Below are 72089 nucleotides of genomic sequence, written 5' to 3'. Positions count from 1 at the left end.
ATTTGTAAACATTTAGAAAAATATAATTCCACTTTGACAATATGGGTTATTGTGTGTAGGCCAGTGAATTACATTCAGGCTGTAACACAACAAAATGTGGAAAAGGCACTACGTGGTGTATAAAGGTCTAAAATCTAGTAGAAGTATTGCCACAAGGTGGTGCTACAATACTAGTTTGAAGCCAGGTCATTTGTATTCTGTTCAGCCAGAGGACAGTGACGTTGTAATAAAATGCGTTATAGACCTCGTCTGCCAAATGGTTGCTGTGTCCCAGAGCTTGAGACAGCATCCTGTATTTGACACTAGGAAGCTCCAGCTTTAACCTTTTTACATGGCCTTGTAAATATTGTATAGGGCTACTTTAGATGTGACCTTCACATTTTCAATATTGTTGTGGATTCTTGCTCTTAACCAGTCACATTTGTATCTCAATGTATTCAGAAAAAGTGCCTTGTAGCTTACTCTGGTATCATCATCCCCTCCTATTATGCAAATATAATTGCAATATTTGGAAATCAAATCAAATCTTTGGACATGTGTTAGTGAATTAACACTGGATATTCTGACCTGAGTTTCATAACATAAATCATTACATAAAGGATAAATAAGCAGAGAATGGTGTGACTTTTTTGTTTATTCACGTTTCATTTTGGAGCTGGTGGCCCGCTCCCAAATTTTCTGAGCAAAAAAGAAGAAAAAAACTAGCAAATCAGCTCCAAGTGATTTTAATTTTGGAAATCTTTTCCAAAGTATTCCCATGCATAACAGAGCGATATATGTGACCGTATACAAATGTAAGCAAGGTTTGAAATGATGTTCTGGTCAAATATATCTGAGCTTCTTGCGGTCAATTTGCAGTCTACAAATGATTTGTAATTATGTTCCGGCCCCCTGACCATCCGCTCAAGAAAAAATTGTCGATCCAAGTCATATCACCATAGCGACTAGGAATAGCTGTGTTTCCATTAACTTGTCCAGTGATTTTATTGTTGTTAACATTTAGAAAGTTTGCATAGAAAATAGATGTGACAATTGCCTGCTATGGTGTCTTTCCATTTAACTATCTTGTGTCGATAAAACCAGATGGAAGTAATGACGTCACACCTGCAAAACCCAGCATGGATGGAATGCAATCGCGGATTGACCATCTGCCAATTCTGGCAAATGCCAGATGGGCTGGACAATTATTATTATTATTTTTTGTGATGAGCGAGCCACCCTCCTCTCCCCCATGTGTTTGAGAGTTAAAATTGTTCTGATAGCATAACGTTTCAAAATGCAATTGTGGAAAAACACTGCTTTGGAAGCTTCGTCCCCTTGTCCTTGTCAAAGAGAGGAGGGTCTCAGCTTTCTGTAGGTATAATATGTATTTCTCAACTCTCAATATTCAGCTGAATAGCAACTATTTTACAGCCATGATATATGGAGTGGTGTGTGTGAAATGCGTACCGGCCATTGCGAGAGCATATGCCTATAGGTCTTGTGTAGTAGGCTACAACTGCAACGTTATTTTAGGATATTGCATTTACTGTTGTATGAATGCATGACTACTAGCAGTGGGTATTATATTTAGAGTTAACAATCTAGTTAATGTGTTTTGAGTTTCCATTTTCCCCAAATCAATTAGTCTGATATTAGTTGGTGCACATAAAGATGTATGTAATTCATCTCTATTGAACAAAAAAATCTGGAGTCCTATTTGGACAGTAGAATATAGCAACTATAGTCTAATTGTCAACCCAAAATTCATGACAATAACTGGATTAGGTTGCACATCAAAATACTGTATCTTCAATCAGGCATTCCTGCTTGGACGTGTTAGATAACTTAATTATTTAATACCTCAGTAGTCTTTATTATACTTCTTAATAAAGAATTCATTACTTTATAAGATGAAGACTTATGATTTGGGTCTGACTAAATCATGGGCTGTTGCCACCAACTGTACAAGGTAGTGGCACCAGTGACACCAAAATGTTAGTCTGGAGCCCTGTAATACACTCTTTAGTGGAAAAAAGGGTTCTAAAAGGGTTCTTCGGCTGTCCCCATATGAGATCCCTTTTTGGTTCCAGGTAGAACCCGTTTGGGTTCTATGTAGAACCCCCTGTGGAAAGGGTCCTACCTGGAACCAAAAAGGGTTCTCTTATGGGGACAGCCAAAGAACGATTTTAGGTTCTAGATAGCACCTATTTTTCTAAGAGTGTAGTAATTAACACTCAGGGTAGGTGTTGATTCAGGGGGAACACATATGACAGGGACTAATTTGCAATATAGCCAAGGTCGTTAGCTTGGCTTTTATTAGGTATTAGGCTTAAAGCTGCATTATGTAACTTTTTGGGCGACCCGACCAATAAAGATTGCTTTCTCATTGAAAGCAAGTCTAAGAAGCGGTAGATTTGTTCTATGCGCACTATTTCTATGCTTCCTGTTCTTATGTTTAGTTTTTGCGTCTTTTACTTTCTTTTGTACACCAGCTTCAAACAGCTGAAAATACAATTTTGTTTTGGGAAAATATATTTCACAGCAGTTTAAATGGTAGAATGATTCCCTACACTGTACTTGCTTGTTTTATCACATAAACTGAAATTAGGTGAACTATTATCTATTTTAGCAACCAGGAAATGACAGTGGTTTTTGCAGTGCAGTTTTAAGCAGACAGACAGACAGACAACAAGAAGAAGCATAGGGTGACAGCAACAACAAAAAGATGCTGAAACAAACAGCACAACAGGGAGGCAAACAAAATGATGTGGGCTTTGTGGATAAAATGCCAGGGCAAAATTCGTGTCCCAGTCTGCCCCTGAATGCATTAATTGACTAATATTTGCCCCATATTCTAATAATTATCATGTGCCAACATATCACCACATGGTGAAACTTGTACTCATGTAGATCTGAAATAATTGGATGGTGAAATTTGCCAGCCAACCAGAAATACAAGGCGAAGCAATTCAGGCGTTCTTGAAAGTCATGACTAGCCTTGTCCTGCAAAGAAACGTGTTGGATTTGGCAAGCAGTGTAGAGTGGAGCTTTATAGTTACGTGCTTTATTCAATTCGTCTCAATAAGGAAAGTTCGACAAAATAATCCACGCTTGTCGAACGATAAAAATGTTGTCGAGTTTTAGAAAATGTATCCTATATCGGACGTTTCCATTACACATGTCGCAATGATTTATTTTTTTTGCGCCATTTCTTTTGTCGAATTATCCTGGGTCAATGGAAACCTGCCTAATGAAGAGCGTGATGCAGTATCTTTTCTATTTCCAATCAAATTGTTCATCCCTTGCTATCGTCAGCGCGGGTACGAGGCACCTGTCATTTGATTGGTCCGTAGTGATGCTCCTTCCATTTAATAATTTGGACCCCGTGTGAAGGAGGTGTGTCTTCAGCGACAGTACACGCCTCTTACATAAAAGTCATTTCAACTAGTCGGGATATCAGATGGGCAAAAATACTTGAGGGTTGTTTGTTTCACTAAGGTCACCGCTCCGCTCCGATTTCTACTTCTATCTAAAAAAAACGCTTACGTTTAATCTTCTTGTGACAGGCGTTGCACTGTGGGGGAAATATACCATCAATATCAGATTAATTCCTTGATCATCAGAATCAACTGCAGGTGTGAATTCATGTCTGTATATTCTCCCCAAATATACTGGTAAGTATTTTTGTAATGTATTTAAAAAAATAATAATAATAATTACACCTGCGATTTAATGACTTCTGTGTTGCTGAAACAATTATATATATTTTTTTACAGAATTTCATTATGTGATTTTTAGCATTGTTTTTATATTTGCTAATGGGTATAATCAAGAGAACTACGATTTTCCATTTATTTTATGTCAATCGTCAAAAGAAGCTAGGCTATTTACTCATTCAAACAATCACACATGCACTCTTGAATGTGTCAAAGTGCAGTTAGTGGATGATTTTTTTCACAACGTGTAATCCACTTGAAAGAGATCAGATCGCAAACAAAACACTACTCTGTTTTTCACATGGTGACAGGTGTCAGGTGGCCCACCAAGACTGTTATCCAGGTGTGTCTGAGGATCACCTTTTTCCTTTCAGAAGGGGACATAGATGGGCAACCCAATGTTTCACGTTGCTATTGGAGCAATTGAGATGCAATAGCTTTTAGTCAGACTACTTACAATTGCAGAAGTAAGAACATAACATGAACTTACCTTGGTTTCTCGACAAGGAAAGATACAACAATATGAGTGTTAAACCATATGTAAGACTGTTTCACATCATTTGACCTTTAGTGGTTGGACTACTGACCTTTATTGGCAGGCTATTGTGGTAGGGTGCAATAGAGGGAGATGGAATGATCCTCTTACCCATTCACGGTCGGTCCATCACCTAGAGGAGGCTTGTGACTCAATCTCTCCATTTTACTGTGTACTCCTACCTCTATATAGGCTAGTAACATTGCATTTAGGTTAAGAAGACTTTGTCCAAAAACTTCATGCAAGACTTTGTTTTGCTTCTGTTTTTTTTACCTCTGCAAGTCTCGGTTTGCCTGCACCAGGAAGTGAAGACCCGACCCTGTTACTTACTGTAACCACAAAGCTTCTCGTCTGCGCTTTCAGTGTGCTTCTCTGTTCTTCAGAGAATGTGCTACATGGGGGATCCTTTTGCTTAGATCTCTTGATTATTGTTTCCTCATGCATTGCTTCCTAATGTAGCACTTCTCTGTTCCTTTTTCAAAATGTTTAGTTATTGTGTTTCAGGTTGATAAAATCATGAATTATATAACTGCAGTCCAATGGGAGGCATTTGATAGCTTTCCATGTTTTTCCATGGGCCGTTGTTGCATTTGTAGGTGTTACACTTGTAAGAACATGTCATTCTCCTATAAATTGATCAGGTCATCATGGACCAAAACATGTGGCATGGCAATATGTCATCAAGTTGAGTTGGAAGTAAACATGAGATAAACATGAGCTTCTTCTGCCCAGCCAGTAACACAGTAAGTGTTTCCTGTATTCTGAGATGGCTGAGCTCCATAAAGCAGCCTATGGACTAAAGCGGTGATCAGGACATGGCCCATTCATTCCAACATGTTTCAGAGAGAGTGACTGCGGGCCCCCTCCCACCCTCTACACACCTACAGGTTGTGACTTGGCCACCAGGCAGTCCAGCGATGGCGTGGAATGTCAGCAGCCGCTTCGTGTTGTCGCCCCTGCACCTCAGATTTATGATGCGCGTAGCATTGGGAAGAGTAGAGGGGGAAACCATGTCAATTATGCAACATGTAATATCCCATCCTGTGCACCGAGTCGCATTGCTATGAGGATATATGTTTGGTCTCCATCAGCACCTTGGGCGAGCATGGGCCTCTGGTAGAGAGGGCGAGGAGACTGGTAGACGACTTGGCAGGAACTATGTACCCACAGACAGACCTTCACAAATGTGCCATAATGATTCCCAAAAGCCCATCTAGATTGAAATAACCCCTTAACTTGGCCTATATCTTTTAAAAATGCAGCAGGTGACCTCTGCTCCTTAATTTTATTTGTTTAGCCTGGACACGTGTCAGTCTGAGATGCGTCTCATGCCCATGCCAGACCTCTGATGGAATGTGTCTAAGACTGGCATTAGCCCATATAGGACTGGCATTAGCCCATATAGGACTGGCATTAGCCCATATAGGACTGGCATTAGCCCATATAGGACTGGCATTAGCCCATATGAGCATGTGACTATGTACAGTATGTAGGCCTAGATGTTCCTGTGGACAGTGCTAAAGAGGGTCACTGAAGTGCCAAGCACTGAGTGCCTGATCATGTCACATGCCCATTGAAGATGGGATGGCAAGTCCAGCCAAAAGTTCTACTTGGCAATACTACTACAGACTTAAACCTTGTGAAATTATCTGAATGGGCCTGGTCAGTCAGAAAGGAGCCATTCCAGGTCAATCCTGGTGAATGATTTAAGATCCTAGGTCAAATCTGGACTGCACGTTTTGAGTAAATTTGGAGTGCCGTGACTGATCTTTGGCAGTGGGCGTTTTAGACAGAGGGTTTGAGTTGCCCTTATAAAATACATGTGTACTTGGATGGGTCACATTGCGTAACCTCGAGCAGACACATTTAGATTTTATGTATTTGAGTGGTATCTTCTCTCCCCGAGTCGAATTGTTACGTGTGCTCCTCCACTTCCTTGTCATTGTGCCCCTTTATATTTTATTAGGCTGACGTTCTGTTATTCTTAGCTGAGCAGGATGTTTGTACGATCCCAGAGCAGAAATATGACTGGCAAAGCAGTGTTTATCTTTCTCCCCTCTCTTCTGCACAGGTCTGTACTGTCACCGCTCTCTGTGTCCATTCGTCTCTAGCTTACCCTCTGTCACTCTCTCCCCTCTCAAGAATGAAATAGGTTCAAGAGCATATCTTTGCTGCCAATTTATTTATTTTTTGACACTCAACCTTGCATATTCTTTGGACTAGTTTTTATTTGTAGATTTCCAGCTATTGTTGTCACCGACTTGATTGACTTGTAAAAGTACAAGAATATTCCAGAAACCTATTCTGCCCTTTGGTCTTGGCTTGTGTGTTTCCCCTGTGGCTCCCACCTGCACAAAATTATTTTTGCTTCTCCCAATTTGTATGTGACACATGGTATGCAAACTTGGGAATGGAAATATTGATTGATTAACAGCAGTAGCCATTGCTTCGGGGTATGGCAATGCACATGTTGCTCTGTAAATAGATTTTTTTTGTGCCCATTTCTCCTTTTCAGTTTGAAGCCATTGATTCTTTCTGACAGATTCAGAATAGATGAACACTTTATTGTATATGGGATTTGTTCCTTATCCTAAAGAACCTACACATCTGCCTCGGTCCTATATTATGGTACCAAAAGGCTAAGACTTTCTACATGAAAGTGATGTTGGAAAATGTGGATGGCCTAGGGCCTTTATTTGCAATTATTGGATTGACAGAAGTTTAAAGATTTTTATCTGGAACTTAATCCCTGTACAATGAAATACTGGTTGTTGAGCTCCACTTGTTTTTTGCCAGTCAGAGTATGAGAGAACTTTTTATTTTGGTAATTTCTAAACTGACATGTTCTTTTGATGGAAAGTCTTGATTCCCATTGGAGACTGTCTTAACGTTACTGTGCAGGGATTAATAAGTAATTGAATGATAAACGTGGACGTCTTGGAAAGAAGAACTCAACAAGCAGTGAAGTAACATGAGAGAGTGGCAAACTATGAGTCATAGGAAACATCTCTATTTTTGCCCACAACCTCTTATGGTGAAAACGTTTCATGCTCCGATCACAGAATGTTCACAAATCGAAAGGTGCCACTCTTAATTTCTCCATAAAGGGAGTCTGGAAGTCTGGGGTTCACAGCTCAGGGTATTATCTGACATTGTACACACGATTACTGTCAAATTACCTCTGGGGAAACTTGACAAGTATTGGGAAAATATATATTTTAATTTGAGATGATAAAGAATTTAGGCTCCTTTTTTTAAGTGCACTTCATAGGTTTACCTAAAATGTTTTACTGGTCATGTCTAGAGTATGTCGAAATGGCTAACCACTTAACTTTCCATCGTCTCTAAAATAAACATTTTTTTTACATATTCAGGGTTAAAAGTAGGTTAATGGCACCCAATGTTCTACTTTTCCGTGGAAACAAATTACTGACTTGTTATATTTGGACCAAGTATGTGCTTATGCTGCTCATCTGATGCAGGTGGTCATCTAGAGTATTTTCTGTTTCCTGTCCCAGTTGTAGTTGTCCTACAGTGGGTTGACCACCCTGACCATAGTCCTGTGGACGCTGACCACTGTGCCACCAGGCTTTAAATAGAAAGCGTGAGAAGAACGCTCTGCTCGGCTGACATCTTGGTTCTCAAACATCCCAAAAATAACTTTTCCTCCCACAAAGTGCCTCAGTTCAATCCCCATGTTCAGTCATTTCTTACAGTGCTTCAGCATGTACAGTGCACTGAAGTGGATAAACAACATCTTGTTGCTTCAACTAAAATGGAAAGTTCTGTGAACCTTTTGATGTAACCGAGGGTATTGGGTCCGTCCCGTGTTATGGGTTCCAGTCAAATTGCACTGCACGCCCACAATGCATTCTTGCTATGACTGTCGCCTCACTGCTAGTTAAATCATACCTCATCTTGTATGAAGACATGGCTACTCAATGCAACCCACATCTTGGTGGTGGTGTAGCTTTGCTGTGCACTACATTTATGCTGCATAGTCTGTCAGTGGTCAGACTAAATATAAACAACTGCATGCATGCATACAGACCAAACAAAAGACTGAACAAGGCTTATGCGTAGCTTTTTCATTGCAAACACAATACCAAAGGGCCATATCTCATGCAGATCAACTACATGAAAGTCATACTCGGTCATCTCACTAAATGGACTGGAGGAATTTGCGTATTACTTCCCAAGGTAATAGGTTGGTGTAATATAATTTACATGTAGCTATCAGTTCTTCATTGTGCAGCCTCTTGTACAACACCATTATTGGGACACATGTACCTGCTCTGTGTAATGCTCCTCAGTGTGAAAGTTTGGGACTAACAGTAGATCCTGAATGGTGGAATAACCCAGTCCTTTCCCCCATGTCTCGCTCCAGCCCAGTGTTTGTGCCTAGTGGAGACGACATGACTGAGGTGATGATCAGTAGCACCCCCATGGAGGACATGAGGCTCAGCCCCAGCAAGGATCGGCTCTCCTTCCAGGTAACACGCACACACAAGTTCAAGTTTCCACTTTGTTGTCCCAGAGGGAAATTGGTTTGCTGCTAGATCATGGTCCAGAAAGAGGGGGGGGGGGGGGGGGTCAGCAGAGTGTGTAGTAGTTTTTAATTGGTTTATGTCACTGTTCAAAAGTCCCCACCACTATTAGTAACCCTCTAACAAAAGGTTGGATTAGGGACAGCCAAGGCTGGATGTTCCATTATAGCTCTTACTGTAAGCAGCTCACCCAGGGGACTATGAGTAAGGAGTGGTTTGTTTTCCAATCAGGAGGTCTAATCATCAGCGTTATTGTTGCAAGTTATGTAAACAAAACCTTTTTTAGGAATTTAGTGGGGCTGTTTAAGGAAAGGGTAGTCATGTGGTGGAAAAATGTGTATTTGGCTTGTGGTGGGGAGGAGTGCAGCTTTGCACGGAGTTAGAGATGATTGCAAAGACTTTAAAAACATGCAAAGGAAATGAATAGGAGTTTGTAGAATCGCAATGTCACAACCCACAGAGAGGCAACTTTCTGAATATCAAGCCATCAGGTGGCCTTGACAAGTTTGATTTGTTTCTGCTGTTTGTGTTTATTACTGCTGGGTCAATGGCTCATCTCTGGAAACAAACAATCAGGGCCATATTAAGGCCAACCCACTCCTTTATGATTGTCTGTGACTGTATGTGTCAGAGTTGACTCAGAGGATGCAGACTGACCCTGTAGGAAGGTGGGCTGCCTGCCCCTCACTATTTACACACCAGCTGTGTGTCTGTCCTGTGAGGATAAGGAAGGAGGTGGTGACGGTCTCTTCTCTGCCCATGAGGATGGACAGACAGCTGGGTGATTTAACAGTTAACTGCTTCCTCCTCCAAATTCGTTGGCTTTGGTCCAATTTGTCCATCACCTGAATGCCAGCTGTGTTTCTGCAAGGCAACATGGCATTTATCGCTGAAAGAGTGATGTAAGGAATGCAGTTTTACAGAGCAGAGGAACTGGAGGTTGATTATGTTACGGAGGTGAGAGCTTCTCTGTGGCAGCTTCAATTGGTGTTCGAGTCAGCGCTGGAGTGATTCCTGATCTACCCCCCCACCGCTACAACCCAAAATAGCTGTCATTGTGCCTCGCTGGCGACGCGTTGCCGTTTCCTGTCGCTGGAAGTAAAACAAGCTGTGACGTGTTTGCTGGTGGTCTTATAGCAAGGTTAATCTCTGCCCAATTCCCCTCGGTGCTGACGCATAGACATTAGCAACGCAAGCAGGAGATACTAAACCTCCCTGCGCACACATTCACTAACACACACACACACATATACTCACCATCTCTCAGACCTGCACCAACATACACGTACTCACACATGCACTGACTAACACACATGCTCACACTCTCACATACCCACACACCATAGGAGGCTGAGGGGAGGACGGCTTATGATAAAGGCTAGAATGGAGTGAATGTGACGGTATCAACCACATGGAAACCACGTGTTTGATACCGTTCCATGTATTCCGTTCCAGCCATTACTATAAGCCCATCTAAACATACTGAAACACAGCCGTTTTTCAGAACATGTTGTTCCTCCCTTTCTCTCATCATCCCCCTCTCATTGTATTCAGGAGACTTGGACACAGCTGGACCCTCTTTCTCTCCCAGCCACTCTCTCCCCCTCCCTCTCTTCCTCCCCCTCACACTCTCTCCGTCTATCATTCTCAGCCTCATCTAATGCTTTCTTTCCTCTGTGCTTTTTGCCCAGACAGCGACATCGCTTTCCCCTTCCAATGTCTCCCACTGAAATATGTAGATCTAAAAATATTCTTCCACTTTATCCAAACATAAAAAATGCTGTTCTTGGACCAGGAAAGGCTCTTTTTTTTCTTCTTTTTTATGTTGTTGCCATTTCTCTTGTCTGGAGAACAAAAGGAAGCCAGGAAATGCATGTAATCTCTCATGCCCTTCATTTTTAGATCCCAAAAAAGATCCCAAGTCTGGCATTGCACACCCACAACGCATTTGGGTCTAGGTTTCACTGCTTTTTTTATGATTTTGTCAACCCATTGCTTAGCTTTCAGTATCATCAGGGTATTCGTTGTTATTTAGTCATTCTGTCACTAAGTAAGTAAGTATTTAATTGTACTGTGTATCCTGTGCATATATGACACATTTACATGACAATATCTATCACCTTGTTTTCTTTTGGTTAAGTTATTAGTAAGGTCTACTTCCTTAGTGTGCTTGGTTTTTGGTTTCTTGATGATAACAGAGGTTTTCAATGCTATGACTTGCTCTCTTAATCTCCCCATTTGTCAGTCACAGGGTGTTGGATAACAAGTTGTAAGCACTTAAAAGTAGCTTTGGCACCATGCCTTCCAAAGCTGTAAAATGTAGCACGATGCCACATGAAAAACTGTGACCAGACCCAAGGACACCCAGGACTTTAAGTGTGTTTTTGTGCTTTCCTCAGATCTTTCCGGACCCCTCAGACTTCGAGCGCTGCTGTAAGCTGAAAGACCGCCTGCCCTCCATCGTAGTGGAGCCCACGGAGGGGGAAGTGGAGAGCGGCGAGCTGCGTTGGCCTCCTGAGGAATTCATTGTCAGTGAAGAAGAGGAGAAGGAGAACCATGGTAAAAGCCAAACTGGACAGCCAACGCAGAACAACCAGGACTAGAGGCCAAACGACAGACCATACTGCCACCTACATCCCACTCGCACTTAACCACTCACTGACTGACTAGGGGCACACATGTCAGTGACGCTCACTTTCCTTCCCTTGACACCAAAGCATCACTCTCAAGAGAAGCAATATGCATGCTTTACCTTATCTACTTTCTGGATTTCACCTCTGTTGCTTAACCACACACACACCATATGTATGAAAATACACACACACCAAGCACCCCTGTGTCTCACCCTAAAATGGAGGTCCAGTGGAACGGTGGCAGCTCAGTGCTCCATGGACAGATCTAGTACTGCAGGAGACAACAATTCCCACACCATTTGCCAAATCTGCTGGCCACATGACTCCAGAGACTCCTTATACCCAGAGACTACTGCTTTGGTACGCAAGCGGATTTCTGTTTTTCATACCTTCCTTCGATACATGGATTGAAATGTACATGACTTCGATTGCCATTGCCGTCTCTGGATCTCATAGTCTGTCTTTTAAGTCTTGTGCGCACGTTGGTGGGGTTTGTTTTGTTCGTTTCGGTGGATTGTGATGACTGACAGGAAGTAGGGGTTACTGTGAAAAACACAAAGAGACCGTTAGTCTCCGTTGGGCAAAGGAGTAACTTTTACACTGAGATGGAAAGAGAGGGAACTCTTCCCTACTTCTATAACAGTTCATAATATGAACTGTATAATATGAATGCTGGTTGTGCACTGAAACACTCATGTGCTTTGTTCTTTTTCCCCTTGTCTGGTCCCCCCGATGACATTTGATAGGTATTGTAGGTATATGAATCAATATATTTTTTTTAGATGTAGTGATTAAAACCAACAGCGTCACTAAAATAGACAGACTCAGTGAAGGACATTTTTGCCCTCGGAGCCAATACCTGAGGTTATTGTTGATTGGTTTATTTTGTTATTGTCATGAAACATTCATGAGACTGAAATTAGTTCTAAGTCATTCTCACCAGAGCTCCGAAGTTCACTGATCTCATCTTCACTGATCAGCCATTATGTCACCCTCAACCAGTAAGGTATATCACGATGCAGGGACAGGGACTTGGCCAGCTACCTCTTGTACATTTCTGTACAACTCCCAATTTTCCAGTTCATAAAACAGGCATTGGTTCATGGCAGTGGAGGCTGCTGAGGGGAGGACAGCTCATAATGGCTGGAATGGAGTCAATGGAACTTGTTCTCAACTGGCCTACCTGGTTAAATAAAGGTGAAATAATAAATACATGGAATGGTATAAACTACATGGAAATCACGTTTGTTTGATACCATTCCATTGACTCCATTCCAGCCATTATTATGAGCCGTCCTCCCCTCAGCAGCCTCCACTGGTTCATGGACTCTGTTCTTTTACTAACAAGTCCTCCACAGTAGCTTCCTTTTATAATCTTAAAAACAGTTACTGGTATCTGTCCGTGTTTTGTTAAAGCCAGTTAGTTGACCCTGACTCATAAATTGCCACCTGGTTTGTATGCAATTTGTTAAACTAATGATGTTTTGCCATCTATTTCTCTATTCTACATCACCAGCTGTTCAGCCTTCTTGGAAAGATGTTAAAGGCATGATGTTTGCTGAAAAAAAGAAGATACCTTTATGTAATGTTTTGTGTTTGTCTCTCCCTCTGTAAATGGCATTAAGGGTCTGTACAGAACATCTCCTTTTCTCTCTGCTGTCACCCACAAGTACTGTGCTTTGTTTTTGTAAAGCTCAGGGAGGATAGCTGCCATTTTGCTATTTTTTTGTTGTATTTAGATCACTTTACTCTGACAAACAGAGGTTGTAAATAAACATTTGAATTTGCTTCCAACTGTCTGACTGATTACTTGTGCTATGTCAGAGGTTGCTGATCCAGGGATATGGGAAAAAATACACTTTGGGGGGTAAGCCTATAGTTCATCGTTTTCAGCAAATGCACATACAAAAGAAAAAAATTATTTTTATTCCCCTCACCTGTATTGTTTACAGAATCTGGTGCTTTTTGTTTTACGTCCTGCACATCATTGCATCTCCAGCTTCCTGATGCATGTATACAGTATGTGTGTATATATATATCTATATCAGTTGAAGTCAGACGTTTACATACACCTTAGCCAAATACTTTTAAACTCAGTTTTTCACAATTCCTGACATTTAATCGTAGTAAAAATTCCCTGTCTTAGGTCAGGATCACCACTTTATTTTAAGAATGTGAAATAGTAGTGATTTATTTCAGCTTTTATTTCTTTCATCACATTCCCAGTGGGTCAGAAGTTTACATACACTCAATTACTATTTGGTAGCATTGCCTTTAAGTTGTTTAACTTGGGTCAAATGTTTAGGGTAGCCTTCCACAAGCTTCCCACAATAAGTTGGGTGAATTTTGGCCCATTCCTCCTGACAGAGCTGGTTTAACTGAGTCAGGTTTGTAGGCCTCCTTGCTCGCACACACTTTTTCAGTTCTGCCCACATATTTTCTATTGGATGAAGTCAGGGCTTTGTGATGGCCACTCCAATACCTTGACTTTGTTGTGCTTAAGCCATTTTGCATCAACTTCAGAAGTATGCTTGGGTTCATTTTCCATTTGGAAGACCCATTTGTGACCAAGCTTTAACTTCCTGACTGATGTCTTAAGATGTTGCTTTAATATTACCACATAACTTTCCTCCCTCATGATGTCATCTATATTGTGAAGTGCACCAGTCCCTCCTGCATCAAATCCCCCCCACAACATGATGCTGCCACCCCCGTGCTTCACGGTTGGGATAGTGTTCTTCGGCTTGCAAGCCTCACCCTTTTTCCTCTAAACATAACGATGGTCATTATGGCCAAACAGTTCTATTTTTGTTTCATCAGACCAGAGGACATTTCTCCAGAAAGTATGATCTTTGTCCCCATGTGCAGTTGCAAACCGTAGTCTGGATTTTTTTTATGGAGGTTTGGAGCAGTGGCTTCTTCCTTGCTGAGCGACCTTTCAGGTTATGTCGATTATAGGACTTGTTTTACTGTGGATAAAGATACTTTTGTACCTGTTTCCTCCAGCATCTTCACAGGGTCCTTTGCTGTTGTTCTGGGATTGATTTGCACTTTTCGCACCAAAGTACGTTCACCTCTAGGAGACAGAACGCGTCTCCTTCCTGAGTGGTATGACGGCTGCGTGGTCCCATGGTGTTTATACTTGCGTACTATTGTTTGTACAGATGAATGTGGTACCTTCAGGCATTTGGAAATTGCTCCCAAGGATGAACCAGACTTGTGGAGGTCTACAATTGTTTTTCTGAGGTCTTGGCTGATTTCTTTTGATTTTCTCATGATGTCAAACAGAGAGGCACTGAGTTTGAAGGTAGGCCTTGAAATACATTCACAGGTACACCTCCAATTGACTCAAATTATGTTAATTAGCCTGTCAGAAGGTTCTAAAGCCATGACATCATTTTCTGGAATTGTCCAAGCTGTTTAAAGCACAGTCAATTTAGTGTATGTGAACTTCTGACCCACTGGAATTGTGATACAGTGAATTATAAGTGAAATAATCTGTCTGTAAACAATTGTTGGAAAAGTTACTTGTGTCATGGACAAAGTAGATGTCCTAACCGACTTGCCAAAACTATAGTTAACAAGAAATTTGTGGAGTGGTTAAAAAACGAGTTTTAATGACTCCAACCTAAGTGTATGTAAACTTCTGACTTCAACTGTGTGTGTATATATATATATATATAACAGCATAGACCACACTTCCTGTTTTCTAACCTCCCCTCTTCTCAGACACTGAAATTATTTTTGCAACCTACTGAAACGCATTGCTGATTCTGAAGTCAAGTTTTGTGAAGAGTGCTATGAACAGTGACATTATAGTACAATGAGGGAAAACACACATGCCGATACTTTACAGCAGGGGTACTCAACTCTTACCCTACGAGGTCCAAAGCCTGCTGGTTTTCTGTTCTACCTGACAATTAATTGCTCACACCTGGTGTCACAGACGGGCCTAAATCAGTCCCTGACTAGAGGGGAACAATGAAAAAAGTGCAGTGAAACTGGCTTTTAGGTCCAGAGTTGAGTTTGAGGGCTTTACAGAAACAAGTCAAGTCTGTGAAAACACACTTTACAGATGACTCACTGCTTTGTACTGATAAACATGGTCTGGTCAAGTTTGTTTGACTTGTACCTGGAAATGTCCATCATAGGTGAAGAGGGCGTGACCTGAGGGGGACAAGGGCCTCTTACATTGGCCAGGGGGCACTCCCAATGTCCTCATACCACTTTCTGGAAAGTGAACAATGAGCTGACATAGAGAAGGATAGTGGCCTCTAGTGGCCAAGGCTGTATTAGCATGGGCAGCGCCATTGAGGGTTTCCACCATATTAATGTAGTCAACTGGGTGGGACTTCCAACTTCACTGGCTGGTGACCCTGTTGGAGTCATGTCCAACCAGGTCATCAGGAGGGATTAGCCAATTGCAAATATTAACATTTATTACTTCAAATTGGAGATTGCCTCAATGGTGCTGCCCATGCTGATACAGGTGCTATAATGGCACATATACAAAGATGAGTCCTCTATGTATCTCTATGGCTGACATTCTCCCTTGCTTCCTTCTTCCTGGAAAAAGTGGTGCATAAAAAGTTATTAATACATGGTCAGCTCATAACAGCAAGGGACGTGGGACCACAGGGAGAAGGTCGGGCCCAGCCAATCAGTAATTATGAGTTGCTTAGTCCTGCCACCACTGCTATATTGGGGGAATTTGTTTTGCATAAGGCACAGTGCGCCGGGGGAGGGCGGGGTTTGCACATTTTAGATCATTCCATTGGTGAACTCTCCACCCACCTGGGGCACCGGGCCATGCAATATGAGCTGGCCCATTGTCAGGACCACTTTGTTGATAAGAATGCTCAAAATATATAGGATACCATACACTACACATACCAAAAAGTGTAGCAGGATTTGACTGTTTATACAGTTGAAGTTGGAAGTTTACATACACCTTAGCCAAATACATTTAAACTCAGTTTTTCACAATTCCTGACATTTAATCCACGTAAAAATGCCCTGTCTTAGGTCAGTTAGGATCACCACTTTATTCTAAGAATGTGAAATGTCAGAATAATAGTACAGAGAATGATTTATTCAGCTTTTACATCTTTCATCACATTCCTAGTTGGTCAGAAGTTTACATACACTCAATTATTATTTGGTAGCATTTCCTTTAAAATTGTTTAACTTGGGTCAAACATTTCAGGTAGCCTTCCACAAGCTTCCCACAATAAGTTGGGTGAATTTTGGCCCATTCCTCCTGACAGAGCTGGTTTAACTGAGTCAGGTTAGTAGGGCTCCTTGCTCGCACACGCGTTTTTAGTTCTGCCCACAGATTTTCTATAGGATTGAGGTCAGGGCTTTGTGATGGCCACTCCAATACCTTGACTTTGTTGTCCTTAAGCCATTTTGCAACAACTTTGGAAGTATGCTTGGGGTCATTGTCCATTTGGAAGACCCATTTGCGACCAAGCTTTAACTTCCTGACTAATGTCTTGAGATGTTGCTTTAATATATCCACATAATTTTCCTCTCTCATGATGCCATCTATTTTTTGAAGTGCACCAGTCCCTCCTGCATCAAAGCACCCCAACAACATAATGCTGCCACCCCCATGCTTCACGGTTGGGATGGTGTTCTTCGGCTTGCAAGCCTCACCCTTTTTCCTCCAAACATAACGATGGTCATTATGGCCAAACAGTTCTATTTTTGTTTCATCAGACCAGAGGACATTTCTCCAGAAAGTATGATCTTTGTCCCCATGTGCAGTCTGGCTTTTTTATGGCGGTTTTGGAGCAGTGGCTTCTTCCTTGCTGAGCGGCCGTTCAGGTTATGTCGATATAGGACTCGTTTTACTGTTGATAGAGATACTTTTGTACCTGTTTCCTCCAGCATCTTCACAAGGTCCTTTGCTGTTGTTCTGGGATTGATTTGCACTTTTTGCACCAAAGTACGTTCATCTCTAGGAGACAGAACGTGTCTCCTTTCTGAGTGGTGTGACGGTTGCGTGGTCCCATGGTGTTTATACTTTCGTACTATTGTTTGTACAGATGAACGTGGTACCTTCAGGCATTTGGAAATTGCTCCCAAGGATGAACCAGATTTGTGGAGGTCTACAATCTTTTTTCTGAGGTCTTGGATGATTTATTTTGATTTTCCCATGATGTCAAGCAAAGAGGCACTGAGTTGGAAGGTAGGCCTTGAAATACATCCACAGGTACACCTCCAATTTACTCAAATGATGTCAATTAGCCTATCAGAAGCTTCAAAAGCCATGACATCATTTTCTGGAATTGTCCAAGCTGTTTAAAGGCACAGTCAACTTAGTGTATGTAAACTTCTGACCAACTGGAATTGTGATACAGTGAATTCTAAGTGAAATAATCTGACTGTAAACAATTGTTGGAAAAATTACTTGTGTCATGCACAAAGTAGATGTCCTAACTGACTTGCCAAAACTATAGTTTGTTAACAAGAAATTTGTGGAGAGGTTGAAAAATTAGTTTTAATGACTCCAACCTAAGTGTATGTAAACTTCTGTCTTCAACTGTAACTGGTTTAGTGAGGTTTTTGTTATCTGGCATCAGTATTGTAACAGTAACATTCAATCCACTCAGCTCAAGTTCCAACACTCCATCTCTCAATCAAGTTGGAGTAAATCTAAAGCTAATCATGTAGTAGTTACATAACTCAAAACCTTAGGGAATTGACATCTGATTTTAATAAATGTGTTTCTCTTTCCCTCCTGCTGGTCTATAAATGTCATTGCTTTCCCAATTTCCTTGTGTGAACAACCATGTAAGTGCATGGGGGCTGCAAGGGCAACAGCCTTCATTTGGCCAGCGATAACATCAGAGCACCAAATTGACACTGGGGACAGATTGCGTATCCTATACTGTTGTTGGCTTGTAGCACTGGGTGTGTGAGAATGTGTATTAGGGAGTATGTGAGTGGGGGCTTGGCTGTGTATTAAACTTTGGTCAGACAGTCACTGATAGCTCTTCTAGCCCATTCTTGGAATTCTTTCCGATGGAAACAATCCGCCACTGATTCCAGTGTGTCAGCACAGTCTGTCCCTCCACCCCCTAACTTCTCAATGACTCTTGAAGTCAACCACACCAACACACACACTCTCTCGCTTCGCTGTCTCATTCTCTCACTCTCCCTTCTACTCCCAGCACCATTCCCCACATTCACACACTCACATCCGGACCCGACCACTCACACACCCACCACACACCCCCTCTATCTCGCTCAAGCATAGTAGTGTATCTTGGTTGACACAGTGGCTTATGCGACAGTATGAGCTCATGCTGGCTCTCTCTCTCTCTCTTTCGCTCTCGTCCTTTCTCTTTCTGACATCTTTAACCCCCTTCACCATACTGGTCTGTTGTTCTAGTAAGTTTCCCATAATTGACTGCAGTTACATTCACTGCCTCACGTTACATGTTATGTAATGTTACATGACATTACAACAATTCTTATAACCTTGTTATCTGTTTTGTGCCCAACCATGATATGCTTGCTGAGTGTGCAGTGTGTGTGTATGTGTGTGTGTGTGTGTGTGTGTGTGTGTGTGTGTGTGTGTGTGTGTGTGTGTGTGTGTGTGTGTGTGTGTGTGTGTGTGTGTGTGTGTGTGTGTGTGTGTGTGTGTGTGCGAGCACAAATTTGCAAGTACGTTTGTGTGAGGGTTTGTGCGTTTAAGACTGCTTTTTTGTGTGTGCCATGTGCGTAAGGGAAAGATTATTTTCCCATGGTTCCTCAAGTGTGAGAAGCAAGTAGAGCTCTCAGGGCATGAAGCAAAAAATCTGCTAGTTATTTATACCCTGTCTGGAGACTGGACACCAAGAGTACACATAGCTGGCACAACCAACCAGGGGAGAGATACGCACATAGGGGCATAACGAGAGAAGAGACAGAAGAGATGAAGAGACAAATGGGTAGACATAAAGGAGGGGTGGGGGAGATCAGAGCAAGGCTGGGCCAAGACAGAGCATAGCAAGAGGTACATTGGGCCAAGGGATCGAGCATAGCTAGGAAGTACATTGGGTTCATCAACAATCACATGAATGATTTGGTGACTTTCAAAGTAGGCCAACAAAGGTAGGATAAGGATAGGGAAAGTGAAGATTTGAAAGCAGAAATTAGTTAAGGGCACAACAAAGGAGCTTTGTCTCTGATCGTATTATGTCAATTTAATCAATCTATGCTTGCACATTGTTACACATGATGGTATGATTTTTTTCAACAAACCATTCCAGAGATATGATGTATAGTCAGGCAGTATCTTTGAGGTCAGGGAGGTTCTTGGGTTGTGTGGGCATGTGTCTTTACCCCACACAAGTGAAAGTACCAAATTCATTATCAATACACCCAGTGTGGCAAAGAGACTGACTCATTGACTGGTGTTCAAAACAAAGCCTCAATGATTTGTAAATTAATCAAAGTCAAACACAATCAATACTTGGAAAAGGTACCTTCAACTGAAGCAATCCCAGCAGACAGTAATACATAGCCTATATAGCCTACACAAATGTGCAATACTGCATGCATAATAGGACAGACACTGCCATCTTGTCCCAGAGTTTTATGAGCTTTGATCAATTACGGATGTACTTTTGTGTGTTAATGTGCTAATCTGTAGCTAATCTGTCTATTCATATCAATGACAGGTTATGCTCTTCCATAACCTGTCATTGATATAAATAGACACCTTATGCCCCCCCTGATCTGTAATGCCTGAAGACCAGAGTGGAAAAAACTGGCTCAAATCACCATTCTAAAAAAGAGAGAAGGAGAAGAGGTAGAGCAAGAGAGAGAGAGAGAGAGAGAGAGAGAGAGGGAGAGGGAGAGGGAGAGGGAGAGAGGGAGAGGGAGAGAGAGAGAGAGGCAGGTGAGCTATCAGTTCAGAACAGAACAATGGTGACTGATTTAACTATGGACATTTAGAGGTGTCAAATCAATGTTATCATCAGTGTTTTAACGCAGATGAATCTGGATAGAAAGAAGGCAACAGTTCTGAATAATGACATGTATAGTGACATGTAGAGAGTAACAACAGAAAGACAGGGGAAATTGAAATGAGACAATTATGCAAGACCCAGTAAGAGAGAAGAAAGGATGATGGTACAGAGGAAGTGTCAAATAAAATAAAATAAAATTGCATTGGTCACACACACGTGATTAGCAGATGTTATTGCGGGTGTAGCGAAATGCTTGTGCTTCTAGCTCCGACAGTGCAGTAATATCTAACAAGCAATATCTAACAAATTACACAACATATACCCAATACACACAAATCTAAGTAGGATTGAATTAAGACTATATACATATGGACGAGCGATGTCAGAACGGAACAGACTAAGATACAGTAGAATAGTATAGAATACAGTATATACATATGAGATGAGTAATGCAAGATATGTAATCATTATTAAGTGAATGAGATACTGTAGAATAGTATAGGAAACAGTATATAAATACAAGATGAGAAATGCAAGATATGTAAACATTAAGTAACTAAGATACCATTGAATAGTATAGAATACAGTATGTACAGTGTGGGGTGAAAGAGAATAAGACTTGAGTTAAATCATCCTTTTTCCTTTTCTGAACCCAATGCTCCCCTTTCTCATCTCCTCTCTCTTCTCCCAAAAAGCACAAGGGGTCAGAAGGGACAAGAATGTATTTTCTTTTTAAACATAAGATATTCTTTTCCTCTGCAATAAAGAATCGCTAAAGCGCTATCTATAGCTAGACTCATTTGAAAATAAACCCAAAACACTGTCCAATGCCTGAAAAAATACATTATCTGTTTCTCTCACAGCTGGGTTCCATCACAGACAAAGTGAAATTATTATGTTCTTGCACTAGCATGAATATATTGAATGTTATTACAGATATTTTCACCCTATTTAACATCCAGGTTTTGCATTAAGAATCTATTTCTTCTGAGACATGGAAGGATAGCCTCCCGCTGAGTGTCACATTGACATGTTTAATTAAAAGCCATGTAGGCTATTTCAGGAGGGACTTCTTGTGTCACCTCTTAAAATGGTGCATTAGCTTAAATACTTATGTGGCACTAATGATGGATCATGTGATCACGGGTTTTCTTTTTCAGCTTGAGCTTGCAGGCACCATTAGGGGCTCCTGAGTGGTGCAGCAGTCTAAGGCACTTCCTCTCAGTCCTAAAGGTGTCACAACAGACCCTGGTTCGATTCCAGGCTGTATCACAACCGGCCGTGATTGGGAGTCCCGTAGAGCTGGCATTGAAACAGAATGCAGTGAGGTTGTTTCACAGCACATATTTCATGCTCCTTCTGAAGTCATGCGCTGACCCTTGAGAAGTTTACTGGTCAACCCCTAGTCAGACACTCAGACACTCAGATAAAGTGCATGCCACAGGGAACAGGTCATGGAAAGTCTTGAGTTTGACTAAGTGCTACTCATAACACATGCTTGCTTGAACATTTGCAATGCTCTAAAAGGCTTGGTGTTTGACTAGAGGAGGAAGTTTAAGAAAGCTGTTTGAGTCCCCTTCGACACAAACACGCGGTCAACTTTTCCTCACCCAACCCACATAAACAGCGTCCCCTGTTGGCGCGTGCGTGCAGGGACGGGTGAGAGTTGGAAGTTGAGAGGTCATAGTATGAGGTAAAAAGGTAGCTAGCTGGTGCTGCGATAGCTGCAAAGCTTGCATCCATCTCGCGCTGTTAACTTTCATAAATGCAAGTTTTATAACCAATAATAATAGTTTTGCTTCTACTTAGCATGCGTTTACTACAACCAGGCGTCAGAAAAATTGTTTTCGCTTCAGCAACTGGTTTTATGCTTGCTAACGCTAGCTATCTAGCTGGCTAGTATGTCGCAACCAAGTTGTTGACATTTCGTCTGGCCGCACCCGACTGGTGCTCATTTGTAGCGAATTTGGTGTGAAGAACATTCAGGTGGGTGGCGATTTTTTTGTGTTTTATGTTTACATTTCTTACAATGTTCTGGTATTGACTGAAACTTTGTTTTACGAAACAGTTTGCAAATCAGTGTTGTCAAACCAACTCTTGCCAGCATCTGTTAGTTAGGCTAGCTAGCTAACAGGCTAGCTGTAATGGACTGGCAAAGCTGAGCTAGCTAGCTAATTTAGCGTGTTAGCTAAGCAGCTAAAAGAAAAGCAGACGCATATACGTTACTTAGATTACATTTCAGGTAAATTATTACTTTGCTAGTTGGTTTGTCCAAAAAAACAAAACAAAACAAATAGCCAAACAATTGGCTATGTTTACAGCTGACAGTATTTCACAGGACACATTGTAATTTGTGCAGGTGTGCAGAACTAGGTATTCCATGTGAAGGTGGAGAAATAGGCTTCATTGCAACCAGTTAAGGATTTATCCAGTATTGTATCCAATAATCCCTGTCTTTGAGTTTAAATAAAGGTGTGCTGTTAGATTGCGAAAATGGCTTGGCTCATGATAAATGAAGTCTAACTATCCTTTTGATTCGTTTTTTTTGTTTAGACTAAATCATCAACCTAATTAAACTGCTTTCTCTCTGTTAGTATGAGTTTTTCACAGGGATTAAGCAGAGCCCATTGATAAACTCACATGCCCTCTGTCACCAACCCAAATCCTCAGTGGTGATGTCCATTAGCGAAATGAGCAGGCAATCTCATGATCTTATTTCAAGCATTTCTAGGCCTATTCACTCTTGATGGTATTTTTGAAGAGCTTTCAGGTGGTTGTTATCCACGCACATTCACAGTACACACACGTTCTTCACAAGGTGTTTCTTTCAGGAGGAGGGAAGGCAGTGCTTTATGTGGTCCTCTGTGGGCACGGTATCCTGGCCAACTTCCCTGACCCTGATAAGAGCCCTAGCTGAATGGTTTAGCTCTCAGATATGAAATCATCACTACACTGGCACCATTGTGCTATTCAAGTCCAATCAGTGTGTCCTGTCTATTTCCCTGACTTCGATGACCTACTGAAGTGGAATAGCCCATGTGATGCAATTCAAGTGCAATGGACATTGTACTGTGATACATGGATAATGCCACACTTGTAACTACTGGTTAATAATTGGGCCACAGTTAGGCCTAGTTAATGTTGTTGAGATCTTCTCAGTTCATTTTGAAAGTAGGCTGACCTTAGTCTACTGTATGGACTGACTAGATCTACAGGCAGTGCAGGGCTTGAAATTCAGGTACATTTCTCAGTGGCTAAACTGAAAGCTACTGGCTGGAATAACAAAATATATATGTAATACTGGCCTTGGCCAAGATCTCACAAAGCGGATAATAATTTAATTACAATGTGTCATATTTACACTGAATGTTTGGAGGGGAAAAATAAATAAAACCTGTGCAATCTAAAAAAGGGTGTTAATTTTAGTCATTAAGTTAGAGACCATTGTGTTTGGCTAATGGTGTGTTTTGTGCTCCAGGCAGTTGCTCGTAAATCTAATGCCTTCCGCAGACCACTCGTAAAACAGCTGTTTGTCGGTAATGCTTTTTTGCCCTCCCACACCACTTTATACACAGAAGATCTCCGCTAGACATAGAATCACCGTGTTTATCCATCTCTCTGTGATCGCCAATAACTTAACGAAGTTAACGACAATTACAAAGTTCCCAATGTCTTTGCAATTGTTACAAACAATGGAAGGATAAAAAAGATGCTTCAAATGAAAACTGAGATGACTACCTATAGTATAGGCCTATATACAGTGCATTTGGAAAGTATTCCACAACCTTAGTCTACTGAATGGACTGACTAGATCTACAGGCTGTGCAGGGCTTGGAATTTCCACATTTTGTTATGTTACCGCCTTATTCTAAAATTGATTAAATTTATTTATTTTTCCTTAATCTACACACAATACCCAATAATGACAAAGCGAAAACAGTTTTTTTTTGAAAGTTTAGCAAATGTATAAAAAACACAAGTATTCAGACCCTTTTGCTATGAGACTTGAAATTGAGCTCAGGTCCATCCGGTTTCCATTGATCATCCTTGAGATGGTTCTACAACTTGATTGGAGTCCACCTGTGGTAAATTCAATTAGTGGGAAAGCACACACCTGTCTATATAAGGTCCCACAGTTAACAGTGCATGTCAGAGCAAAGAGCAAGCCATGAGGTCAAATGAATTATGCATAGAGAAGACAGGATTGTGTCGAGGCACAGAACTAGGGAAGGGTACAAAAGAAATTCTGCAGCATTGAAGGTCCCCAAGAACACAGTGGCCTCCATTCTTAAATGGAAGAAGTTTGGAACCACCAAGACTCTTCCTAGAGCTAGCTGGCTGGCCGCCCGGCCAAACTGAGCAATTGGTGAAGGGCCTTGGTCAGGGAGGTAACCAAGAACCCAATGGTCCCTTTGACAGAGCTCCAGAGTTACTCTGTGGAAATGGGAGAACCTTCCAGAAGGACAACCATCTCTGCAGCACTCCACCTATTAGGCCTTTATGGTAGAGAGGCCAGACGAAAGCCATGACACCCTGCTTGGAGTTTGCCTAAAGGCACCTAAAGGACTCTCACCATGAGAAACCAGTTTTTCTGGTCTGAAGAGTGTCTTCACTGACATTTTCAATCTGTTCCTGACTGAGTCTGTAATACCAACATATTTCAAGCAGACCAGCATGGTCCATGTGCCCAAGAACCCTAAGGTAACCTGCCTAAATGACTACCGAACCGTACCACTCACGTCTGTAGCCATGAAGTGCTTTGAAAGGCTGGTCATGGTTCACATCAACACCATTATCCCAGAAACCCCTAGACCCACTCCAATTTGCATACCGCTCCAACAGATCCACAGATGATGCAATCCCAATTGCACTCAACACTGACCTTTCCCACCTGGACAAAAGAGTGAATGCTATTCGTTGACTACAGCTCAGCGTTCAACACCATAGTGCCCTCAAAGCTCATCACTAAGCTGAGGACCCTGGGACTAAACACCTCCCTTTGCAACTTGATCCTGGACTTCCCGAAGGGCCGCCCCCAGGTGGTAAGGGTAGGCAACAACACATCTGCCACGCTGATCCTCAACACTGGGGCCCCTCAGGGGTGCGTGCTCAGTCCCCTCCTATGCTCCCTGTTCACTCATGACTGCATGGCCAGGCAGAGACCTGGCAGTGTGGTGCAAGCATAACAACCTCTCCCTCAATGTGATCAAGACAAAGGAGATGGTTGTGGACATCCAGGAAAAGGAGGACCGAGCACGCCCCCATCCTCATCGACGGGGCTATAATGGAGCAAGTTGAGAGCTTAAAGTTCCTTGGTATCCACATCACCATCAAACTAACATGGTCCAAGCACACCAAGACAGATGTGAAGAGGGCACGACAAAGCATATTCCCCCTCAGGAGACTGAAAAGATTTGCATGGGTCCTCAGATCCTCAAAGTTCTACAGCTGCACCATCGAGAGCATCCTGACTGGTTGCATCACTGCCTGGTATGGCAACTGCTCGGCCTCAGACCGCAAGGCACTACAGAGGGTAGTGCGAACGGCCCAGTACATCACTGGGGCCAAGCTTCCTGCCATCCAGGACCTAAATACCAGGCTAGGTCAGAGAAAGCCCTAAAAATTGTCAGACTCCAGCCACCGTAGTCATAGACTGTTCTCTCTGCTACCACACGGCAAGCGGTACCGGAGCGCCAAGTCTAGGTCCAAAAGGCTTCTTAACAGCTTCTACCCCCAAGCCATAACTCCTGAACAGCTAATCAAATGGCTACCCAGACTATTTGCATTGCGCCCCACCCCACCTGACTTTTACGCTGCTGCTACTCTCTTTCTATGCATGGTCACTTTAACTCTACCTACATGTACATATTACCTCGACTAACCCTGTGCCCCAGCACATTGACTCTGTACCATTAGCCTCTGTATGTAGCGAAGGCTATGGTTATTTTACTGCTGCTCTTTAGTTAGTTTCTTAACTGCATTGTTGCTTAAGGGCTTATAAGTAAGCATTTCACTGTAAGGCCTGTTGTATTCGGTGCATGTGACAAATAGCATTTGATTTGATGAATCCAAGATTGAACACTTTGGCCAGAATTACAGGTCAATCAATTAATCGGCATGGCAGATTTTTAAGTAGGGCCGATTACAAGTTTTCATAACAATTAGTTAAAGGACTTTTTGGTCGACGATTACGTTGCAATCCATGAGGAGACTGCGTGGCAGGCTAACCACCTGTTACGCGAGTGCAGCATCAAAAAGGACATTGTGGCTGCATGGAGCCAAGATAAGTTGCTAGCTAGCATTGATTTTTCTTTATAAGTTAAGTTTTTAATCTTCACATAATCACCAGTTAGCTACACATGGTTGACAATATTACTAGGTTAAATAGCTTGTTCTGCGTTGCATATAATCAATGCGGTGCCTGTTAATTTATCAGCAAATCACAGCCTACTTCAACTTGATGATTTAACAAAAGCGCATTCGTGAAAAACACAACAGTTGCAATAATGTACCTAACCACATCAATGCATTTCTTAAAATCAATACTCAAGTATATCTTTTTTTTAAACCTGCATATGTAGTTAAAAGAAATGTAATGTTAGCAGGCAATATTAACTAGGGAAATTGTGTCACTTCTCTTGTGTTCAATGCAATCAGAATCTGGGTATATGCAGCAGTTTGGTCCACCTGGCTCGTTGCGAACTGTTGAAAGTAGAGGTCGACCAATTAATCGGAATGGCCGATTTCAAGTTTTCATAACAATCGGTAATCGGTATTTTTGGACAACGATTTGCCGATATTTGTTACAAAAAATTATATTTGTTTGTTATATATATTTTTACACCTTTTAACTAGGCAATTCAGTTAAGAACACATTCTTATTTTCAATGATGGCCTAGGGAACGGTGGGTTAACTGCCTTGTTCAGGGGCAGAACGACAGATTTTTACCTTGTCAGCTCGGGGATTCAATCTTGCAACCTTACTGTTAACTAGTCCAACGCTCTAACCACCTGCTTAACCTGTTAGGGCTAGGGGGCAGCATTGACACGGCTGGATAAAAAACATACCCGATTTAATCTGGTTACCACTCCTACCCAGTAACTAGAATATGCATATACTTATTACATATGGATAGAAAACACCCTAAATTTTCTAAAACTGTTTGAATGGTGTCTGTGAGTATAGCAGAACTCAAATGGCAGATCAAAACCTGAGAGATTCCTTTACAGGAAGTGGCCTGTCTGACCATTTCTGGAACTTCTTTTCCATCTCTATCATTTACTAAGGATCTCTGCTCTAACGTGACACTTCCCACGTCGTCCATAGGCGCTCAGAGCCCGGGAAAAAACAGAATGTCGTCATTCCAGCCCCAGGCTGAAACACATTATCGCCTTTCTCAAGTGGCCGATCATGGGACTCTGGGCTTATGCGCGTGACCCCGACCGCCCCCGCCTTTGGGATTTTTTCCTCTGTTTGCCGAAAAGGAGATTCCCTGTCGGAATATTATCGCTTTTCTACGAGAAAAATGTCGTAAAAATTGATTTTAAACAGCGGTTGACATGCTTCGAAGTACGGTAATGGAATACTTAGAATTTTATTGTCACGAATTGCGCCATGCGCGTGACACTTCTTTACTATTTCGGATAGTGTCTGGAACGCACGAACAAAACGCCGCTATTCGGATATAATGATGGATTATTTTGGACCAAACCAACATTTTGTTATTGAAGTAGCAGTCCTGGGTGTGTATTCTGACGAAGACAACAAAAGGTAATGAAACTTTTATAATAGTAAATATGATTATGGTGAGTGCTAAATTTGCCGGGTGTCTAAATAGCGAGCCCGTGATGCCTGGGCTATGTACTTAGAATATTGCAAAATGTGCTTTCACCAAAAAGCTATTTTAAAATCGGACATATCGAGTGCATAGAGGAGTTCTGTATCTATAATTCTTAAAATAATTGTTATGCTTTTTGTGAACGTTTATCGTGAGTAATTTAGTAAAATGTTAGCGAATTCCCCGGAAGTTTGCGGGGGGGTATGCTAGTTCTGAACGTCACATGCTAATGTAAAAAGCTGGTTTTTGATATAAATATGAACTTGATTGAACAAAACATGCATGTATTGTATAACATAATGTCCTAGGGTTGTCATCTGATGAAGATCATCAAAGGTGAGTGCTGCATTTAGCTGTCTTCTGGGTTTTGGTGACATTATATGCTGGCTTGAAAAATGGGTGTCTGATTATTTCTGGCTGGGTACTCTGCTGACATAATCTAATGTTTTGCTTTCGTTGTAAAGCCTTTTTGAAATCGGACAGTGTGGTTAGATTAACGAGAGTCTTGTCTTTAAATGGCTGTAAAATAGTCATATGTTTGAGAAATTGAAGTAATAGGATTTTTAAGGTTTTGAAAATCGCGCCACAGGATAGCAGTGGCTGTTACGTAGGTGGGACGAATTCGTCCCGCCTAGCCTAGAGAGGCTAACATTGCACTCCACGAGGAGCCTGCCTGTTACGCGAATGCAGTAAGAAGCCAAGGTAAGTTGCTAGCTAGCATTTAAACTTATCTTATAAAAAACAATCATAATCACTTAACTACTCATGGTTGATGATATTACTAGTTTATCTAGCCTGTCCTGCGTTGCCTATATGCGGTGCGCATTTGTGAAAAAGGACTGTTATTGCTCCGTGTACCTAACCATAAACATCAATGTCTTTCTTAAAATCAATACACAAGTATATAGTTTTAAAGCTGCATATTTAGCTAAAAGTAATCCAGGTTAGCAGGCAATATTAACCAGGTGAAATTGTCACTTCTCTTGCGTTCATTGCACGCAGTCAGGGTATATGCAACAGTTTGGGCCGCCTGGCTCGTTACGAACTAATTTGCCAGAATTAAGTAATTATGACATAACATTTAAGGTTGTGCAATGTAACAGGAATATTTAGACTTAGGGATGCCACCCGTTAGATAAAATACGGAACAGTTCCGTATTTCACTGAAAGAAAAAACGTTTTGTTTTCGTGATGATAGTTTCCGGATTCGACCATATTAATGACCTAAGGCTCGTATTTCTGTGTGTTTATTATAATTAAGTCTATGATTTGATAGAGCAGTCTAACTGAGCAGTGGTAGGCACCAGCATAAGAATATGTACACATAAATATATGGATGGTCAATGACCGAGCACCATAGGCAAGATGGTATAGAATATAATATATACATATGAGATGAGTAATGCAAGATACGTAAACGCCATTAAAGTGACTAGAGATCCATTTATTGAAGTGGCCAATGATTTAGAGTCTGTATGTAGGCAGCAGCTTCTCTGTGTTAGTGATGACTGGTTAACATTCTGATGGCCTTGAGATAGAAGCTGTTTTTCAGTCTCGGTTCCAGCTTTGATGCACCTGTACTGACCTCGCCTTCTGAATGTTGCGGGTTGAACAGGCAGTGGCTCGGGTGGTTGTCGTTGATCTTTTTGGCCTTCCTGTGACGACAGGTGATGTGGGTGTCCTGTAGGGCAGGTAGTTTGCCCCCGGTGATGCAATGTGCCGACCGCACCACAATCTGAAGTGCCTTGCAGTTGTGGGCGGTGCAGTTGCCGTACCAGGCAGTGATACAGCCCGACAGAATGCGCTCAATTGTGCATCTATAGAAGTTTGAGGGTTTTAGATGTAGACAAATTTCTTCAGCCTCCTGAGGTTGAAGAGGCGCTGTTGTGCCTTCATCACACTGTGTGTCTGTGTGGGTGGATCATTTCAGTTTGTCTGTGTACGCCGAGGTACTTAACTTTCCATCTTCTCCACTGCTGTCCTGTCGATATGGATAGGTGGCTGCTCCCGCTGCTGTTTCCTGATGTCCACAATCATCTCCTTTGTTTTGTTGACGTTGAGCGAGAGGTTGTTTTCCTGACACCACACTCCGAGTGCTCTCACCTCCGCCCTGTAGGCTCTCATCGTTGTTGGTAATCAAGCCCACTACTGTTGTCGTCTTCAAACTTGATTGAATTGGAGGCGTGCATGGCTACGCAGTCATGGGTGAACAGGGAGTACAGGAGGGGGTGGCTGAGCACGCACCCTTAAGGGGCCATAGTGTTGAGGATCAGCGACGTGGAGATGTTTCCTACCTTCATTCTTACATAGGTATGTATTCCTTTTGTCCAGATGGGATAGGGCAGTGTGATGGCGATTGCATCGTCTGTGGACCTGTTGGGGCGGTATGCAAATTGGAGTGGGTGTAAGGTGGAGGTGATATGATCCTTGACTAGCCTCTCAAAGCACTTCATGATGACAGAAGTGAGTGCTACAGGGGCGATAGTCATTTAGTTCAGTTTTCTTTGCCATCTTGGGTACAGGAACAATGTTGAATAGTTCTTGTGTTCTGCCTATAGGACGGTAGGAGCATTTGCCAAAGGGAGGGCGGGGGAGGGCCGTGTTTGCATCGCGGAAATTAGAGTAGCAGTGATCCAGTGTATTACCCGTACAAGTGCTGCAATCAATATGGTGATAGCATTTAAGTAGCCTTGTTCTCAAATTTGCTCATGTTCATTCAATTTAGTTTTTTGTTTAGCTACCGTCAAATTTTTGCCTCAGGCTATACATTATGAACTATCATGTGCGTAGTGATGCACCAAATCTTTAGTGCATTTTTATAGGGTAAGCATTAGGGTTTCTCAATTTGGGAAATATTCAGAGGTGGAAACTTTCTGTGGGAATTAACGGGAATATATGGGAATTAACGGAATATATGCATATTAATACTATTTAATGTTTTTTGCGTTGGATATATTTACCATATCATATGGCGACAAACACAAACCTTTTACCTTATAAGTAGACAATTAAATCCTTCCAATAGAAATAAAAAAACTATTTGGTTATGAATTGAACATTAATTAAATGAGTTGACTCTTCACATGATTTCACTGAATAAAATGGAATATTGAATGATCCCCAATGACATTTTTACATTTTACATTTTAGTCATTTAGCAGACGCTCTTATCCAGAGCGACTTACAGTAGTGAATGCATACATTTCATACATTATTTTTTTTTTTCTGTGCTGGCCCCCCGTGGGAATCGAACCCACAACCCTGGTGTTGCAAACACCATGCTCTACCAACTGAGCTACAGGGAAGGCCAATGAGCCATCGCATCTCCAAAAAAAAACATTTTCAACATACGTCTGTAAAATGATAGTCTATAAACTAAAGCTTTGGTTGTCTTCCTCTCAGGCTTCCATGTCTTCTCCCTGGACCTCAATGTCCACCTCTTGAACATCAGTCTCTGAGGCCTCATCTTCACTGTCACTTTCTAACCTTGTTGAGGATGGCTCGTTGTCAGGCTCAAAAAGCCTCAAATTTGCCCGGGTGGCCACCAATTTTTCAACCCTTGTATTGGTCAGCCTGGTGTGTGTGTGTGTGTGTGTGTGTGTGTGTGTGTGTGTGTGTGTGTGTGTGTGTGTGTGTGTGTGTGTGTGTGTGTGTGTGTGTGTGTGTGTGTGTGTGTGTGTGTGTGTGTGTCCCAAACAAGGGCCAGTTGTGCTCTGAGGTGGCTGATGTTGGTGGGATTTGGAGGATGATGGAGGCAACAGGGGAAAGAGCCTCAGATCCACAAAGTCCCTTCCACCAGGTGGCTGATGCAATATGGCAGTCATGCTAACATATCTCATCTCCATCCAAAAGCCCTTGCTTGGAAGTGTACTTCGCCAGACTGCCAAGAACCTTGTCCTCATCCAGGCCAAGGTGGTGAGACACGGTAGTAATGACACCATAGGCCTTGTTGAGCTCTGCACCAGACAGGATGCTCTTGCCAGCATACTTGGGGTCAAACATGTACGCAGCAGCGTGTATGGGCTTCATGCAGAAGTCTTCACAATTTTTGATGTATTTCAGAACTGCAGTTTCCTCTGCTTGGAGCAACAGTGAAGTGGGCAGGGCAGTACGGATTTCTTCTCTTACATCTGCAAGCAGTCTGAACATCAGACAGGATGGCATTGTCTTCCTCAATCCGTGCAATGGCTACTGCTATAGGTTTCAGGCTGCTTACCACTCTCTCCCAAAATACATCATCCAGGAGGATCCTCTTGATGGGGCTGTCCATATCAGCAGACTGTGATATGGCCATTTCTTGGAGAGACTCCAGTCTCCAGGAGACTGTCAAACATGACAACACCACCCCAACATGTGTTGCTGGGCAGCTTCAAGGTGGTGCTCTTATTCTTCTCACTTTGCTTGGTGAGGTAGATTGCTGCTAGAACTTGATGACTCTTCACATACCTAACCATTTCCTTGGCTCTCTTGTAGAGTGTATCCATTGTTTTCAGTGCCATGGTGTCCTTGAGGAGCAGATTCAATGCATGAGCAGCACAGCCAATGGGTGTGATGTGAGGGTAGGACTCCTCCACTTTAGACCAAGCAGCCTTCATGTTCACAGCATTGTCTGTCAACAGTGCAAATATATTCTGTGGTTCAAGATCATTGATGGCTGCCTTCAGCTCATCTGCAATGTAGAGACCGGTGTCTGTTGTCCCTTGTGTCTGTGCTCTTGTAGAATAGTGGTTGAGGGTGGAGATGATGTAGTTAATTATTCCTTGCCCACAAACATTCGACCACCCATCAGAGATGACTGCAGTACAGTCAGATTTTTCTATGATTTGCTTGACCTTCACTTGAATTCTGTTGAACTCTGCATCCAGCAAATGAGTAGATAAAGCATGTCTGTTTGGAGGGGTGTATGCGGGGCGAAGAACAGTCAGAAATCTCTTCCAATACACATTGCCTGTGAGCATCAGAGGTGAACCAGTGGCGTACACAGCTCAAGCAAGACATTAATCAGCATGTCTCTGACTACGTTCCTCCATTTGAGTCAAACAAAATTCTGATTCCAGGACGACCATGAGCTGTTGCTATCGATAAGGTGTCTGATTCATCATTTTCACCTCGAATAGAAGTAGAGGGACTTTTGTCACAGGTTGTGAGCGCTGAGGGAACTTTGTGCACTTGGCCAGATGATTCTGCATCTTTGTTGCATTCTTCACATATGATTTGGCACAGTATTTGCAAATGTACACTGCTTTTCGTTCTACATTAGCTGCAATGAAATGTCTCCAGACATCAGATATTACCCGTGGCATTTTCCTGTAAAGATTGGGGGGGAAAAATGTTTTAAAAAACTAATACAATTCCATGTACAGGTAAACAGTTAAGTAGTTAGATTTAAACAACTCCTTTTGTAAGATGTTTTAAAATGAAACGTGTATGGAAACAGGTGAATTAAAACTCCTCAGTTAGCAGGCTCAAGCAAGCTAAAACCCACATGGTAGCAGGCACTAACTATCAGAAATAGTTGACAAGTTGGAAATGATTTAACACACTTTGCTGTAGGCTACTATTTACTAGTTAACCTCTCTGGGCTAGGCGGGACGAATTCGTCCCACCTACGCAACAGCCAGTGTAATCCAGTGGCGCGATTTTCAAATACCTTTAAAAATCCTATTACTTCAATTTCTCAAACATATGACTATTTTTACAGCTATTTAAAGACAAGACTCTCGTTAATCTAACCACACTGTCCGATTTCAAAAAGGCTTTACAACGAAAGCAAAACATTAGATTATGTCAGCAGAGTACCCAGCCAGAAATAATCAGACACCCATTTTTCAAGCTAGCATATAATGTCACAAAAACCCAGAAGACAGCTAAATGCAGCACTAACCTTTGATGATCTTCATCAGATGACAACCCTAGGACATTATATTATACAATACATACATGTTTTGTTCAATCAAGTTCATATTTATATCAAAAAACAGCTTTTTACATTAGTATGTGACGTTCAGAACTAGCATACCCCCCGCAAACATCCGGGGAATGTACTAACAATTTACTAAATTACTCACGATAAACGTTCACAAAAAGCATAACAATTATTTTAAGAATTATAGATACAGAACTCCTCTATGCACTCGATATGTCCGATTTTAAAATAGCTTTTTGGTGAAAGCACATTTTGCAATATTCTAAGTACATAGCCCAGCCATCACGGGCTAGCTATTTAGACACCCGGCAAGTTTAGCCTTCACCAAAATCAGATTTACTATAACAAAAATGTTATTACCTTTGTCTTCGTCAGAATGCACTCCCAGGACTTCTACTTCAATAACAAATGTTGGTTTGATCCCAAATAATCCATCGTTATATCCGAATAGCGGCGTTTTGTTCGTGCGTTCCAGAAACTATCCGAAATGGTAAATCAGGGTCGCGCGCATGGCGCAATTCGTGACAAAAAAATTCTAAATATTCCATTACCGTACTTCGAAGCATGTCAACCGCTGTTTAAAATCAATTTTTATGCAATTTATCTCGTAAAAAAGCGATAATATTCCGACCGGGAATCTCCTTTTCGGCAAACAGAGGAAAAAACACAAAGACGGGGGCGGCCAGTGCATGCGCCTAAGCCCACAGTCCCTTGATCGGCCACTTGACAAAGGCGATAATGTGTTTCAGCCTGGGGCTGGAATGACGACGTTCAGGTTTTTCCCGGGCTCTGAGAGCCTATTGGAGCCGTGGGAAGTGTCACGTTACCGCAGAGATCCTAAGTTTTAGAAAGAGATGTCAAAGAAAGACAATAAATGGTCAGACAGGCCACTTCCTGTAAAGGAATCTCTCAGGTTTTGACCTGCCATTTGAGTTCTGTTATACTCACAGACACCATTCAAACAGTTTTAGAAACTTTGGAGTGTTTTCTATCCAAAGCCAATAATTATATGCATATTCTAGTTACTGGGCAGGAGTAGTAACCAGATTAAATCGGGTACGTTTTTATCCAGCCGTGTCAATACTGCCCCCTACCCTCAACAGGTTAACAAAAAATCATGTATGTCATATAAAATATATTCACCCCACCCAGTATTGTAATCAAAACTTACCAGAAAGAATGTGGTCCTTGGCTCAGACAGTGTAGTAGTGTGGGCTCAATAGCATCTCATTAGTGTGCAAGATCTTGAGAATCAGCTGTACATGTGATGGAAGAATGCACTGTGCATGCGGAGTTGCAATTCCATTGCATTGGGGATAGTTTAGCCAAAATATGCCACAAGACCTAGAATTGCCTTATGCTTATCCCACAAAAAAGGTTCACTGTTATACGCAAACTTTTTTTGATGAATTTAGCAAAATTCCAGGGCTTAACTTCCCATTGAAAGTTTTCGGAAAGTTTCCGTCCCTTTGCAGCCCTAGTAAGCATTAGAATAAGCTACCTCGGTATTTGCAACCATAGTTGATCATATCTCTCTAGGAGCTAATTTGTGTTAAGCTAAGATTTTGAATGGAGAAAGCTGACCCAAGAGCAGTGCTGCCTTTTTGATTGAATCAGTATCGACACATGCCTCAACGACGCAATGAGAGAACGTTCTCTTTAGGTGGTGTTCTAGGAAACATGTTTCATCTTTGACGGTTGTAGGAAAGATGTATCGTTAAAACACTTGTAAGCCTAAATTCCATTGCTATCGGGAAACCGGGCCCTGGAGGATTTCCAAAACCTCCCCGGGCCAGCGGGCAGCCCTGTATGTCGATTCCTGCTGTGTATTGATCATTAGCACAACTAAGCCTTTCACTCTCCCTGACCTTTTATCGGAGATCCAATGGAAACAAGTCATTAAAGTGTTTTTTTTTCTCCCCCACTGACTAACCCTCCACTTCCTGCAAACTGCACAGCTCATCAGACTGCAGCAATTAGCTGTGAGCATAGTGGTGATGGAACCTAGGGGTAGAAGTCCTCTGTTTTTCCACTGCAACTGTTCAGCTAGTCTAACTCACTAGTTCAGTTAGGGGCCTGTGTGGCTCAGTTGGTAGAGCATGGCACTTGCAATGCCACAGTTCGATTCCCACGGGACCAGTACGAAAAATGTATGCACTCTCTCAATAGAAGTATGCCAAATTACTAAAATGGAAGAAATTAAATGTAATTACTTAGGCTAATGGTTTAAAGAGCAGAGAACCAAGAATGGGCAAGACTCGGCTTGCTGTTTAGACATGGTTGAGCTCTCATTTCCATTTGCTCTATGGTGATATCTGGTCTAGTCTCAGACTGGAATGCAGTACCATTGCCAGAGTATGCAGGGTCAGACTAACAGCAAATATTCTGCATTGCAGTTAGGCAAGATCATATTTTAGGCAATGCTCTGTGGACATTGCTATGGTGATTTGAATAAACATTTAGTCGACCCTCATCTTATGATTCTATTACAGGTTGTCTGCAGGTCCTTAAATTCATTTAAGACTGACCTTTTTATCAGATTTTAAAAGGCCTTAAAAGCAGGGTAGGTAGCCTATACAATTTGTTAGTATTGTCTAACTAGTGTTTCCCCTACGTATGTATTTTTTTATGACTAAAATCAGATATATTGCACCATAAAATGTTATACTTTATATCTTTAAATAAGTCTTTGAACTAACAATCACCAAAATAAAAACTAGACAGTCAGGGAAAATCTAAAATTCCAAAAATGTCATGGCATGGGGTTCCCATTTAATTTTTGTGAAAACGTTTGAGTCACTCTAACAGTGTAGAATTACAGGAAACTAGCATTAAAGAGCTGAACACTCCAATAGGCATGTGTTATTTTGTTGCTCATTAGAAAAAACATATTTCAGGCTTGGTGTGTTTCCTGACCGATTCCGCTTTTGGTTTATTATAATAATTACAGTTGTCCTCCATGAGACACTGAAGCCTATTTCACAGAATGAAACCAAGATCACTCAAGACATCTCTAATGAATGTTTGTTTTTGCCGAGGATGTTTTAGTTGTGCAATTTTACATCTAACTAAGGTGTTTGGCGCTGTATTTATCAAGTAAAAAAAAAAGTGTTGGTATGTAAACAGTCTGAGCTGCTGGGCAGGTCTGTCTCATTGTCTATTCGATTGGATAATGCAATCACTGCAGCTGTTCACCCAATGTTAGTGGGCAAATGGACATCGTCAAATCAAAACCCAACTTTCATTTACCTGTTGTGACACACGGATGTTCCAAACTCCATTTTTAGACTAAATAAACCTATTTACACTTTGTAGTCAATGTTGACACTAGAATAACTGTTTTCTGACTCATATCGATGCCAAATAGGCCGTTTTCAAAGGGATTCATTGCTTTTTAAAGGCACTCTCCTTTTAAAACTGTAAAATGTTTTCTCCACCCCATGGCAAAATGTGTAGTATTGTAGGAAATTTGATTAACTCACATTTTATTGGTTGCATACACACATTTAGATGTTATTGAGAGTGTAGCGAAATGCTTGTGTGTTCTAGCTCCAACAATGCAGTAATATCTAACAATAGACACACGTTAAAAGCAAAAGAATGGAATTAATAAATATTAGGTTGAGCTATGTTAGTCCGGAGTATAAATATGCAGTGCATTTGGAAAGTATTCAGACTCCTTCACTTTTCCACATTTTGTTACTTTAGTTTTTTTTTTTTTATTGATACTTTTTTTCCCCCCTCAACACAATACCCCATAATGACAAAGCAAAAAAATGTTTTTTTGCCACATTTATTAAAAATGTAACTGATATTAAATTCACATAAGTATTCAAGCCCTTTACTCAGTACTTCGTTAAAGCTCCTTTGGCTGCGATTACAGCCTTGAGTCTTCATGGGTATGATGCTACAAGCTTGGCACGTGTTTGGGGAGTTTCTCCCATTCTTCTCAATAGATCCTTTCAAGCTCTGTCAGGTTGGATGGGCAGCATAGCTGCACAGCTATTTTCAGGTTTCTCCAGAGATGTCCGATTGGGTTCAAATCCGGGCTCTGGCTAGGCCACTCAAGGACTTTCAGAGCCTTGTCCCAAAGCCACTCCTGCGTTGTCTTGGCTGTGTGCTTAGGGTTGTTGTCCTGTTGGAAGGTGAACCTTCACCCCAGTCTGAGGTCCTGAGCAGGTTTTCGTCATGCATCTTTCTGTATTTTGCTCTGTTCATCGTTCCCTTGATCCTGACTAGTCTCCCAGTCCCTGCCGCTGAAAAACAAACCCACAGCATGATGTCAATGGTCTGAATACTTTCCAAATGCACTGTACATATGAAGTCAAATCTAATTTTATTGGTCACATACACATGGTTAGCAGATGTTATTTGCGAGTGTAGCGAAATGCTTGTAAGGACTAGAAGCGAGGCAGCCCTCTGTCGGGTCCATCAAGTGGGTAAAACAGTATGTAAACATTTATTTAAAGTGACCAGTGTTCCATGACTACGTACATAGGGCAGCAGCCTCTAAGGTACATGGAAGAGTAACTGGGTGGTAGCCGTCTAGTGACGGTGACCTAAAGTTCAAGGCATTGTACTGGGCGGGGGCCGGTAGTTGTCTCTTTAACAGACTGATGGCCTTGACATATAAGCTGTTTTACAGTCTCTCGGGACCAGCTTTGATGCACCTGTACTTACCTCGCCTTCTTGATGGTAGCGGGGTGAACAGGCCGTGGCTGAGGTCCTTGATCTTCTTGGCCTTCCTGTGACACCGGGTGCTGTAGATGCAGGCAGTGTGCCCCCGGTGATGTGTTGGACAGACCGTACCACCCTCTGGAGAGCCCTGCGGTTGTAGGCGGTGCAGTTGCCCGACCAGATGCTCTCAATGGTGCATCTGTGAAAGTTTGAGGGTCTTATGGGCCCAAACAAATGTCTTCAGCCTCTTGAGGTTGAAGAGGCGTTGTTTCACCTACACCACTCTGTCTGTGTGGGTGGACCATTTCAGATGGTCAGTGGCGTGTACACTGAACTTTTAAGCTTTTCACCTTCTCCACTGCGGCCCCGTTAATGTGGATTGGGGAGCGTAACTGTGAGGTTCTTTTCGCCCCATGTCAAAACATGTAGAATTGCCGAAAATGTAAATTCAAAACGGCAACATTTCCTTTCTGCGACCTCTAAAGCCGTGCCCCACGCTAAGTTTGCCACAGCTGCTGAAAAGATTCTAGGAAAAACACTGAACTTGAGCTGGGACAATAAACGAAAAATGACTGACGTTGCCTTCCTCTCACCTGATTAGGTGACACAATGTTCCTGCTGATTTTGGGGTTTAAAAAAACATTTTGGGCAACAGTAATGTGCAGAATTTGTATTTTTTAAATATTTTATTTAACCTTTTATGTAACTAGGCAAGTCATTTCCTGCAATGAAAGTGTATGCCTTGTCCCTTTTTCGCTTCACTCCTGCTCCCCCCTTTTGCACACTGAGTAAAGCAAGCATACTGACAGTGAGCAACAGTTTTTAAAACTGTTGGAGTTGAATCTCTGCTTTATGTGAGTATAACAATTATTTCTCAACTGTCAATATAGAGGAAATGGCACCACAAAAAGAGAATGTAATTGAGATGAAGTGCCAAAGGAGCGCAGAGGGTATTTGCGGTGAATACCACAAATGGCATATATTGGCCTACAGAAGGGATGCTTTTGCAGGACATTACAATTTACTGTTAAATCAATTGCATGGCTAACTAGCAACAATATCATATTCAGAGTTTGCAATCTAGCTAATATGTTTTGAGTTCCCACTTCCAATATGTACAAAAAACATGCAGGCAAATTAATCGCTCAAGGTATCAGGTTATTCTGGATCCTATTTTGACATGTCCATTCCCTGAACATGCTAAATGAAATAGCTGACTTCTTTCATGTGTTACTTGGCACTGGAAAAAGTCAGTCTCGAGCCCTCCCGCTTAGCTACCTTGCTTCGAAGTATAGACATGTGATACCTGAATCACTGAATGAGGGAATTATTTTATAAGACTTTTTGGTTAGTCTGTTACAGCATAATATCTCCTGGAGAGCTACTGGCTGTGTCATTTTTGTTGTTGCTGAATTACAGTTCGTATAAGCAAATCCGTCAATTGAAATAAATGTAATTGGGCCCTAATCTATGGATTTCACATGACTGGGCAGGGGTGCAGCCAAAAGTGCTTTTAAATTTAACCTTTATTTAACTAGGCAAGTCAGTTTAAGAACAAATTCTTATTTACAATGACGGCCTACACTGGCCAAACACGGACGACGCTGGGCCAATTGTGCGCCGCCCTATGGGACTCCCAATCACAGCCGGTTGTGTTACAGCCTTGATTCGAACCAGGGTGTCTCTAGGGACTCCTCTAGCATTGAGATGCAGTGCCTTAGACCCAAGTGGCGCAGACAGAAATACTCCACTTTTCACCTCTCATCCTCTGAGGACCCTAACGGTGTGTCCTCCCCACTTCCTGTGTGTGCTCTTCAGCGTGTGTGTTGGGAGGAAGTTGTGGGAGAGAGCAGTAACAGGGGAGGTGTAATTGTGCTGAGCCAGGGTGTTCCTCACCTCTGCAACACTTCATGTTAAAAAGTAACTCTTAAACCCCCATCCTGGCTTTGTATGACACACCTGAGTTGTTAGTGCACCAGTCTATCATCCACTTTGCGTGCTGCTGCCGTGAGAGCTGCTGTGTCATGCTGTTGCTATGCATGGTGGTAATGACAAGAGGGGGTTTGGGACTGGGAGACTTGTGCAATAACAGCGGTAATTGAGGTGGAGGAGCGTGAACAACAGGTGAGACACCTGCTTGGTCGAGCAGAACTCCCTTCGCCAAGTCAGCAAGACCAAGCAATAAAGACTAGCTGCATAAATAAAGCCATAGGCCTACTGATTTAGTGTAATGATAATTTCTTTATTTCCTTAGGATAAGCTTATACTTTTATCCAAAGCACATGCATAGCATACGTAGCCTACGTCCCATTTTTTAGGCCAGTAGCTGACACTAACAGTAGTTCGGGGAAAGTTTGTCCCACCTGTTAGGTTTCAAATAAAATTGTATTTGTCACATGCGCTGAATACAACAGGTAGACCTTACTGTGAAATGCTTACTTATAAGCCCTTAACCAACAATGCAGTTTTGATAAAATAGAGTTTATTTATTTATTTTGTAAATATTTTCTTAAGTTACACAATAAAATAACAATCATGAGGCTATATACAGCGGGTACTGGTACCGAGTCAATGTGCGGGGTACAGGTTAGTCGAGGTAATTTGTACATGTAAGTAGGGGTAACGTGACTATGAATAGATAATAAACAGCGAGTAGCAGCAGTGTAAAAACAAAAGGGGGGGGGGGGGGGGGTTGTCAATTGATTAAATGAAAAGTTTCTTGGCGGTTTCCTGGACTTTCTGACTGGCTGCCCCAGGTGGTGAAGGGAGGAATCAACATCTCCACTTCACTGACCCTCAACACTGGGGCCCCACGTGTGTGTGTGTGTGTGTGTGTGTGCTCAGCCCTCTCCTTTACTCCGTTTACCCATGACTGCGTGGCCATGCATGCCTCCAACTCAATCATCAAGTTTGCAGACGACACAACAGTAGTGGGCTTGATCACCAACAACGACGAGACAGCCTACAGGGGGTGAGGGCACTCGGATTGTGGCGTCAAAAAAACAAAGGAGATGATCGGGGACTTCAGGAAACAGCAGAGGGAGCACCCCCCCCCCCCCCCCCCCATTGAAGGGTCAGCAGTGGAGAAGGTGGAAAGGTAAGTTCCTGGCGTACACATCACAGACAAACTGAAATCGTCCACCCACACAGACAGTGTGGTGAAGAAAGCGCAACAGTGCCTCTTCAACCTCAGGAGGCTGAAGAAATTTGACTTGTCACCCAAAACCCTGACAAACCTTTACAAATGCACAATCGAGAGCATCCTGTCGGGCTGTATCCCAGCCTGGTACGGCAACTGCACTGCCCTCAACCGCAAGGCTCTCCAGAGGATGGTACGGTCTGCACAACGCATCACTGGGGGCAAACTACCTGCCCTCCAGGACACCTACAGTACCTGATGTCACAGGAAGGCCAAAAAGATCATCAAAGACAACAACCACCCGAGCCACTGCTTGTTCACACCGCTATCATCCAGAAGGCGAGGTCAGGACAGGTGCATCAAAGCTGGAACCGAGAGAAGCTGTTTCTCAATCTCAAGGCCATCAGACTGCTCAACAGCAATCACTAACTCAGAGAGGCTGCTGCCCACATTGAGACCCAATCACTGGACACTTGAATAAATGGATCACTAGTCACTTTAAACAATTCCACTTTAAATAATACCACTTTAACCTTACATTACTCATATCACATGTATATACTGTATTTTTTACCATCCACTGCACCTTGCCTATGCCGCTCGGCTGTCGCTCATCCATATACTTATATGTACATATTCTCATTCACCCTTTTTAGATTTGTGTGTATTAGGTTGTTGTTGGGAATTGTTAGATATTACTGCACTGTTGGAAATAAATGCACAAGCATTTCGTTACACTCGCATTAACATCTGTGACCAATACATTTTGATTTGATTTGCTGCCGATGCAGGGTAGAAGCTGTTAAGGACCTTTTGGACCTAGCCTTGGCGTTCCGGTACCGCTTGCCGTGCGGTAGCAGAGAGAAGAGTCTGACTTCAGTAACTGGAGTCTTTGACAATCTTTTGGGGCTTCCTCTGACACCGCCTAGTATATTGGTCCTGGATGGTAGGAAGCTTAGGCCCAGTAATGTACTGGGCTGTACACACTACCCTCTGTAGCGCCTTACGGTCACATGCCGAGCAGTTGCCATACCAGGCGGTGACGCAACCGGTCAGGATGCTCTTGATTGTACAGCTGTAGATCTTTTTGAGTATCTGGGGACCCATGCCAAATCTTTTCAGTCTCCTGAGGGGGAAAGGCGTTGTCGTGCCCTCTTCCCAACTTTCTTGGTGTGTTTGGACCATGATAGTTTTTTGGGGATGTGGACACCAAGGAACTTTAAACTTTCCATAGAGTTTGATAGAGGACTCTGGATGGATAAAACCCATGTGGCATGGACATTGCCAGTGGCTTCCACCATTTTAAAATGGTCAACTTGGTGTGACTCAATGGGTTAAGGAAGGAACAGTTAGGGAAGCACTTTATATTGGTGAACAAATCGGAATCGGACGATATTAGCTAAAAATGCCAACTTACGTATTGGCCAGATGTCTAGTTTAACGCCGATGTGCAAAACCGATGTCAAAGCTGACGTGCATACCTATATGATGTAGGTACATAATATAATGACGCCACATAAAATGTTGCGCTACACGTGCAACACAGCATTCCTAACCTAGCCCACAATGTCTGCTGTGTGGATCGAGCAGTCATTTGAAAGAGTAAGAACATTTCAGCGTGACAACTCAAAGGCGAAATCCAATAACGCCAAGATAATGGAATTGATTGCCCTTGACAATTAACAGTTCTCTGTCGTGGGTGATGTTGGCCTTCACGACTGGTTGAGCACCGGTACACACTACTACCAAGTGTGCGATTTTTCAGATGTTGCCCTACCGGAGTTACACAGTAATAACGTCACTGCTATTAGCTTCACAACATACTATGGAATGCCGTTTGGGTCTTTGCGTGTCAAATAACACTATTTGACAATAACACTTTGATGCGTTAAATAAGCTTTTTAATTTGACACTTCAAAAAACACAGTTGTATTATAGAAGGATGTGTGTTCTGAAATTGCATGTGCAAGCCAATATTTAGACTAGATAATGTTAAACAAGGTTGGAATGTTAAGCAATGAAATGGGGTATCGGTCTACTCTGTGACACCCACAGAACTGAAGAGTTTACGCCAATATTAGCGTTGTAGCTCTTATTGCGGGACAGGTTGACAAATATGGCTGATTGATAAAGGTTGATAAATGACATGGGGTAAGACTGTACAGTGAAATAAGTATGCCCTCAATGCAATTCTAAAGTATAATACATCCAGTGTGATTTCAACAGATTTTTGTCAAATTAATAAATTGTATTTTGTTTATTTTTATATAACATTCCAACCTCGTTTTGCATGATGCAGTCAATTATGGCATACTTCTACTATTTCTATTCATTTGCATCACTGTCAATGACATACTTTTATTAAGGCTAACCACAAAGTCCACTATTGTGGCTATTCCTTATTGTGGCTAGCTTCACATAGATGGGTCCGACCACCATTAATCAGATAAGAACGGTCTTGTAAATTATGGTTATTTTAGATGACACCTAGCTACTGAAACATTGTCGTTTTGCTATGTTTTTGGGGAAGAACATTGTTTGCATCCATGAGCAAGCTAGCTTTTTTTTTATGACCAGCACTGTAGGTGCTACCAGCATCATAACATACAAATCGATGAATAGTTGTGACTTATGAAATCCGAGTGATTGTGTAGTAGCTACGTAAAGAATGTATGAATGCGTTACATTATTATGTGATGTACAGTCATATTCAGGTCCTGATTGGTCAGTGTTATTTGACACGTAAGTGAAAAATAGGTTTTTATGATGTTTTACTGGTAATTGCGACATGTATGTGTATCTTTTTTTTTTTTTCCCCACCTTTTATTTAACCAGGTAGGCCAGTTGAGAACAAGTTCTCATTTACAGTTGAAGTCAGAAGTTTACATACACCTTAGCCAAATGCATTTAAACTCAGTTTTTGACAATTCCTGAAATTTAATCCTAGTAAAAATGCCCTGTCTTAGGTCAGTTAGGATCACCACTTTATTTTAAGAATGTTAAATGTCAGAATAATAGTAGAAAGAATGATTTCTTTCAGCTTTTATTTCTTTCATCACATTCCCAGTGGGTCAGAAGTTTACATGCTACAAAATATGAATTGAGTGTATTACCTTTCAATTGTTTAACTTGGGTTAAACCTTTAGGGTAGCCTTCCACAAGCTTCCCACAATAAGTTGGGTGAAGTTTGGCCCATTTGCTCATGATAGAGCTGGTCTAACAGAGTCGGGTTTGTTGGCCTCCTTGCTCGCACACGCTTTTTCAGTTCTGCCCACAAATTCTATATAAGATTGAGGTCAGGGCTTTGTGATGGCCACTCCAATACCTTGACTTTGTTGTCCTTAAGCCATTTTGCCACAACTTTGGAAGTATGCTTGGGGTCATTGTCCATTTGGAAGACCCATTTGTGACCAAGCTTTAACTTCCTGACTGATGTTGCTTTAATATATCCACACAATTTTCCATCCTCATGATGCCATCTATTTTGTGAAGTGCACCAGTCCCTCCTGCAGCAAATCACCCCCACAACATGATGCTGCCACCCCCGTACTTCACGGTTGGGATGGTGTTCTTCGGCTTGCGAGCATCCCCCATTTTCCTCCAAAGATAACGATGGTCATTATGGCCAAACAGTTCTATTTTTGTTTCATCAGACCAGAGGACATTACTTCAAAAAGTGTGATCTTTGTCCCCATGTGCAGTTGTAAACCGTAGTCTGGCTTTTTTATGGCGGTTTTGGAGCAGTGGCCTCTTCCTTGCTGAGCGGCCTTTCAGGTTATGTCTCTATAGGACTCATTTTACTGTGGATATAGATACTTTTGTGACTGTTTCCTCCAGCATCTTCACAAGATCCTTTGCTGTTGTTCTGGGATTGATTTGTACTTTTCACCCCAAAGTACGTTCATCTCTAGGAGACAGAACGTCTCCTTCCTGAGGGGTATGACGGCTGCGTGGTCCCATGGTGTTTAAATTTGCGTACTATTGTTTGTACAGATGAATGTGGTACCTTCAGGTGTTTGGAAATTGCTCCCAGGGATGAACCAGACTTGTGGAGGTCTACAATTATTTTTTCGGAGGTCTTGGCTGATTTCTTTTGATTTTCCCATGATGTCAAGCAGAGGCACTGAGTTTGAAGGTAGGCCTTGAAATACATCCACAGGTACACCTCCAATTGACTCAAATGATGTCAATTAGCCTATCAGAAACTTCTAAAGCCATGACAACATTTTCTGGAATTTTCTAAGCTGTTTAAAGGCACAGTCAACCTAGTGTATGTACATTTCTGACCCACAGGAGTTGTGATACAGTGAAATAATCTGTAAACAATTGTTGGAAAAATTACTTGTCATGCACAAAGTAGATGCCCCATAAACCTAAATCCGATACACTCCACTCAGCAACTGATTTCTATCCACGCTAGTAGACAAAGGGGCAAGACTGGATATCATCTGACATGATCACCTGGAGATTTTCCGTCAGTCTCAGTACTGGGTTTTGAATTTCTGCATGTTTATGTTATACTGATTTTATAAGAAAGACCACCGACTGTGAAACAGCAGTAGCTTTTAAAAGAAAGTGGAATATAGGCCAAGGAATATGATGCCGGTATTGAGTGGGCTCCAGATAACATCATTCTCAAAAGCATGATCCAACAAAAGACAACTCTAGTAGGCTGGTTTATATGCAAATATATTTAGGCTATTCAGTGAAAATGTGAAATATTCAGGTCTAAGATGAGGACGTCGGCGCGCTGCATAAAATCCAGTTCCCTGAACACAGCATTTTAGCAGTAAGAAACCCCTGGCTCCGACCCCTATTTACATTCCACAATAGGAATGTCTGCCTTGGTTTTTCCACTGTTTGTGTGGAAATGTAGGAAGATCCGCAGAACATGAGGGTTTGCTATTGATGAGGACAACTCCATTTTGTCTTACATTAGGCTGGTTCATGATTAATCCAATCCTTCCTCATTACACCCAAACTTGCAGTTCCACATCAACATAGGAATTCGGTAGAATTGATTAGCCTATTCTGGAGGTGTTTTTCCTACTTATCTCCTTCATGATCAGTTTAATACTGTAGTGAACTAACAAGTTGTCTTCACTGATGTATAAGGAGAGTCTGAATATAAATGTGAAATCATCTCTCTCCTTCCCAGGTATGGCGGTGTCTGTGCGTGGGCTGTATTTTGTGGTGACCCTGTTTCTGGGCAGTTTCTTTGGCAGCATCTTCATGTTGGGCCCTGTGCTACCTCTAATGCTGCTGTCACCCTCCTGGTACCGCTGGATCACAGACCGTATCGTGGCCACCTGGCTCACCCTGCCCGTGGTGAGTCATCTTACCCCTTGTCGGTCTCCGTCTATGTTCCTTATGTCTGCATCCACTTATGTCTCTTATCACCTTTGTTTGACCACTGTGGTTAACTGTTTCGCCTTTTTGGTTTTGCCCTAACATTCTTTGATCTCTTGTCTTGATGTTCTTTGACCTCTCACTGACTTTTGTATTGTACTATTCTTGGTGTCTGTGTTTTGGAACCAAATGAAATTAGTCTTCCTGTTCCTACGTACCTCCCCTACCCCTGTGCAGGCCCTGCTGGAGCTGGTGTTTGGGGTGAAGGTGGTGATCACGGGTGATGGCTTCATCCCAGGGGAGCGCAGTGTGATCATCATGAACCACCGGACGCGTCTGGACTGGATGTTCCTGTGGTGCTGCCTGCTGAGGTACAGCTACCTGCGACTGGAGAAAATCTGCCTCAAGGCCGCCCTCAAAGTTGTGCCAGGCTTCGGTGGGTGTAGGCAACACACATACACCTCAGCATGGGTTACACAGTGAAAGAAAATGTATACACATGACTAAGTTGCTTTGGATAAAAGAGTGCTAAATGGCATTAATCTGGTTAATTTGCGTCAGGCTGGGCCATGCAGGTGGCCTGCTTCATCTTCATCAAGCGTCGGTGGGAGGAGGACCGCAGCCACATGGAGAACATGCTAGAGTACTTCTGTGACATCAGAGAGCCCCTGCAGCTCCTCCTCTTCCCTGAGGGCACTGACCTCACCGGTAACAGCTTTCAGTGACAACAGTCACTTAGCCAACCAGGGCAATGGGTTGGCTAGGACATCAACAATAGTACCCTGCATCAACCTCTTCCATCTCTCATCCCCAAGCTTGTTAACATCGGTTTTATAACTCCCTGAGGATGTATGTGTGATCTGTGTATACAATCCTCTTAAAATCAGTTGGACTTACAGACCCTGGGCCAGATATGACATTTTACTAATAGTTTTAGTAATGGTTCCTCCACTTCCCTTACTCTCCTGGAGGGCTGGTGATAGGATTTGGGTCAGGGTGTGCTTTTATGTGACCCCTTCTAGATCAAAGATGTCTTAGCTTTGTCCCTGAGAAGATATCTAAGGATCTGCAGGTGTAGTGCTCCCCCTAGGCCAGTGTCATATCTTTTGATGAAATCAGCTTATGTAATGATATTTTATTCATATCTAGGAAGGACATTTTTTTTTAAATATATATATATATTCATTTAACCTTTATTTAACTAGGTAAGTCGGTTAAGAACAAATTCTTATTTACAATGACGGCCTGGCACACGGGCTCCTGCGGGGACGGGAGCTGGGATTAAATAAATTCATAAAAATACAAAACACACATCGACAACACTACGTAATGGGTGATGTTTGGTATATGACCAATGTTCTCTCACTCTTACAGTAGTGTGCTAAACTCTATACAAGAAATGTAATATATGACAGTCAATTATCCTAGATGCTGACAATATTATTGAGCCTACTTCTCATTTTCTGTTTTTCTCTCTCTCCTGCAGACTACACTAGAGCAAGAAGTGATGAATTTGCGGAAAAGAACGGCCTGCCTAAGTTTGAGTATGTGCTGCACCCCCGCACCACCGGATTCACCTTCATCGTGGACACTCTCCGCAAAGGTCAGGGCTTAACTTTTTCTATATTTACGGTCATGTTTGACCAATGTTGCTGTAACATGCAGTAAAGTGAAACCAAGGGTGTTTTACTGGCTGTTTGTATTGTAGTCATCTGTCATCGCTTGTTATGACAACAGTTAGCCTATGTCAAATGACTCAAGCGTGAAGGAATTATAACAAGCCACATCAGTGTTACCTGTTTTTCTTTAGGAATCTCAGACTAGTACTTCATCAACACTGTGACACATTACAGCACCCCAAGGCATCTCATATTGCCCTGTGAGCTAATCCTGGCAGCCTTCCATCAGTCTTAAATACCGCCGCCTGCGGCGCTTAGCTGGGCACTAACTCACCAAGCAGGTGTTCTGAACCACAGTGATGTCATCAGACTTAGCCCTGTTCCCTCACCTCTGGTGATTGACATGTTATCTAGGTGGTCTTTGTCTGAGTGCGCTGTGCCTCTGGCCTATTTATATCCACTGACTGTCATACAGTACAGTAGGGAGTCGGTGGGAGCTCAGGGCTGGCAGGTGTCGTGTCATCCTCCCAGGCTGATATTTCACTCAAGCCCCAGCTCATTGTGTGGTATGGAAGGGAGTGGGGCTGCAGGCTTATTTAAGAGACAGGAATGATATAGTGCTCAGTGTGGGATGCAAGAATGTCCGCAATATACTTAGTTAGTTACATTTGACTCAAGGATATGGATCTTCTGCATCAGCATCCACACAAACCCCACGGTTACAATAAAGATGCACGTCGGTCATGCATACCTCCCCTCCTTTACAGGAGACAACCTGGATGCCGTCCATGACATCACCGTGGCCTACCCCAAGAACATCCCTCAGACAGAGCGCCACCTGATCCTGGGGCAGTTCCCCCGGGAGATCCACTTCCATGTGCGCCGCTACGAGGCCTCCACCCTGCCCACATCCCCTTCCGCCCTGCAGGCCTGGACTCAGGAGCGCTGGGCAGAGAAGGAGGTCCGCCTGAGGGACTTCTACACCGCTGAGCCCCGGGGCTTTGACAGGGAGGGCATGTGCCACGTGCCCCCTTGTAAGACGGAGCTCCGTGTGGCTCTGATCAAGGCAGCATCTCTGTTCTACTGGAGCTCTTTCATAGCCTTGTCCTTCGCAGGCCTCTGGCTCTGGGCCCCGCTTCGTCTGTACTTCTTAGTGATGATGGGAGTCTACTTCGGCCAGCAGAAGCTGATAGGAGGGCTAGAACTACTGGAGCTGGCCTGTCATCGCTACTGGAAGTCTGTGACTGGGGACGAGAAGGAAAAGGTGGTGGACGGGAAGAAGGAGTGAGGAGGAAGGGACGGCAGGAGGCTAACGTTTCTGCATTGTTCAGTGGGGATGCTAAGGCCTGAGTCCACAGTTGAGCTTGGTGCATATGCTGGAGGGTCATGGGCAATCTCCCTCGCTTCACAGGGAGTAAAGGGTGAACCGGCAGGCAATGTGCATGGCTTCTAGGGTGAGCTAACCTCATGGCTGAGGTTGCAGAAAAAAAACACAGGAAAGAATGAATGTTGTTCTTCTTGCTGGCTTGCTGGGGTCATAGTAGCTCATCACAGCCATTACGCTGTAAAGCCTTCATGTGTCTGACTGTCTAGCACCTTTGCTGTCTACAATTAAGAGGACTATCATTGGTCATCCTTTTTGTTCTTATGTTTATATTTCGTATCGTTCTGGAACCAGTGTCCATACATGTGTATGGGTTTCACAATAATATACAGAATATTATGTCTTAGCCATGTGTTTTTAAATTGATTTTATTATTGTTTTGTGTGTTTCCTTGGTTATGTATTTATTTATTTTAAGTGATGGAACAGAGCCATATACACAGCACTCATACATTAGATGTGTGTATGCTGTGATTATTTTAGTTCATATTTTAACTGTTAATGTTCTGTGTTTAGCCAATGTAGATTATCCATTAGTCTAGCCAAATGAATCACTGTTTTCCGCAAGCAATCATTAGCCAACAAAAAATGATTACCGGTAGAAATGAATGTTTTCTGTCCAACCGATGAGTCAGTTATACACTTAGTGTAGAATTGTTTACTGGCATTGAATCTGAACACTCTTAAGACATTAAGGTCACTGTCATGCCATTTACATTAAAGGTGCAATATGCAGAAATTGCTTTGCCATTCCCTAGTTGCTAAAATTCTAATAGTTCGCCAAATTTCAGTTTGACAAAGCAATGTATAGTGTCGCGAATCATTGTACCATCTGAACCGCAGTGAAATATATTTTCAATAACCAAAAATATTGTATTTTCAGCTGTTTTGAAGCTGGTGTACAAAACCGAAAGTCAAAGATGCAAAAACAAAACTTAATGGGAAGCATAGAAATAGTGCATATAAAACAGACTTGCTTTCAATGATATAGACAGATCTATAACTCACATTTCTGTGTGAATTTGGTCAGGTTGCCCAAAAAGTTACATATTGCAGCTTTAAGCCTTTATAAGTTAAGCTGTTTTCATTGTTTAACTCTTGATGAACCTGATGATTTTTGTATGCATGCTGGAAAATATAGCTTTTGCAGGAGGAAATCCAAAGGCAAGAATTGGCCATGTGATATAAAAAGGAACCAAACAGAATGTAGTAATCTGCCAAAACTGGGCAGGGCATTTTCACCACGCGTTGCTGACAAAGGTGCTGTGGACTGCGGACTGCAGCAAGACTATCGTGCACTCTGGATGGAATGGGTGATGATTTGAGATCTGTGACTGAGCACATACAAAATCAGCTTTGTTTTCTGCTCTTTTTCGGAACCAACCGAAAGAGGGTCGAAGAATGTCATTGGGCAACACCACACCACAGCATCCACAGAGGACCAGACTTGGAGTGGAAAACTGGTCTTGAAGTCACCCTAATCCAAAAAAGCCTCATGCCCACCTCTCTTTCTCCCTGGGGAACTGGCATCGATGTTCTCGGTGCTCTAAACTCAATTTAGAGAATGACAACTGAGAAAGCTCTACTGGTTGTGCCAGAAAAAATGTATTTAAATTAGAGCATCAGATTGGGTAGTGCTCTGTCCACTAGTACCTATCCACTGCTCTCAATGCCACCTCCAACCTTGCCATATATAGAGTTGAATGGTTTCTCGCACAATCCAGAACCGTTTTTATCAATGACACTGTGCACTGTTTGATCTACCGACCACCTCAATGCTGCAGGTCAAATGATCATTTTTGTAAGAGAAGTGTCCTATGTACCAAGTCATAGATGGTTGTCTGTTTTTGTTTCTTGAAATACGAGGCCCTGTTCAAGTGTGGGGGCTGGTTACTGTGATTTAGGCTGTGTTAACAATTCTCATCAGCATGTCAATGGTTTACCAAATTACTAATCATCTCTATTACTAGAATCTTTGAACCAGCTAGAATTTCCACAATTCTCCCATCTTTCTCATCTGTTGTCTTTGTTTCCCTATTTCTATCTTTCTTGGTTGCTCAAAATTATTTTGTGTTTTCTGTTATTGTTCTTGTCCATAATAGACTCAACTGCTGATGCTGGACTCCTTTACAATCACTGTCCTCAGGTAAATCTTTACTGGCCACTGTTATCAGTTATCACGCTGTTCAATAAATATATAATTTCAACCCATGCAGATGCCCTGCGTGTCTCTAAGAAATGTGTAATGTCAAATTATTTCTTCCCTGGTTTGCTTCCTGGATGCTGACCCAACATTGTCAGCTCACCACTGTGGGTGGTCCAGATATTCAACCTAACTTTTAAAATGTGCATACAAAATTGTTCTAAGTTTTCCAACCTGCCCAACTATTAGAATCTCGTAGTTGTGTACTCCTGGAGCGTTCCTACTAAACATTGCAGTGAATGAATCAAGACTCTACACGCTCATGTTACACAACACCGGGCCATGGTGAGCTCATGCCATAGACCGTATATATAAATACACACACCACCGCAGTCTGCTGCAGTGCCGACAGACAGAGGGCAAGAGATTTGAAGGTGAAGTGGTGTTGCTGTGGCAACTAATGTTGACTCCACCATTCCCTAGCAACGTGATGCAGAATGATGTCAATGGAAAGTACGCTATTATTTTCTCTACTGCTAACGGAATGATGCCAGTTTGTGTGTGCGTGTGCACGTCGGTTGGGTCTATGAGCTTTGTCTCCAAGCATGAGTCGGCTCTGATTTTAAATCCCTGCTCATTAATGCTGGTGGTTGAGAGGGAGGGAGTGATGCTGACATCTTTGGGAAAATGCATGTATAGACACCAGGTTTACACAGGACTTTTTAAAATAGTCACCCCAGGGACTATTAATCACAGGGCAATTATGGATATGGGTTGAATTATTCTGTCAGTTTGTCCTTAGCTGTTTCTTTTATCTGTGCTTTGGCCAAATTGAAGTCCACAACTCACTATGACAGTGGGTGGATGCATACAGCTTCCATCATTCAGTGGACATGGTCCTATTCCTTCTCATTCCTGGTGGGACATGAAATCAGGGGCTCCTTATAGCGGAGCTTTCTTAAGAGCTGCATAAAAGCATACTGACTACATGGGAAGGCTTATGCAAGAAGTATAATGCTGTCACTTAGTGGCAAGAAAAAGTATGCGAACCCTTTGGGATTACCTGGATTTCTGCATAAATTGGTCATCAAATTTGATCTGATATGCATCTAAGGCACAAAAATAGACAAACATAGTGTGCTTAAACTAATAACACAATCATTTGTGTATTTTTCTTGTCTGTTTAAATGATGTATTCAATATAATCACAGTGTAAGTTGGAGAAAGTATGTGAACACCTAGGCTAATGACTTCTCCAAAAGTTAATTGGAGTCAGTTAACCTGGAGTCCAATCAATGAGATGCGATTGGGGATGTTGGTTAGAGCTGCCTTGCCCTATAAAAAACACTCACAAAATGTGTTTGCAATTCACAAGAAGCATTGCCTGATGTGAACCATGCATCTAACAAAAGAGATCTCAGAAGATCTAAGATTAAGAATTGTTGACTTGCATAAAGCTGGAAAGGGTTACAAAAGTATCTTGAAAAGCATTGATGTTCATCAGTCCATGGTAAGACAAATTGTCTACAAATGGAGAACGTTCAGCACTGTTGCTACTCCCTAGGAGTGGCCGTCCTGCAAAGATGACTGCAAGAGCACAGCGCAGAATGCTCAATGAGGTTAAGAAGAATCCTAGAGTGTCAGCTAAAGACTTACAGAAATCTCTGGAACATGCTAACCTCTCGTTTGACGAGTCTACGATACGTAAAACACTAAACAAGAATGGTGTTCATGGGAGGACACCACGGAAGAAGCCACTGCTGTCCAAAAAAAAACATTGCTGCACGTCTGAAGTTTGCAAAAGTGCACCAGGATGTTCCACAGCGATACTGGCAAAATATTCTGTGGACGGATGAAACTACAGTTGTTTGAATGGAACACAATATGTGGAGAAAAAAAGTCACAGCACACCAACATCAAAACCTCATCCCAACTGTAATGTATGGTGGAAAGGAGCATCATGGTTTGGGGCTGCTTTGCTGCCTCAGGGCCAGGACAGCTTGCTCTCATCCACGGAAAAATGAATTCTCAAGTTTATCAAGACATTTTGCAGGAGAATGTTAGGCTATCTGTCTGCCATATGAAGCTCAACAGAAGTTGGGTGATGCAACAGGACAACGACCCAAAACACAAGTAAATCAACAACAAAAAGGCTTCAACCGAATAAAATACATCTTCTGGAGTGGCCCAGCCAGAGTCCTGACCTCAACCTGATTGAGATGCTGTGGCATGACCTCGAGAGCAGTTCACACCAGACATCCCAAGAATATTGCTGAACTGAAACCGTTTTGTAAAGAGGAATCGTCCTCCTGGCCGTTGTGCAGGTCTGAAAACGCTTGGTTGAGGTTATTGCTGCCAAAGGAGGGTCAACCAGTTATTAAACCCAAGGGTTCACATACTTTTCCCACCCTGCACTGTGAATGTTTACACGGTGTGTTCAATGAAGACATGAAAACGTATAATTGTGTGTTAGTTTAAGCAGACTGTGTCTACTGTTGTGACCTAGATGAAGATCAGATCAAATTTTATGACAAAGTTATACAGAAGTCCAGGTATTTCCAAAGGTTTCACATACTTTTTCTTGCCACTGTATACATAAACGGTGCTTCCCAACATATACAGTTCCCAGTGTATTAACTTATATCCTATTGCGTGCAGAGTAATAGGAAGTGTAATTAACCTAAGATGACTTCGATGGCGAAGTCTGCTGAAAGAGATCTAACTGTGGCTTAGGGTGGGTGTGACTGCATGGGTGGACAACACAGCTAGGGAAAAGAATCACCAATACAATGCATATTGGGGACCAGAAACTTGTTTGTTGATCTTTCTGTTTTTTCTACCTTGAGTATTGGTGGAGTTGTTGAGTGCCAGACCTAATCATGTTGATCTTTTAATCCACCCTTATTTTAACCTCCTGACCCTTATCCTCTTTAGTTCAATCAGCTGAGATGCAGTACCTTACAAGTACACTACCCCACCTAGTTCTAACAAAATGGACCCCCTATTCTATCCTGCCAAACCTGTGTAGTTAATCAAGATTTCTGAGAGCCTGCCTAGTAACTGTTGGTTAGCACTCTGTTCCTTCCTTGAGTGATTCCAGACCCCTGCTGATTCTACCATCCATGACACCCACAGACAAAGATGGCATCCACCAGGATCAACTCTAAAAATAACCCCCATGCTCAGGGGCGAAAATCTGATATCAACTTTGGGGGGGACAATTACATGAAATTGCTGTAACACATAGCCTACATTGTAAAATGTATATTGAGGAACAAAAGAAATAAGGTGTTTGCCGTACTCCTAACTACCGGTACCCAAAACTACACAACTACTCACAACAGCAATACTATTGCCTTTAACCTCTATGGGCTAGGTGGGACGCAAGCGTCCCACCCGTGGTGCACTCCATCAACAGCAGGTGCATTTCAAGAGCGGCAAATTTGAATCCAAATAAATGTCAAAATTCAAATTTTTCAAACATACAACTATTTTAGAGTTGTGTGTAATGTTTTGTCAATTCAAAGACAGGGTCACCAAAACCATAAAACCAGCTAAAATGATGCACTAACCTTTTACAATCTCCATCAGATGACACTCCTAGGACATTATGTTAGACAATGCATGCATTTTTAGTTCTATCAAGTTCATATTTATATCCAAAAACAGCGTTTTACTATGGCATTGATGTTGAGGAAATCGTTTCCCTCCAATAACCGGCAGTCAAGTCAGCACCACAAATTAAATAATTAAAATTAGAAAACATTGGTAAAATATTATATTGTCATTTAAAGAATTATAGATTTACATCTCTTGAACGCAATCAACTTGCCAGATTTAAAAATAACCTTACTGGGAAATCACACTTTGCAATAATCTGAGCACTGCGCCCAGAAAAATACGCGTTGCGATACAGACTAGCCGTCATGTTGGGGAGATCTAAAATCGAAAATACTATGTAAATAATCCATTACCTTTGATTCTCTTCATCAGATGTCACTTCCAGGTATCACAGGTCCATAACGAATGTAGTTTTGTTCAAAAAAGCTCATCATTTATGTCCAAAAATCTCCGTCTTGTTAGCACATGATCTAAGCCCGCCGGACTTCACTTCATGAACGAGGGGAAAAAATATATTTACGTTCGTTCAAACATGTCAAACGTTGTATAGCATAAATCATTAGGGCCTTTTTTAACCAGAACATGAATAATATTCAAGGTGGACGAATGCATTCTCTTTTATAACGTATTGGAACGAGGGTACCCAACATGAACTCGCGCGCCAGGTGTCTAATGGGCCATCATCGTTCCATGGCTCTTGTTCGGTCAGATCTCCCTCCAGAAGACTCAAAACACTTTGTAAAGGCTGGTGACATCTAGTGGAAGCAATAGGAAGTGCCAAAATATTCCTCAGCCCCTGTGTTTTTCAATGGCATAGGTTTAAAGGTAATACAACACATCAGGTATCCACTTCCTGTCAGAAAATGTCTCAGGGTTTTGCCTGCCAAATGAGTTCTGTTATACTCACAGACACCATTCAAACAGTTTTAGAAACTTTAGGGTGTTTTCTATCCATATATAATAAGTATATGCATATTCTAGTTACTGGGTAGGATTAGTAACCAGATTAAATCGGGTACATTTTTTTATCCAGCCGTGCAAATACTGCCCCCTAGCCCTAACAGGTTAATGCCTTTAACAAATCTTAGTTCAGTCACCAGTTTAAGTTGAGAGTGGGGGTATCCATGGCATTTTCCAATTATGTTCCTATTTTACAAGTCAAAAAAATGGAGAACCTTTCATAATGTTGCCAAACAAAGACTCAACAAACTTACCTGAGACTCCGTCTCTGCCAGTCTGTCCCTGCATATCTGTCCCCAACTCTGCTGTCTGTGTGCCATCTGTTGCCTGCTCTGCCTAATGACATCATTGTGAAACATTTCCATTAGAATTTCATTTCTTTCTTATGAACATTTTATCAACTAGTCTTTGAGATATTAGGCTACTAGGGTTCTTACTTTGCGTTTTGGTGTACTGAAAAATACTCTGATGTCCGTCTTTTATTTTTCTGCCATTTTTCTACCTGGCTGGCTGGCTACACACACACACAGTGTGTAGGTTATTTACAGTAGGAGATGGGCTTCTATCATCTTATCTTTTATCATTCTATTTGGGCTTCGATCTAAAAGGTAGCTAGCAAATGTGAAATGGATTAAAATGACAAGAGTTGACAGCTGTATGAGTTCACCATTTACACAACATATGCTGCAACCTTTTGTAATTTTAATAGTTTGCTTCCAACAATAGCTGAATTTGCAAAGCAAGCGAGCACCAATTCCATTTCAGTGGTGTTTGCTATAATCTTTGCTACCCGGGTTAAATAAAATAAATAAATAAAAGTTCCCTTGCGACAATTTAGCTTTTGCAACGAGACCATTAAATATATTTAAGACAATGGTAGAAGAGAGTGTAGTTCTGTTCAGTTTGGACTTCAGTTTATCGCTAACCTTATCACAGGGACTTTGAAGCACTAACTTACATCATCTGCATGCTGATCTCGGAATAAATTGACGATAGCAAAGATTCCATATTTGACGAGGCCACATAAATGGAATAGGTACTAGCTAGCTTAATAGTTAATATTTGCGCGCTAGCTCTGCATATTCAACTAGTGTGTGCGTGATTGACTGGATTAACCTCACGTCAGTTACGTTCATTGAGTGCCTTTCAGACAGTAGACACGACCCCTCTTTTACCTTGCCAGTGGATCAAACCATTGTGAGGAAAAGGGTGGGGGGGTCGCAATCTTTTGAAACTTAAAAACGCGCTATTAAGTGTCTATAATCAGCACAATTGCTTTCATTGCATATTATTAATATTATTTCAATTACATAGTTATGTTTCAGTGATATATTGGGGGGGACAAATCATATTTTTCCCAGGATGGGGGGGGTCGTGTGTCCCCCGTCCCCCCGGGATTTCCGCCCCTGCCCATGCTTAGCTCTAATATTTATGGGTGGTTTAGGAATGCTTTGTCACTGCCTTTTTTTAATAAGCCAATTTTACACACCACCAAACCCCTTTAGTGGGGATATTTTGTGGCCTGTGTTGAGTCACAAAAGTGCTTGTGGTTGCGTTGTCTGGTCACACAGCTGTGCCTGTTTGTCTCCTTATCTGGGTTGACTGGGGGTCCCCATTCCTCACACTTTCCACTCCTCTCTGTACCCACTTTGAAGTTATCCACTATCAGTTTGTTGTGAGAGTTGGTATTGTTTTCTATTAATTTTTTGTTGTTAATTCCCACTGTCCCCTAATGGAGAGCATATTTCCTGTATTTTAAAGTGTGCTGTACATGAGTAAAAAAGATATTTTAAAAAATACATTCTTTAGACAAAAAAGTGGCAGTGTGTGACTCCTGTGTAGGCTATGCACTAACACAGTGTGATTAACCCTCTGCCGTTGCTGTTATTTTTAGTCTACACAAAACTATTGATAAGATATTGGCCGTGTTCGAGAGCATCAAAACCGTGATGTATCATGGGTAAATTGTGACTTACCTACAAATACTATGGAGTAGTTATTTATGATGCTAGGGGATTTGTAGATCAGTCAGTCTCGACTCGTCTTTAAATTTGGCCATTGTTGAATGTGCCGACTGTCCATAGGATTACCATCGCAGCACACAGTATGTCATTTGTATTCGGTTGCCATCTAGTGATCTAAAGTTCAAATTGCATCAAACAACAATTGGAAAATTACTTTCAGCAAGAATACACACTTTATTCAGAAATCATCACTACAAAGGAAAAATTGCCAAAGCAGACTAATGGGAAAAATAGATGATCTTGCTCTTTCTTTTTTAACCTCATATCAAGAAAAACATCTGAATAATAATAACTACTAAGAATAAAAATACAATGATAACCATTAATAAAATGATAACATCTCTACTAATGAAATAATGATTTGATATTGTGTCAAATTGATCTATTGCATATTGTCCTGGGCAGAGGTTGGAAACAGAGGATACAGTGTGACTGAAAACACCGCTCCCTTCATTCCAATTGGCTGGAATCATAAGAGTTTGGGAGGAAGAGTAACAGTTCATGTAAAGGCCATCCCAGCAGGCCAACAGTCTTTGGGCATGTTACTGCCCGGCCCTGCTCAGCTCCACACTTACAAAGAGGCAACGGGCTGCTTGTATTCCTCACTCACATAGAGGTACTTGTGGGGATGTGCATGGTGACAAGCATCCAGAATGGTAGAGATCGAGGATAATGATACACAGTACACACAGCACTGGGAGGAAGTTATAGTGACTCCAGCTATAAAGTTGACAACATATCCAGAGTGAGTGAACATATCTACTTGTCATTAGGACCGGTACGATACCAGTATCGCGATACTCGTTAGGATGGTGGCAAGGGGAAAAAACACGAAGCAAATTTCGCTTCTTTAGGAAAACAGTCTTAATTGTGGAAACAAACATTATGTTGTCATCCAGAGTCACATTGATTTATTTCCCAAGCTAAAGCACATATTTTCGTGAGATACTTCGTCCCGGCCGTATTAATCATGAATGTGAGCGTCTCGTATGTAAATATGAATGCGTGTGTCTTGCAGTGTTTCTAGTTGTGTTCAAAATCCTGTGTGCGAGTGTGCATGGAGTCCATAACTATGTGAAAGCGGGCCCCTGTCAAAGTCTCTAGGTGACAGGAGGTGGTCTTTGGAGGAGGGGTTTAGGAGATGCCAACACAGCATCAAGAGATCCAGCCAACCAGGAGAGGTCAAAAAGTCATAGCTACCTGTAGGTCAATGGTGAGGGTGGAGCCAAGACAATATGGCCTGGGATGCTGAGTTTGAGGCTGTGGAGTGTGGGGGAACAGGGTTAGGGCAAGGGCGTGAGCGTGAGCGAGTATTTCGAGCATCAGCTCAGGAGTTGTCAGAGGGGACATGCTCTTCGAAGCCCTCACTCTCCCTGACCAGTGCCCTCCTTGTAGCGCTGGCTATCCTCTGAGGCAAACTCATAGATCCAGCCCAGCTTGCTGTAGCAGTTCTTACAGCTGACGTCTTGCACCATGTGTGCCCGTCAGTATCACGCGATCCTGTACCTGGCTGTACTGCAAGTTCACCATCTAACAGATAATGAATAATAATGCTAGGTTATTACAGTCATCACATGGTAATTAACATGTGTTTGCTAGGTGTGTTACTTCTGTCTATTGCGGAAGTGGGTTTTCTAGGGGTCACATGTAGTGTAACTTTCTGTGTAAGTTATGTGAGTGCACTTGCTAAGCATAGTGAGCCTGGCATAAAAGTTTTTAGTTTGAGTGTTGAGCATAAAAGGTGTTTTATTTGGACTATTTCACTCCAGGGGTGGAAATACCAACATGAAAACATGTCTCTGGCAGTAGTAGCAGGCTGGTGTCATGGCGGCGTGCCTTGTTGAAGAGGAAGACTCAGCCAGTGGCTCCGGTGAAGCGGGTGGAGATGAGTTCCGAGCTGTTGGTCAGGATGGTGTCACATTTGGCGCAGGCGAAGAGTCGTGTGCCTCCACACTCACCTGCAGGACCAAAGGGAAGGAGTGGGTTAATGCTGATCTCTGAAAGATAAGATGGAGAATTTAAATTACACCTCTAACGTTACACTCACATCAATGACAACTGCCATACAGGCTCTGACCACACTCACTCACTCACTCACTCACTCACTCAGTCTTTCATGACCTTCTTGTCAAACTCAGTAACGCCATATCTAGCAAACGATGTCGATGGCATCTAACGTTTGAGAAAGTCGAAAACCATGATGTCATGCCGTAAACACAACCCGGTCTTAATGTTCAAAGTCTTTTCGATTAGTTGGACTTTAGCTAGTTGTAGTTAATATGTCCTTTTCCATGTTAATAATTTTATTCCCTCAAGTCTGTTTTTGTTCATTATCACTTTGTTGTTGTTCTCTCTCAGCTGTTTCTGTGGATTCTGTATAAACATCCGGTACATAAACGCAGAGAGGAGAAGGCAAAGCGAAGCGAGAGGTTTACTCCGCCTAAAATCTGTCCATCAAAATAAGCCCACGAAGTGAGGAAATATATATATATACACAGTTGAAGTCGGATGTTTACATACACCTTAGCCAAATACATTTAAACTCAGTTTTTCACAATATCTGACATTTAATCCTAGTAAAAATTCCCTGTCTTAGGTCACTTAGATCACCACTTTATTTTAAGAATTTGAAATGTCAGAATAATAGAGAATTATTTATTTCAGCCTTTATTTCTTTCATCACATTCCCAGTGGGTCAGAAGGTTACATACACTCAATTAGTATTTGGTAGAATTGCCTTTAAATTGTTTAACTTGGGTCAAACGTTTCAGGTAGCCTTCCACAAGCTTCCCACAATAAGTTGGGTGAATTTTGGCCCATTCCTCCTGACAGAGCTGGTGTAACAGAGTCAGGTTTGTAGGCCTCCTTGCTCGCATAGGCTTTTTCAGTTCTGCCAGTAGTTGTCGAGGGTGCAACAGGTCAGCACCTCAGGAGTAAATGTCAGTTGGCTTTTCATAGCCGATCATTGAGAGTATCTCTACCGCTCCTGCTGTCTCTAGAGAGTTGAAAACAGCAGGTCTGGGACAGGTAGCACATCCAGTGAACAGGTCAGGGTTCTGTAGCCGCAGGCAGAACAGTGGAAACTGGAGCAGCAGCACGGCCAGGTGGACTGGGGACAGCAAGGAGTCATCATGCCAGGTAGTCCTGAGGCATGGTCCTAGGGCTCAGGTCCCACGAGAGAGAGAAAGAGAGAATTAGAGAGAGCATACTTAAATTCACACAGGACACTGGATAAATACTCCAGATATAACAGACTGACCCTAGCCCCCCGACACATAAACTACTGCAGCATAAATATTGGAGGCTGAGACAGGAGAGGTCAGGAGACACTGTGGCCCCATCCGATGATACCCCCGGACAGTGCCAAACAGTTAGGATATAACCCCACCCACTTTGCCAAAGCACAGCCCCCACACCACTAGAGGGATATCTTCCACCACCAACTTACCATCCTGAGACAAAGCCGAGTACAGCCCACAAAGATCTCCGCCACGGCACAACCCAAGGGGGGTGCCAACCCAGACAGGAAGACCACGTTAGTGACTCAACCCACTCAAGTGATGCACCCCTCATAGGGATGGCATGGAAGAGCACCAGTAAGCCAGTGACTCGGCCCCTGTAATAGGGTTAGAGGCAGAGAATCCCAGTGGAGAGAGGGGAACTGGCTAGGCAGAGACAGCAAGGGCGGTTCGTTGCTCCAGTGCCTTTCCGTTCACCTTCACACTCCTGGGCCAGACTACACTCAATCATAGGACCTACTGAAGAGATGAGTCTTCAATAAAGACTTAAAGGTTGAGACCGAGTCTGCATCTCACATGGGTAGGCAGACCATTCCATAAACATGGAGCGCTATAGGAGAAAGCCCTGCCTCCAGCTGTTTGCTTAGAAATTCTAGGTACAATTAGGAGGCCTGCGTCTTGTGACCGTAGCGTACGTGTAGGTATGTACGGCAGGACCAAATCGGAAAGATAGGTAGGAGCAAGCCCATGTAATGCTTTGTAGGTTAGCAGTAAAACCTTGAAATCAGCCCATGCCTTAACAGGAAGCCAGTGTAGGGAGGGTAGCACTGGAATAATATGATGACATTTTGGGATTCTAGTCAGGATTCTAGTAGCCGTATTTAGCACTAACTGAAGTTTATTTAGTGCTTTATCCAGGTAGCCGGAAAGTAGAGCATTGCAGTAGTCTAACCTAGAAGTAACAAAAGCATGGATTAATTTTTCTACATCAATTTTGGACAGAACATTTCTGATCTTTGCAATGTTACGCAGATGGAACAAAGCTGTCCTTGAAACAATCTTGATATGTTTGTCAAAAGAGAGATCAGGGTCCAGAGTAACGCCGAGGTCCTTCACAGTTTTATTTGAGACGACTGTACAACCATCAAGATTAATTGTCAGATTCAACAGAAGATCTCTTTGTTTCTTGGGACCTAGAACAAGCATCTCTGTTTTGTCCGAGTTTAAAAGTAGAAAGTTGGCAACCATCCACTTCCTTATGTCTGAAACACAGGCTCCAGCGAGGGCAATTTTGGGGCTTCACCATGTTTCATTGAAATCTACAGCTGTGTGTCATCCAAATAGCAGTGAAAGTTAACATTATGTTTTCGAATGACATCCCCAAGAGGTAAAATATATAGTGAAAACAATTGTGGTCCTAAAACGGAACCTTGAGGGACACCGAAATTTACAGTTGATTTGCCAGAGGACAACCATTCACAGCGACAAACTGATATCTTTCCGACAGATAAGATCTAAACCAGGCCAGAACTTGTCCATGTAGACCAATTTGGGTTTCCAATCTCTCCAAAAGAATGTGGTGATCGATGGTATCAAAAGCAGCACTAAGGTCTAGGAGCACGAGGACAGATGCAGAGCCTCGGCCTCGGAATAATGAATGAATTATACAAGCAAGTAAAGTATGATCTTCACATGTAAAAAATGAGTTGTATACTTAAATGCATGTACTGTAGTTATGACCTTGAGCTGTTCTTGTCTATATATGTTCTGTATTATGTCATGTTTCATGTTTTGTGTGGACCCCACGAGGAGTAGCTGCTGCTTTTGCCACAGCTAATGGGGATCCTAATAAAATACAAAATTCTGAGTTTTGTCAAGTGGCTTGTGAAAGTATTCAACCCCCTTGGCATTTTTCCTATTTTGTTGCCTTATAACCTGGAATTAAAAAAAAATTATTGGCGGAGGTTGTATCATTTGATTTACACAACATGCCTGCCACGCTGAAGATGCGAAATATTTTTTATTGTGAAACAAACAGGAAATAAGACAAAAAAAACAGAACTTGAGCGTGCATAACTATTAACCCCCCCCAAAAAAAGTCAATACTTTGTAGAGACACCTTTTGCAGCAATTACAGCAGCAAGTCTCTTGGGGTACGTCTCTATAAGCTTGGCACATCTAGCCACTGGGATTTTTGCCCATTCAAGGCAAAACTGCTCCAGCTCCTTCAAGTTGGATGGGTTCCGCTGGTGTACAGCAATCTTTATGTCATACCACAGATTCTCAATTGGATTTAAGTCTGGGCTTTGACTAGGCTATTCCAAAGCATTTAAATGTTTCCCCTTAAACCACTTGAGTGTTGCTTTAGCAGTATGCTTAGAGTCATTGTCCTGCTGGAAGGTGAACCTCGGTGCCAGTGTCAAATCTCTGGAAGACTGAAACAGGTTTCCCTCGAGAATTTCCCTGTATTTAGCACCATCCATCATTCCTTCAATTCTGACCAGTTTCCCAGTCCCTGCCGATGGAAAAACATCCCCACAGCATGATGCTGCCACCACCATGCTTCACTGTGGGGATGGTGTTCTCGGGGTGATGAGAGGTGTTGGGTTTGCGCCAGACATAGTGTTTTCCTTCATGGCCAAAATGCTACATTTTAGTCTCATCTGACCAAAGTACCTTCTTCCATATGTTTGGGTAGTCTCCCACATGCCTTTTGGCGAACACCAAACGTTTTTTCAGCGTCTGATCCCGTTAGCGGGATCAAAATCCAGCGAAAAATCATATCGCCAATTAGCATTAAAAAAAATCATAATAATTTTTTATTTTTTTTTAGAGATACACCTCTCCTGAATCGACCCACCTCGTCCGAGGTTTTACAGGAAAAGCAAATCATTAGATTATGTTAGATGAGTCCATCGTAAAAAGCAGCAACATAGCCATTTTCCGACCAACCACTTGCATCACAAATAACCAAAAAACAGCTAAATGCAGCACTAACCTTTTACAAACTTCATCAGATGACACACCTAGGACATCATGTTACACAATGCATGCATTCTTTTGTTCAATAAAGGTCATATTTATATATAAAAACAGCATTTTACATCGGCGCGTAACGTTGACTGACTATTTTCCCCTCAAATGCGTCCCGGGAAACAATGCTACAATTCCCTAAATTACTATCCGATAACGATTTTTTAAATTTATATTGTCAATCTAACATTTATAGATGAATATCTCTTGAGAACACCTGTCATACCAGATTTTAAATTAACTTTACTGGGTAATCACACTTTGCGATAAAAGGAGATGCGATACTCAGAAAATGAGCTAATATACAGAGCTCGGCGCCATCTTGGAACAATCGCATGTCACATCTCATCTTGTATAATATTGTCAATAATCGCCTACCTTTAGTTGTCTTCATCAGAAAGCACTTCCAGGAATCCCAGGTCCACAACAGATGTATTTTCGGTCGAAAAAAGTCCTTCCTTCACGTCCCATTAGCCTGCTGTTGGTAGCGCGTCCTAGGGCTCTCTCCAAATTCTCCGACGTGCGCAGCCTGAAGTTTCGGATAAAATGAGATTTTCCCGCCTGTAGGTTCGTTCAAACATGTCAAACGTTGTAAAACATTAATCTTCAGGGCCTGTAACACCAAGAGAGCCAATAAGATTCGAGGGGGATGATTTCATTGTGTTTCAAACCGTTTCCAAAGGTGGGGGTAGACATGGCCGCCGGCGTCATAATGGTGATGGCCCATCCCCTGTGACCAATTTCCAATGCGTGTCATTCACTGAGTTTCGACTGTATAAGGCTCAAACCACTGTGAAAAGACTGGCGACATCTAGTGGAAGCAATAGGAAGTGCTCACTGAACCATTGTTAACGGTGTGATTAATAGGGAAAGATGAGAAGTCGAGTCCACAATTCAGAATTCCACTTCCTGTTTCAATCGGTCTCGGGGTTTTGACTGCCATTTGAGTTCTGTTATACTCACAGACACCATTCAAACAGTTTTAGAAACTTTAGGGTGTTTTCTATCCATATATAATAAGTATATGCATGTCCTAGCTTCTGAGTTTGATTAGTAGGCCGTTGAAAATGGGAACATTTTTTTCAAAATGCGCTGTGGCGCCCCCTATCCTAGGGTATCCTCAAGAGTAAGCAATTGCTTTTTTTCTGCCCACTCTTCCCGTGAAGCCCAGCTTTTTGGAGTGTATGGCTTAAAGTGGTCCTATGGACAGATAATTCAATCTCCGCTGTGGAGCTTTGCAGCTCCTTCAGGGTTATCTTCGGTCTCTTTGTTGCCTCTCTGATTAATGCCCTCCTTGCCTGGTCTGTGAATTTTGGTAGGCGGCCCTCTCTTGGCAGCTTTGTTGTGGTGCCATATTCTTTCCATTTTTTAATAATGGATTTAATGGTGCTGTGTGGGATGTTCAAAGTTTCTGATAAAAAATGTTATAACCCAACCCTGATCTGTACTTCTCCTCAACTTTGTCCCTGACCTGTTTGGAGAGCTCCTTGGTCTTCATGGTGCCGCTTGCTTGGTGGTGCCCCTTGCTTAATGGTGTTGCAGACTGAGGCTTTTCAGAACAGGTGTATATATACTGAGATCATGTGACACTTAGATTGCACACAGGTGGACTTCTAACTAATTATGTGATTCCCGAAGGTAATTGGTTGCACCAGATCTTATTTAGAGGCTTCTGCGTAGCCTAGTGGTTAGAGCGTTGGACTAGTAACCGAAAGGTTGCAAGATCGAATCCCCGAGCTGACAAGGTACAAATCTGTCGTTCTGCACCTGAACAAAGCAGTTAACCCACTGTTCCTAGGCCGTCATTGAAAATAAGAATTTGTTCTTAACTGACTTGCCTAGTTAAATAAAGGTCAAATAAAAATAGCAAGGGGTGAATACATATGCACGCGCCACTTTTACATTTTTATTTAATATTTTTTTTAAACAAGTAATTGTTTTTCATTTCAATTCACCAATTTGGACTATTTTGCGTTTGTCCATTACATTAAATCCAAATAAAAATAAATGTAGATGACAGGTTGTAATGCAACAAAATAGGAAAAACAGCGAGGGGGATGAATACTTTTGCAAGGCACTGTAGTTGCAAAGAAATTGAGAATCAATGCACGTGCATAATGTGGTGTGAATAAATACAACAACACTTGCGAACAGGTAAGTTGATATGTGAATAAATTCAATAAGATTTTCAAGATTGCAACTATACTGAACAAAAATATAAACGCAACATGTAAAGTTTTGGTCCCATGTTTCATGAGCTGAAATAAAAGATCCCAGAAATGTTCCATATGCACAAAATGCTTATTTCTCTCACATTTTGTGCACAAATTTGTTTGCATCCCTGTTAGTGAGTATTTCTCCTTTGCCAAGATAATCCATCCACCTGACAAGTGTGGCATATCAAGAAGCTGATTAAACAGCATGATCATTACACAGGTGCACCTTGTGCTGGGGACAATAAAAGGCCAGTCTAAATTGTGCAGTTTTGTCACACAACACAATGACACCGATGTCTCAAGTTTTAAGGAAGAATGCAATTGGCATGCTGACTGCATGAATGTTCCCCAGAGTTGTTGCCAGAGAATTGAATGTTAATTTTTCTACCATAAGCCGCCTCCAAAGTTGTTTTAGAGAATTTGGCAGTAGGTTCAATCGGCCACACAACCACATACCACGTGTAAACTGCCAACCCAAGACCTCCACATCCGGATCACCTGCGGGATCGTCTGAGACCAGTCACCTGGACAGCTGATAAAACTGAGTAGTAGTTCTGTCTGTAATAAAGCCCTTTTGTGGGGAAAAACACATTTTGATTGGCTGGGCCTGGCTCCCCAGCTAGCCATGAGGAATCAGGAATGTGGAATGAGGAATCTTTAAGCATACACAATACATGAACATAAACTGTGTACGTGTAATTCTGTGCCGTGTGTCTTTTCGTCTCTGAATCTAGCTGGAACTTTGATCTCTCTACCTAGTTGTCTGACACGGTTGTGACTCTCTGAGGTGTGTCAGGCTGGTATGTGATCTTGTTAGATGCTGACTGATTATCATCATCCGCGTGAGTGTTTGTGATCCCAGAATCAGCACTAATGTCTCTCTCTGACTCCGTTTGTAAAAATGCTTGTTCGCCTGTTTTCAGCAGATGCTTTCTGTTTCTCCTGTAGATTCGTCCATCCGGCATACGAACAACAAATTACATTGGCTGCTCTTGTCTGTTCAGCACGGCACCTGGCTGCCACACATCTCCTCTCTGGATCCTGACGTTTTCTCCTGCGTGTATGTCTGGTAGTTGTCTCGTTTGTCTGTCGTAGTAGCTTTTCTGTTTAAGCTGTCTGTTCTTCAGCTTGTCTTGGATTTGAACGTTACCTTCAGGAGTCAGTAGGGTGGTAGAGGTTGGCAACTTGGACTTCAGCCGTTGTCCCATTAGTAGTTGTGCTGGTGATAACCTTATGCCCTCTAGTAGTGTGTTGTGGTACTCCAGCAGAGCTACGTAGGTGTCACAGTTGCTTCTTTGCGCCTTCTTGAGTAGGTTCTTGACCATTTGCACAGTCCTCTCCGATTGTCCATTTGACTGAGCGTGTCCTGGATTGGAATTTATGTGCTCGAACTCCCAGCTTTCAGCAAAGCATCTGAACTCGGTGCTTGCATATTGTGGACCATTTTCGGGAACAACAACATCTGCTATGCCATGCCTGGTGAATGTAGACTTCATGGCTGTGATGACACCTCTGCTCGTTGTTTCCCTCAGTTTGGTGATCAGTGGATATTTGGAGTAATGGTCGACACAGAGAAGATACTCTGAGCCGAGGTAGTGAAACAGATCAGTGCCGATCTTTGCCAATGGTCTTTCTGGTGGAGTGTGTGGAAGCAATACTGGATGCAGTCTATCACAGTGCCATCCGTTTTGTCACCAAAGCCCCATACACTACCCACCATTGCGACCTGTACGCTCTCGTTGGTTGGCCCTCGCTTCATACTCATCACCAAGCCCACTGGCTACAGGTTATCTACAAGTCTCTGCTAGGTAAAGCCCTGCCTTATCTCAGCTCACTGGTCACCATAGCAGCACCCACTCGTAGCACACGCTCCCACAGGTATATCTCACTGGTCACCCCCAAAGCCAATTCCTCCTTTGGTTGTCTTTCCTTCCAGTTCTGCCAATGATTGGAACGAACTGCAAAAATCTCTGAAGCTGGAGACTCATATCTCCCTCACTAGCTTTAAGCACCAGCTGTCAGAGCAGCTCACAGATCACTGCACCTGTACATAGCCCATCTGTAAACAGCCCATCTATCTACCTACCTCATCCCCATACTGTATTTATTTATTTATTTATTTATCTTGCTCCTTTGCATCCCAGTATCTCTACTTGCACATTCATCTTCTGCACGTCTACCATTCCAGTGTTTAATTGCTATATTGTAATTACTTCGCCACCATGGCCTATTTATTGCCTTAACTTACCTCATTTGCACTCACTGTATATAGACTTTTTGTTTTCTTTTGTTCTACTGTATTATTGACTGTATGTTTTGTTTATTCCATGTGTAACTCTGTGTTGTTGTATGTGTCGAATTGCTATGCTTTATCTTGGCCAGGTCGCAGTTGCAAATGAGAACTTGTTCTCAACTAGCCTACCTGGTTAAATAAAGGTGAAATAAAAAAAATTAAATTAAAAAACAATAGCTCTCTCGGGTTGCTGTTCTTGTTGGCGTTACAGACAGCGCACTGAGACACAATGTCCTCAATCTGTGTTGGCATACCTGGCCAACATATAATGCCTCTTGCTCTTTCTTTTTTTTTCTTTAATCCCAGATGTGATTTGTGAACTCTTCAGCATTTCTTGTCTCAGTTGATTTGGTACAATGAGCTTTGCGGCTTTGAACATCAGTCCTGATGTGTAGCTGATTTCCTCCTTGAACGTCCATTATGGATGGATTTATTTGGGACTATGGAAAGTAGTTCCTTCTCAATCTGAGCATATCTACTTTGACAGTCTGTGAGTTGTGACCGAGAACCACATGCAACAGGTCTACCATCTTGGAGTATGACTGCTCCTATACAGTACTTCATGAACTGGCATCTACTTACAGTAGTAGGTGTTTATTAATGTCAAAAAACGTCAGTGTTGCCACGTTTATTGCCGGTCTTTTGAGTTTATCAAAACTGTTCTTCTGTTTTTGTTCCCAATGCCGTTCAGTTTCACTCTCAGGTAGCTTTCTGAGTGGTGCGCTAACCTCAGACAGGTTAGGAATGAATTTGGCAAGATACTGTAGCATTCCCATGAATCTAGTCAAGATGGCCACCAGATCCTCAAAGTCTTTCAGTATGTCATTGTCTTTGAATATGATATCATGTATTCTCTTCACAATGCCTAGTTTTTGACATGTATTTCGCCCGAGAATTGCTGGAGCATCTCTTTCAATAATCTGGAACTCAACCATGTCTCTCTGTCCTTTCTACACACAGGTTAATGATTTATGACCCAATGGTGACATCTGGTAGGCAGAATAGGTAAGGTGTTTGCAGGTAGACTTCTTCAATTTCTTTCTCAGTCCAAGTGAATTGAAGATCTTTGAAGATATTATGTTGCACTGAGCACAAGTGTAAGCTTGAATAGCACATCTTTGTTGTTTATTCTCAGTTTCTCAGTCCATTTCTCTTTGACATTGTCCATATCTGCAGTGACTGCTTCAATTTGTTTTATTTTTCCAGTCATCTTGTCACGTCCTGGCCAGTATAAGGGTTAATTGTTATTGTAGTTTGGTCAGGACGTGGCAGAGGGTATTTGGTTTATGTGGTTCGGGGTGGTGGATTTTCTAAAAGGGCATTTGATTGATGTATTCCGGGGTTTTTGGGCACTGTTCCTTGTTTATGTAATTCTATGTTTAGTCTAGGTAATCTGTTTCTATGTTGAGTTAATTGGGGTGGACTTCCAATTGAAGGCAGCTGTGTGGTGTTGCCTTTGATTGGAAGTCCTATATTAGTTGGGTGTGTTTGTCTGTGTATTTGTGGGAGATTGTTTCTTGTTTAGCGTGAGTGAGCTTAACAGGACTGTCTAGAAATCGTGAGTTCGTTTTTGTTATTTTGTATGTTCATTTTTGAGTTCATTAAATGTTCAAAATGAACTATCTCAACTCTGCTGCATATTGGTCCTCATTTTCCGACGATGATTTCGCCATATCGTCTGACGACGAAGAAATCCCTGACACATCTCAACTGTGCCTAGGAACATACTGTCACTGTCCTAATTGCTCAACTGCCTGCATTTTCCTTGGTTGGCTCTGCTGGCTCTGTGACTTGCAGATTTTGGCAAAGTGACTCTTCTTTTGTGAATCTTGAGCTGCCTTTGCTCTGTTCTTGTTGAACCTCTTTGCAGGTTTAACTTTTCTTATCTTGTGTACATTTTTACCTGACTGGACGTGATTTCACTGTCACGACACACATCAATAGCTTTAGCCAATGTGAGATACGCTTCTCTCAACAACCTGCCTCTTACTTGGTCATCTTTTATGCCACAAACGATTCTCTGTCTTACTCATGCAGTTGACCGAACACACAAGTCTTTTGCTTTGTTCCTCAAGTCAGTGACATAAGCATCAATACTTTCTGAAGGCCCCTGAGCCCTCATGAAAAACATGTGTCAAATGTAAGCTAGGTTCCTCCTGGGTTCACAATAGTCTTTGAATTTCTGTTTCACCTAGGCAATCTTGTCTTTCACGCCTTCAGCAAATTCAAACGTGTTGCATACCTTGATTGCCT

The 72089-nt window shown here is 42.2% G+C and overlaps 2 protein-coding genes across 2 annotated transcripts; both read left to right on the top strand.

Moving 5' to 3' along the window:
• Positions 1–3431: 3431 nt before the first annotated feature.
• Positions 3432–11677, top strand: LOC106601624 (protein LBH). Its single transcript, XM_014193969.3, has 3 exons — positions 3432–3656; positions 8621–8726; positions 11180–11677. Exons 1-3 carry the CDS (start codon positions 3628–3630, stop codon positions 11381–11383), a joined length of 339 nt encoding a protein of 112 aa, XP_014049444.1. The 5' UTR covers positions 3432–3627; the 3' UTR covers positions 11384–11677.
• A 10365-nt stretch (positions 11678–22042) lies between these two features.
• lclat1 (lysocardiolipin acyltransferase 1) lies at positions 22043–50834 on the top strand. Its single transcript, XM_014193975.3, has 6 exons — positions 22043–22362; positions 47115–47284; positions 47543–47741; positions 47867–48013; positions 48792–48908; positions 49692–50834. The coding sequence occupies exons 2-6, from the start codon at positions 47117–47119 to the stop codon at positions 50210–50212; spliced, it is 1152 nt and encodes a 383-aa protein (XP_014049450.1). The 5' UTR covers positions 22043–22362; positions 47115–47116; the 3' UTR covers positions 50213–50834.
• The last annotated feature ends 21255 nt before the right edge of the window (positions 50835–72089 follow it).

The sequence above is a fragment of the Salmo salar genome, chromosome 01 (assembly GCF_965601325.2).
Source record: "Salmo salar chromosome 01, fSalSal1, whole genome shotgun sequence".
NCBI lineage: Eukaryota > Metazoa > Chordata > Actinopteri > Salmoniformes > Salmonidae > Salmo > Salmo salar.
Note: the sequence above shows the minus strand (reverse complement) of the source record. Positions and strands in the feature narration are given on the sequence as shown.

Bases quoted from the DNA above. Each gene is read 5' to 3' on its own strand.
- LOC106601624 (XM_014193969.3), top strand. From the start codon at position 3,628: ATGTCTGTATATTCTCCCCAAATATACTG. The intron at 3,657-8,620 runs GTAAGTATTTTT...GTCTCGCTCCAG, and splicing joins TATTCTCCCCAAATATACTG to CCCAGTGTTTGTGCCTAGTG. The intron at 8,727-11,179 runs GTAACACGCACA...TGCTTTCCTCAG, and splicing joins AGGATCGGCTCTCCTTCCAG to ATCTTTCCGGACCCCTCAGA.
- lclat1 (XM_014193975.3), top strand. From the start codon at position 47,117: ATGGCGGTGTCTGTGCGTGGGCTGTATTTTGTGGTGACCCTGTTTCTG. The intron at 47,285-47,542 runs GTGAGTCATCTT...ACCCCTGTGCAG, and splicing joins CCTGGCTCACCCTGCCCGTG to GCCCTGCTGGAGCTGGTGTT. The intron at 48,909-49,691 runs GTCAGGGCTTAA...CCTCCTTTACAG, and splicing joins CGTGGACACTCTCCGCAAAG to GAGACAACCTGGATGCCGTC.